Source organism: Helianthus annuus, chromosome 11 (genome assembly GCF_002127325.2).
Source record: "Helianthus annuus cultivar XRQ/B chromosome 11, HanXRQr2.0-SUNRISE, whole genome shotgun sequence".
In the NCBI taxonomy this organism is placed as follows: domain Eukaryota; kingdom Viridiplantae; phylum Streptophyta; class Magnoliopsida; order Asterales; family Asteraceae; genus Helianthus; species Helianthus annuus.
This window is the reverse complement of record NC_035443.2, coordinates 65,664,002-65,736,090: the sequence shown is the minus strand read 5'-3', so window position 1 is coordinate 65,736,090 and position 72,089 is coordinate 65,664,002. Positions and strand designations below refer to the sequence as shown.

General features: G+C 37.8%; 1 protein-coding gene and 1 long non-coding RNA gene across 6 annotated transcripts; one reads left to right on the top strand and one right to left on the bottom strand.

Moving 5' to 3' along the window:
- Positions 1-13,586: 13,586 nt before the first annotated feature.
- Positions 13,587-16,641, top strand: LOC110890560. 2 transcript variants are annotated; one of them, XR_002564590.2, is made up of 5 exons: positions 13,587-13,713; positions 13,781-13,922; positions 15,201-15,367; positions 15,506-15,558; positions 16,347-16,641. It is a non-coding gene; the product is annotated as an uncharacterized LOC110890560 (long non-coding RNA). The 2 variants fall into 2 exon arrangements; XR_004872444.1 differs by having other exon boundaries at positions 15,201-15,558.
- Positions 16,642-30,340: 13,699 nt separating this feature from the next.
- On the bottom strand, positions 30,341-41,760 carry LOC110890561 (B3 domain-containing protein Os01g0234100). Of its 4 annotated transcripts, none has more exons than XR_004872443.1 (3): positions 41,520-41,760; positions 31,378-31,437; positions 30,341-31,071 (listed from the first exon to the last, which is right to left on the bottom strand). XR_004872443.1 is itself a non-coding variant. In XM_035979738.1 (3 exons), the coding sequence occupies exons 2-3, from the start codon at positions 31,433-31,435 to the stop codon at positions 30,512-30,514; spliced, it is 417 nt and encodes a 138-aa protein (XP_035835631.1). In that variant the 5' UTR covers positions 31,436-31,437; positions 41,520-41,760; the 3' UTR covers positions 30,341-30,511. The 4 variants fall into 4 exon arrangements, 2 of the variants coding, with proteins under 2 accessions (XP_035835631.1, XP_021993869.1); XR_002564593.2 differs by lacking the exon at positions 41,520-41,760 and adding an exon at positions 31,615-31,769; XM_035979738.1 differs by having other exon boundaries at positions 30,341-30,870.
- Positions 41,761-72,089: the final 30,329 nt, after the last annotated feature.

Below are 72,089 nucleotides of genomic sequence, written 5' to 3'. Positions count from 1 at the left end.
TGAGCTGGTTGATGCGTGTCAGTGTGTATATATTTTTGGATGTATATTTAAGCCCTTTTTACACTTTTAGCCAAGTTTTAAATTTATAAAACACGATATTCACTAACACTAAACACACATATGGGCAAGTGCACCCATCGTGGACGTAGTATAGTGTTGGTAAGATACCGAGGTCGTCCAAGGACACAAGAGCTTTTAATACCGGTTTATCCTCAACGTCTAATCAAATCAAAAAGGTTAGAAAAATGTTTTAAACTAAGAAAAATAAAAACTAACTAAAGGCTGAAAATAAAAATAAAATAAAAACAGATAGACAAGATAAATCACTTGGATCCGACACGTGTATTAGTATAACCTTTGATTATTTTCGCACTTTTGCACTTGTTTAAGAGATTATCTTAGTTATTGTAGTAGGCCCCTCTTTTGAAGGCGACGTTACCCTCAACCCAGTAGTTTGAGTCAGCAAGGATACAATCCTAAAGGGTCGGATTATTGAAAGATAATGAATTAAGTTATTAATGCAAATTGTGGTAGGCCCCGCTTTTGGCGGTGACGTTACCCTCGGCTAAGTAGTCTGAGTCAGCAGGGATACAGTCCTAAATAGCCGGGTTATAGTATTAATAGTAGTTAACTTATGAGGGGGTCAAAGAGTTTGGATCCCCGCCATCCAATACCTATGGGCATTGAAGGAGATCCTACTAAATTTGACCCAGGTCCCAAGCAGGACCTCTAAACGCTGAACAAGGGCAAGACCCTTACCAAACCGTTCCCTTAACCCCCGACCAGGTAGCCAACATACCTCCATATAGACTGTGGAGATATGAATGGTGAAAATATTTTATTTTATATAGACAGTAAAATAATGCCAAGACACCACGGACAAACGATAAGGAAATATCACCTTCAACATAAGTAACTAGTTATTAAAGTCATTAATACAAAACCAAATAAAAAGTGCAAAAGATTAAAAATAAAAAGTATTATACTAAACACTTGTCTTCACCAAGTGATGTAAGAGACTTAGGCAAACATGGCCTTGATTGTCAAGAACTCTTACGATCAATCTTGGATCCCGAGACGACTCACACACTCTACGATGGACAATGGATGATGGTGGTGGATGATGGTGTTATGGTGGTGGTGGGTGGTGGATGAAGTGTGAGAGAGGTGGTGTGCCAAGGGATGAGAGAGAATGAAGCCAAGCTCCTCTATTTATAGGCTGAACAGAAGGCTGGACACGGCCCCGTGTCCGCTGGACACCGCCCCGTGCCCGCCTGACACTCTCTCTCCTCATTAATTGTAATTGCGAATTACAATTAATGCGCCTGCTGTACTTTCACCACGCCCCCGTGCTCGCTGGACACGGCCCCGTGGTGGGCAATGGAAGCTTCTACTGGTTTGTCTTTTCTGCTGCTTCCTGGGCACGCCCCCGTGTTCGCTGGACACGGGGCGTGTTCAGACTCTGTTTCTTCTCTTTTGCCTTGGGAGATGCCGTTGAGGGTCCGGACAGTCCACTCTTGTTCCTTTTCTTGTATTTATGGTAGAATTAGCTGTCTTTTTGCTTCTTTTGTGATTTTGAGCTCATTTCATCCTGAAAATACAAAAGGAAGACAAAAACACTCTTTTTCCAACATTAGTACTTAAAAAGGGTTAGTTTTATGCCTTAATTGATGTGATTTATATGTTGCATTTTACACACATCAAATACCCCCACACTTGAACTTTTGCTTGTCCTCAAGCAAAACTCTTTAAATGTGGCTTACACTCCCAAATGGAATAGGTAGAAGAGAAGTTTTTTAGCTTGTCCTAGAGTGTCGGGAATCCAAGGTTTTTATCGGTTTTATTTTTATTTATTTACAATCCTATTCGTTATGATTTATTTTGAACGTTTCATAAGATGAATTACTTATTTGGGCATAGCATGCCTTATTAAAATTCCATTTATATACAAGTTCACATACCTCACGGGAGATCACTCAACACTCGGCCGAAGGTGTATATTTTAGTGAATCACTCGAGAGCGGCACGGAACTTACGTCTTCCATAGGCTTGCCAAGCAATCAATCCTCCTCCTTTTTAACTTTTTACCTTTGTAAATATCAAGAGGACTTTTGGGTGAAGGCTTGGGTTTAAAGGTGGGTGGTTGGTTAGTGGTTAGTAAAAAGGGCGAAAATCGTAACAAGCGTCGGTTTTCGTGAAGTACCTTATTTTTAGTGACTTTTTATTTTGAAGTATTTCTCCAAACAAGCTTTTATAGCTTTTGTTTGTTTTTGACTTCATCAATATATATATATATATATATATATATATATATATATATATATATATATATATATATTTTTGATCGTCACATAAAAAGGTGAGTTTACGAAAAAAAAACGAACTTGTTACTAAAAAAAATAAATAAAAAGGTTTTTGGTGGGTAAAAAGGGTTTTGGGGTAATGAAATGAAAGGTTTAGGCTCAAAGGGGCTATCTAGGGGGATTTTGGGTAGGTAAAAAAAAATGAAAAATAATGGTTTTGAAAGAAAAATGGTTAGTCCTAATGCCTCCATCATTTACTTACTTGGGTTTAAGTTGGTAAGGACCGGGAATGTATCGTCGTGGCAAGTTCTAGATTTGTAAGGACCGAGCGGCTATTCACACAAGAAACGAAAAATGAGCATTTAATCTAAATATGTGTATTTTTATGCTCAATAAAGGCTCAAAACTCACTTTTGTGGGAATGGGTTTTTAATGTGACCAAGCATATATAATCGAATTTTAAACTAGACTTGTTATGCCGTTTCATAATTTTCTTATGTTGGTTCCTTTTTTATCACGACGCTATCGGTTGTAAACTTGTAAAAATATAACCTTTTTAGGACTTGTTATTCCCATCTTAAACTAAGACAAGTAAATAAAAAAAATGAAAAAGTTTTTGAAAAAATTTGGGGTGTTTAGCGGTTCCAATAGAGTTTTGTGTAAGTCTTGTGTTTAGGATTTTGCAAAATTTCAAGGGTTTTAGCATCCCCCCCCACACTTAAATTACACATTGTCCTCAATGTGTCCAAAAATAATGTTTTTGGTTGATTAGAATGTATAAAAGTGGGTTAAAAAGCAAAGATTTATGTTACTGGCATCCTGGACACGGCCCCGTGTTTACCGGGCACGGCCCCGTGGTCGAGTGCCAGTAACAAAAATTACAGAATGGAAACAGAAGCCTGGACACGGGGGCGTGTCCGCTGAACACGGCCCGTGTCCAGTTACCTGAACTGGGTGATTTTTCTGCAGGGGCTCAGCACGGGGTCGTGTTGATTGGGCACGGCCCATGTTGAGCCTTCTGTGATGGAGATTTTTGTCGGGTTGCTCTGTTCTTCGTGCATGGTTCCATTTTTCTCGTTCCCTTTTTCATCCATTACCACCATGAGTGTGGTTTATTCTCAAAACGACCATCAATCATAAAAACCATCATAACATTGCAAATCATAGAGAGACATTCCATAAATATAAAAATTACATAGATATTAAACTTATGGAGTTCTAGCCCTATGTTTTATTTTAATTTAGCAAAATTTCCAAGAAGATACTAGTCTTGGTTAGATAAGGCTTTGTAGAACTCCTCCTTTCCGGTGCGGTTCTCCTCATATGTCGGCAAGCCACTCCTCTACCTCCCTTGGAAGGAGAAAAGAGGGCTCGTTTGCATTGGTTTGAGGAGTTTCAACTTCCGCTGGAACTTCTTGTGGGTTTTCCATAGGAGGTTCTGCGGGAAAGTCTCCCCACCCGGTAGGGTTGTTAACACCGAGTGCCAAGTTCCAGTCTTGTTGTGGAAGGACTGGTTCCATAGGGGGTGCTACCAAAATGTTTAACCTTTGGTGCAAAAGGTTAATCTCTTGGAAGCTGCTTTCAAGTCCCATTGTAAGATCGTTAATACGGTCAATGAGGACCTCCTCTACTGACGTCATTTCGTCGAGAGCTTCCCTTAGCGCTATCACGTAGTGCACAAGTGTAGCTTCAACGGAAGGCCTCCTTTCCCTTCGGCTGTTTGAGGAATGAACGGATGATGTTTCGCTGTTTTCACTCGCCATTCTACGAAAAATAAACCAAAAGCAGTTTATATGACGAAACAGTTTCTGGACACGGCCCCGTGCTCATTGAGCACGGCCCCGTGTTCATCTTTCTGCAGAATTTTGGAGCAAGGAATCTTGGGTTTTTAAGTTATTTTCTGAGTTTATGCAAGCTTTTTGACAGTAAATAACTTTAAACAATGTTACATAACATGTTTTTACCAAGATTCTATGATCAAAACTCATTGTTCCCTACCACAAAGATTGAAAATTCAAACTTTTCATGGTAGTTCTTGAAGAAAGATGAAGAAGAAGGAAATGTCTAGAAGAGGAAAGGACAAGATGGGTTGTTGGAAACTTCTTTTAGACTTACCTAGGATTGTTTGAGAGAAGATTCCTTCAAATCTCTGTCCCCAAGTTGGTCCAAATGTGCAGGATTTTTGGCTGCATTTATAGAAAACGACAGCCTGCTGGACACGGCCCCGTGTCCGCTGGACACGGCCCCGTGTGCAGATGAAATTCTGACACAGTTTGTCCGTATTCTGACGTTCTGATCAGAGGGGAATCTTTTGGTGGACACGGGGGCGTGTTGGCCGGGCACGGCCCCGTGTCGGAAAGCTGTCTTATGAAGTTTTGTCTTTACTAAGGAGCTAATCTATATCGGGTGGCTCTTGACTTGTTGGAACAACCCCAAAGTGCCTAAGATACCTTAATTGTCCTATACTAAGGCGAGAACGCAAGAGGTTGTCGGTGAGGGTAATTCCTATTTTCATTCTAGGTGGACAAGTCCAACCCTTTCCCGGGCTCTCGTTAAAGAAGGTGTATGCCGAATCGCTCAGGTCTATGTATGCATCGAACGAAGTCGATGGGGAGTCCTTCACGGCACAATCGACACAGGGACGACTATCGTCCGCGTCTTTTCTAGGTAAGAAGGTATTTTCGGGAGCAACGAGGTTGTCGGAATGCGGTTCCAACATTTCCTCATGGTCATCATCTTGGGATGGATCTAGAAAATCCTTCCTAAGTTCTTTTTACCAATTAAGAAGTAGTTCTTCTAGTTGAAATAGCTCGTCAAGGAGCATTTCTCCTAGAATATCTGGCTGGGCGCATTCGAGGGAGAAATAGTGCTTATTTTTACTTTCGCCCCTCTTAAGGTTACAAGGAATCGGTGGGTCTATATAGTGGGGCCTATAAGTGAGGAAAAAACATTTTAATTCCTCATGTTCGCCTCCACATATTCGACACCACAAACCATAAGAGTGCCGAAAGTAAAAAGAATTACTATTACTCATGTTTGTGTCAGAAATTACCAACCGCCGGATCTAACGGTTCTGTTTTCAGCAACTGAATCTTGGGCACGGGGGCGTGTTGAGTGGACACGGCCCCGTGTTCAGCCTACTGTCTGACTTAAAACAGGATTGCCAGTTCCAATGATTGAGCACGGGGCGTGTTCAGCGGGCACGGCCCCGTGTTGAGCTCTGCAGAAGCTAAAAATCTAAGAAAAAAAATCCTAAAAAAATTAAAGAAAAATAAAAATATGATTAGGCCGTTGATTCCTAACTTTCTTAAAATCCTTGTGTCCCCGGCAGCGGCGCCAAAAACTTGATGCGTGTCAGTGTGTATATATTTTTGGATGTATATTTAAGCCCTTTTTACACTTTTAGCCAAGTTTTAAATTTATAAAACACGATATTCACTAACACTAAACACACATATGGGCAAGTGCACCCATCGTGGACGTAGTATAGTGTTGGTAAGATACCGAGGTCGTCCAAGGACACAAGAGCTTTTAATACCGGTTTATCCTCAACGTCTAATCAAATCAAAAAGGTTAGAAAAATGTTTTAAACTAAGAAAAATAAAAACTAACTAAATGCTGAAAATAAAAATAAAATAAAAACAGATAGACAAGATGAATCACTTGGATCCGACACGTGTATTAGTATAACCTTTGATTATTTTCGCACTTTTGCACTTGTTTAAGAGATTATCTTAGTTATTGTAGTAGGCCCCTCTTTTGAAGGCGACGTTACCCTCAACCCAGTAGTTTGAGTCAGCAAGGATACAATCCTAAAGGGTCGGATTATTGAAAGATAATGAATTAAGTTATTAATGCAAATTGTGGTAGGCCCCGCTTTTGGCGGTGACGTTACCCTCGGCTAATTAGTCTGAGTCAGCAGGGATACAGTCCTAAATAGCCGGGTTATAGTATTAATAGTAGTTAACTTATGAGGGGGTCAAAGAGTTTGGATCCCCGCCATCCAATACCTATGGGCATTGAAGGAGATCCTACTAAATTTGACCCAGGTCCCAAGCAGGACCTCTAAACGCTGAACAAGGGCAAGACTCTTACCAAACCGTTCCCTTAACCCCCGACTAGGTAGCCAACATACCTCCATATAGACCGTGGAGATATGAATGGTGAAAATCTTTTATTTTATATAGACAGTAAAATAATGCCAAGACACCACGGACAAACGATAAGGAAAGATCACCTTCAACATAAGTAACTAGTTATTAAAGTCATTAATACAAAACCAAATAAAAAGTGCAAAAGATTAAAAATAAAAAGTATTATACTAAACACTTGTCTTCACCAAGTGATGTAAGAGACTTAGGCAAACATGGCCTTGATTGTCAAGAACTCTTACGATCAATCTTGGATCCCGAGACGACTCACACACTCTACGATGGACAATGGATGATGGTGGTGGATGATGGTGTTATGGTGGTGGTGGGTGGTGGATGAAGTGTGAGAGAGGTGGTGTGCCAAGGGATGAGAGAGAATGAACCCAAGCTCCTCTATTTATAGGCTGAACAGAAGGCTGGACACGGCCCCGTGTCCGCTGGACACGGCCCCGTGCCCGCCTGACACTCTCTCTCCTCATTAATTGTAATTGCGAATTACAATTAATGCGCCTGCTGTACTTTCACCACGCCCCCGTGCTCGCTGGACACGGCCCCGTGGTGGGCAATGGAAGCTTCTACTGGTTTGTCTTTTCTGCTGCTTCCTGGGCACGCCCCCGTGTTCGCTGGACACGGGGCGTGTTCAGACTCTGTTTCTTCTCTTTTGCCTTGGGAGATGCCGTTGAGGGTCCGGACAGTCCACTCTTGTTCCTTTTCTTGTATTTATGGTAGAATTAGCTGTCTTTTTGCTTCTTTTGTGATTTTGAGCTCATTTCATCCTGAAAATACAAAAGGAAGACAAAAACACTCTTTTTCCAACATTAGTACTTAAAAAGGGTTAGTTTTATGCCTTAATTGATGTGATTTATATGTTGCATTTTACACACATCACTGGTCCATCGGAATAAACTCGATATCATGATCCGGGTCGAATCCCGGAGGGAAAATGGGATCAGAATCCTCTATGTCGTCATGCTCAAATGCAAAGCTCGGGATAGGTGCAGCAGAGGAAGCCTGGTCAGGATCCGAGTCGTGTGCAAAGTGTTGTACGCTCACCTCGTGAGAAGGTGCGGATGCCACAGACTCAAAGGAGTCTGGGACCGGTGAATGTGCGGGTGAGTCCTCAGCAGGGGCGTCAGCGATCATCAGAAGATCGCCAGCGGGAAGAAGGGATGCATCCGGAATCTCATCCTCAAAAGGCTCGTCCTCAAACAAATCGATATCTCCGTCAGCCTCGGCGTCGAGTAGCAAGTCATATGCGGGATAGACAGCTAAAGGTATAGGAGCTGGTATCACAACTAGGGGTAAGTACTCAGCAGGGGGGTCATCAATAGGCTCATCAGCGCCATCGGGCAGAGCGAAGGGCTGGAAGTCATCGTCATCAGTGCTCGTGTAATCGGAGGTATGCACCTCGTGCTCTGAGGATATAATGTCGTCAGATACTATGGGTAAAGGTCCGGTGGTATCCGAATCACCCATGCCTGGTGAGTCCATGTGTCTGTAACACAACCACAAATATGCACAAATAATCAGTAAATCACGTAATCACATAAGTTACCAAATAATAATCACATAATCCTCCTAGTCCCACTAGCCAATTTTTCCCAGCCTCCCAGACTGCTCTTCCTAGTCCCACTAGCCTCCTAGTCTCTCAGACTGATTCCCTAGTCCCACTAGTCAATTCTCCCAGCCTCCCAGACTGACTCCCTAGTCCCACTAGCAAATTCTCCCAGCCTCCCAGACTGACTCCCTAGTCCCACTAGACAACTACCTCGATCCATTGGACCGAGCCTCGGCCTCCCAGACCGAGCCTCAGCCTCCCAGACTGAGCCTAAAAATAATAAATAAAATGCGCTCAACATTTGTTTATAAAAGGTTTTGGATCTGGACTTAAGTGGTATGCAGTAAAAATGTTTTCGTGAGAGCCCTAGTGATCATAGTCTAGACTCAAGAAGGAATCCTAGTTCGCTATGATCAGAGCTCTGATACCAAGCTGTCACACCCTGGCTTTGCGGAAGCGTGGTTAATTTGGTGTGACTTCTTAATACCATAGCTTAATCATAACAAAGCTATATGAATTAAAAATATGCAAGATCATCCATTAAAATAAAATATCAAAACATTGTCTTAACGGGTTAACACCCTATCAACCACAAACTTGTCCCACAAACATTACAATCCTAAACATAACATAACATAACATGATTCGAGGACTGTGACTTGTCCAGGAAAGAGTCACATTCCCCAAACCCTGGATGACCTCGGTGACTAATGCAGCGGAAAACATGCCATACCGTGCCAGATCTTTAATTCCCTGAAATACATGTAAGTTGAAAAATCAACAATAATGTTGAGCGAGTTCATGCGAAAGTGAGTAAATAAACCTTTGTATTTATCAAAAATCCCGGTATGTAGCAAATAAGGAAAAAAAGAGATCACCAATGGTTTGCAAGGCCATTGATATGTGTGAAATGCAAGTAGGAAGGCTCAAACCTAGCAAATTTATGCGTCGGGAACAAAGTCATCCCAAGGTCCGTTATGCTGGACCTGGGACTGGGCTCGCTACACCCAAATAGATCTACCGCTCCTGCCCCTCGGTCCTACCCTGAGGATTAATGACCTCAAGTTTCCGCCTACCCATTCACATGATCTAAAAGTAACCCTCCTTACGTTAACCATACCATGTATAAAGTAATCATAACCATTGTAACATGTATTTCACCCCCGCAGTTTAGAAACTGAAAACAGTTAAGAGAAAAGGGGGACATGAACTCACAGTCAGTGCGTCGCTATACCAAGTACTCCGAATGTCAGGCAGCTGTGCAACGACCTACATGTGCTAATTCTATTAGACGGATGGCCGTGCCTTATCTTTATAGTTTAAGTTTTGGGAAACAGTTAGACAACCGTTCCTTGTATATACTTGGTAATTAATTTCCTTCCCAAGGATGGGGGATTTAATACATGTGTATTCGTATTATATCATTAAGTCCCACTTAATATATTTTAACTTCTCATTCCAAAATATAAATATTTTTCTCAAAAATATTATATTTTCTCTTCACTTAATACTTTCCAAAATAATACGTTGACAAAATACGCGTTTATGAATATTTCCGTATAATGCGTAAGTTACGTTTTAAACGATCAAGTGGTAATAATAATTACCGGTGTAACTTATATGTTTGTCGTGTAAGCGTTTGTATTATTTTGGGTTCGTCAACGTTTGTAAATATTATTTTTACTCTAAAAATAATATTTATATATTTTCACAAAATAATCATAAACAGTGTGGTGAAAAATATATTTATCGAATAAATATTTATCACGTTTAGTTTTTGTGAAAATCCCACCTCCGATTATTTAATAAATAAAGTCATGGCGAAATATATTTTGAAAACATCTCAAAATAGTTTAACACTTGTAAATAATTCTAAGTGTTATATTTTTAGAAAAATTTCGCCAGAGTTTCCCCTGTAACTGGAGGTGGCCACGCTTTCAAGCGTATCGTTTTCTTTTACAAAATCACTTCAACAATTTCTTGATTCAATCAATCAATTTCCGACACATCAAACTAATCTCAACACACCAAACTTGCGGATTAGTATGTAAATCGCATTATTACATGAACTTGTAGTTTTTCTGAAAACTATAGTGTAGATCTCCTTATATTTGGTGGATTTATGTGTGAAATAGTTTAATCTTGTAAAAACCCCGTTTTTAGAACAAATCATTCTTTACAACTTCCCGACAACTTTTATAAAAATTGTTACTTTGTCGGATCTTTCGTTTCACAAGTGTTTATACACTTGTAGTTTGTAAAAATCATATTTGTTAGTGTGTCATACGACTTTTATAAAACATGATTTTCTCGACACTTGGTCTTACGAAAATACCACTTGCAGATCCGTAGATCCGCTAGTTTTAAACACCATTTTACTAGTAAAATTACTTTTACACAAGTTCATGTCTTTTGATGTGGTAGAGTTTCACCCTTTAACCCTTGTACCGATATAAACAAGCTTATGTCAAGATCTATGATCTTAACAAAGTCGGGTTAAACGATGATCCGAGCCACCACATCGTAGATCGGGCCTAAATAATCAACATATTCAAACACTACAACTTTTACACAAGTTATGATCTTTTATCCAACAAAATTCAAGTTTTAGTGAACTTTAAAGATTCAAAGATGGGTTTCCGCATTTTAACCGTTATAAATCATATTAACCACTTTAGATATGTTCGAGAGTGAGTTTTAAACATTATACCTCTAGCTCGGGGCTAGGGAAGAATCTAGGCGAAAATGAGGTGGATAAAAGCGAAGTAATGAGGTCCTTCCACTTCCGTTTGCTCCACGCCTCCTAATATGTAACCCGTGAAGCTTGTATGATGTAGGAATGGAGAGATCAAGATCGAACAATGATGGATGGGGGTGGGGGGTCTTCGGCCGAGAGTGGGGAGAGCAAGAGAGAGTAGAGTGTGTTGGGTGATTAAGTGTGTGTAATCTCATGTGTTATGTGAAGGTATTTATAGACAAAATCATGTTCTTGATCCATTGGTTCCTATGTCACCTTGATATCCAACATAAATCAATTTAATAATCAAAATTGTACTCTCTTGGTTACATGGGGATAGAACCGGCCCAAGGGGGGGGGTCCTATGGTTCGATTTCAATTGTGTAGTTAGGACTTAGTTACGTTAAGTAGGTTAACTTTAGAGGTTAACTCCGTTAGTTAAGTGTTGCGCTTTAATTGCGGGTGTTAGGGTAATCAGGGAGCCTAACTGGCTCAGAAAAAAGGCTAATAATATTTCTGGCAATATTTTTATGTTCCGGGTATAGTCCGGTTGTTCGGTTGGATAGTAATCCGTTAAAGTGCTTAAGTAATCTTTTAAGCGTCGTAAATAATATTTTTAGCGACACAATTTATTCTGCAAAGTGTCAGGAATATTTCCTCATGTTTTGGCACTTTATTAGTTAGCTAGAAGCTAGTATGTTGATAAAAGTGCTGTGTTTCGTGCTTAGAGTACGTTTTAGGCACATCCAATCATTATATCTTATTCCTAGAGACGCAGTTCTACAACCCTTGTATCCCTACACACACTATGGGTGTAGTAAAATATTTCTGGCTCATACAGGCCCTTAGAGGCAGTGTCTGCCTGATGCTGGCTATATCAACATGTTCAATAGGTTATCCGTTCAAATGCTACTGTGCTTTTGTGCATCATGTTTGTCACTAAAGTTCAGTATGTAAATAATGTAGTGACGGAAATCAAAGTATGATGCAGATATGTACAAGTATCACAGTCAAGTAGCAGTTTATCAGCAATTTCAGTTAAGCACAGTAATTAAGCAGCAATTAATAGTTAATTAAGTCGTACGGATACCTGGTTTAGTGAGGGTTGTCACAAGTGCACCCATCGTGAGCGTAGTATAGCGTTAGTAAGATACCGAGGTCGTCCAAGGACACAAGAGCTTTCAATACCGGTTTATCCTCAACGTCTAATCAAATCAAAATTTTAGAAAATGGTTTTAAACATGAAAATATAAACTAAAAATGCTGAAAAATAAAATAAAATATAAACAGATAGACAAGATGAATCACTTGGATTCGACTCGCCTTTAGTGTAACCTTTGAAGATTTCGACACTTTTGCACTTTTTAAAAGATTATCTTAGTTATAGTAGTGGCCCCCTCTTTTGATGGTGACTTTACACTCAACCTAGTAGTTTGAGTCAGCAAGGTTACAATCATTATGGAGGGCGATTCAACGGAATAGGGGCGCATCTTAGGCTTAGTCCGAGGGGGCGCCCGACCCCCCGAACTTTGCGGTGCGTAGTGTTATGAATAGTACTTTCGTATAGAAAATTTTTAGGTATATACGTTTCTGCCCCCCCCCCCCCCCCGGTTTCGGAAAAATTGGTGGGGAGGGGGGGGGGAGAAGCTTCGCCAATGCAATGGAATATGCATTGGTTTCACAATAAAGTAGAAAGGATCATTTCAAGTTCTCAATGATGGAAATTAATGGCTGGATGGTTACTAATGTTTGTATAGGAACACTTCATGCATTATTTACAAGAACTTAAGAATTCCTTATAATTGATTTTTGAAGATAATTAGTGTCATTTTTAAAAACATTTATTTAATTCTTAATTTAATTCAATTAATGGAAGACATAGGTAGGCATGGATTCCAATGATCAAATGTCTAAATTGCCCTCAAAGTATCTTAAAACTTTGGACAATGTCCAAGTTTCCCCCCTCTAAAATGGCTTGCTTCATTTGTTCATGGTGCTACAAGATTTATACCTAGGCAAAATTACCAAAAGGGAAGAAAACCCAGTTCTCTTAATATAGTATTATAGATGTACAAACTTATAATATTATCCGTATAATGTTAACAATATAATATATTCGAACCGTATATACGTCTATCAAAAAATTTTAATGGTATATAATATTGTCGGTAAAACGTTAACGGTTACATATTTTAAGCCATTTAACGTTGGAACCGGGTGAGAATTTATATCACAAATACACCAAATGACCAAACAAAATTATGAAAGGTTATATACGTTGCGTATAGCTCTATACGCAGCGTATATAAACTTTCTGAAAAACTGATGCCTCAAACCTACCAAAATGACACAAAAAAATCTGATTGTTTATATACGCTGCATATAGCTTTATACGCAGCGTATAGAGGTAACCCTATACGCTGCGTATAGCTCTATACACAGTCTAGGTAAAGGTAGGGTTTGTTAGGCTTTGGTGTCACTACAAGAAATCTGGCTTTTTGCGACAAACCCTTTAGCGACGAAATTATGTCGTCGCGATAGACAACATATAGCAACGAAAATTGGTGGCAACAAGTTTTTCACAAATTTTCATTTTCTGAACCCTATAGCGACTAAATTTCGTCGCAATAGGTTTGGCAGGATGGAGGGAAAATATCCGGCTTTGGGGAAATATGTGTAGCGACTAATATTCGTTTCGATAAAGAACATCATTTTTTTTCATTTTTATTAAGCTGAATGGGGGAGAAAAGTGAGAAAAAAGAAAAAAAAAACTATTTTTGTTAACCTATTGCGACTAAATATAGTTCCTACAGGTCCGGGCATTAATTTTTAATTTATTAAATAATAATACACCAAAAGCTACTGGCCATATCTGATTTTTGCAACTCCAGCAAACCCACTGGTAATTCCCTTCCTCTCATATGGCGATTTACGGCAAGAGACCACCGCCTTCACTCGTCGCTTGTAAGCCTAATCCCTCTTTTTCGTCATTTACATTCGTTTAGGGTGTAATTGTTCTCTCTATTTACAGATTTTTGGGGCTATTAGGGTTCGTCGAGCAAGTCCAGTGAGTTCAGTTGTAAGACGGCGACAACGGTGGCGGCCACGGTTCCTTTGGCCTCCGGTCTCTTCGTATCAAGCACATCTCTCTCTTTAGGCGTCAATTTCATTTTGTATGAGCTAATCTGCATCAGTTATTCGTTGTTCTGTATCAGCCATAGCAGTTTAATCGGCTTAAATAGTGCATCGTTTTACAAATATAAACAAATGAAACCCCTTATAAATTTGCATACTGTTGATTTATCACACAGATGAGCTTGCTCTACGATTCTAGATATGAATGAATTGTTTTGATTTGGAAATTGTGTTTCCCAAAATTGTTTTATTTTTATGTATTTTTCAGTGAGTTCAGTATGTAGATATGTTTTTTTAGGAATTTGTATTTAATTTTTTAGGAACCGTGGAACCCCGAAACCAACCCACCGGAACTCTGGAACTACCCCGCACAGTTTTTTTTTTTTTGTATTTCCCTTGTAACTGTAAGCTGTTTATTAACCTCGTACGTTAAGATTTTGGTTTGGAGGGTTACAAGTTTATTGTTCATAAACTTTAACCGGGTGATGATGAATCCCAACATTTGACATGTGTATGAGAGCCTTCATGTTAGTTGAGTACAACGAGAAGCATGAAACATGCTTTAAGTATATAATTATGAAGATCCCATACATCTAAGAATGGGGTATGCTAGTTTGTGAAATTTCTATTTGCTTGGTTTTTAAGTATATAGTTATGAAGATCCCGTACATCTAAGAATGGGGTATGCTAGTTTGTGAAATTTCTATTTGCTTGGTAGGTGTCGTGCAATGAGGCTACACTTAGTGAGTTATCATTGACATTAGACTATGGGGTATGGGGTGGGGGTTGGGCGTGGGTTGGGTACAAACGCCCAAGTCACCACCCCGGGTGGGCTTGGGTTTCGGCGTGGCCCCTTGGGCGGGTGTTTCAGCCCGGGCGTTGGGCGGGGCTACCCATATGACATGGCGGAACCTCATTGGCCAAGAGCACTAGCCCTTTGAAATTGGCTTTTTTTCCACGCCACCCCAGCCACGTGCCACCATACCCCTTTGAAATTGGCTTTTGGTCTTGGGTGCCCCATGCTCCACGTGTCGCACCATGCACCCAACCCACGCCCCACCATACCCCACGGTCTTACAGCCGATTTGATCGACTAATAGTTGTTCTAGGCCTCAAGTCTTCTTTTTATGTTGGCATATAGCGAGTGAAGAAGTTTATAGCTTTATTATATGTCACAAATTCTCTTGCTTTTATTTAAGATACGTACAACTTTACTGTATGAGAGTCATATAAGATGCATCCATTTCTCTTGGTTTGATATTTGTTGATGTTGTTGTTTGATGATGATGATGGTTGAAGTTTGGTTGTTGAAACAGGGGTATCACCTGGAGAAGGAACCGGTGCGAGTGTGCGACAATGTCGGATGATGATGATGATCAAGTGGACAGTGATGCGAATTTGTTTGATGGGATGGGTTGCAGTGCTGGATTGATCTCTATTGATCTTGCCAAACAGCTGAATATATATAGTTGAATGCTTAGAGGTAACATTTTGAGCTTCTGAGTTTAGCGATTTTTTTAATGCTTTAACAGTTGAATATGGTTATACCTTATATGCCAATGTTGATACCTCCCCTCAAAGAAAAAACTGACCCGACCCGAATTGAGCCACACACTTGCAGCATCTTGCTTTGCAACTATGGCAATCAGGGAGCTGCTCAAAACATCAACTTCTGTAAGTATTATTCGATGCCTACTCAATGGGCTGGTTGGGTAATAGTCATTTTGAGGATGTGTTGAAATAGGCGGGTCGAGTTTGACCAACAGACCCTAGATGTTGTTGAATTGTTTGACCCATCTGTCTTGTTCTTGTAGCTATTTGATTCTCAAGTTTCATAAGTACATGAGTTGAAATTTTCACATATTGCACATTAGGAGTTGCTTTTAACTAACATAAGAATTCGAAAAACCAATACAAAATCGTTGAAGCTTTTTACAAAAAAATCATTTATCAGGGCCAATTGCTAAAGCAAATTAATTAAAAAATCATTTAAATGATATCTGAACACAATATGGCAGATAACAAAAGTTCATTTATCAGGGCCAATTGCTAAAGCAAATGACCATTTTAGCCCTTTGCTACTGAAAAAGAATATATAAATATTTGATATATATATATATATATATATATATATATATACACTTATGAATTTACAACTTTCTTATCTCAAACTCTATTATAACAGGGAAAGTAACACCACCTTTAAGTGTTTTTGCCATCAAGTCTATAAGTCTAAATATCAAACACGTATCCAAGTAACATATTGAAATTATTACAAGGGTAGAAGAACATCATTTTTGAACAAGGACCAGCCTTCTGAAGTCTGAACTGGGTTTTTTAGATGCGATTTCCTTACCTGCTGGTTTACTATCCAAAGTTAGATCTATCTGGTCACATTTCTGATTACTTAGATTAATAGTTGTTGGTTGTCTTTTGGTCTTGTGCTTATATTTGCATGATAGAAGAGTTGCTTGGCAAAGGAATGTGAAGATGGATGTTGCTGATAGCCTGATACTACTTGGAAGCTAGATGAAGCTGGATTTTTGAAGACAGTAGATCTGTTTTTGTGTAGTGTAGAACTGTAGATTTTGCTTTTGTTTTGTTTTATACTTTTATGTATGGTTTAAGGCTTAGAGTTCATGTTTTGCACAAATGGAACATAAATGTTATTGAGTTTTGAACATAGTAATTATTTTGACCGCCTGCACGCCGCGAAGCGATCCCGCGGTTTAAATCCTAGTTAATATTAGAATTGAACAGAGTTTGCTTTATAATCTTTAGTTTATTTTCGATTTTACAGTTTCTTTTTTTATTATTTGGGAAACCTGGAAAAAATTAAAAAATCAAAAAAATATGAATTTTCCTTTCACCTATAGCGACGAAATTGGGTGGCTTTAGGGGACACATTAAAAAAAAAAACCATTAAAGCCGATTGTGAGAAATTTAGTCTCTACAGGTGAAAGCTCTAAAAAATATTAAAAACCTATAGCGACGAAATTTAGTCTCTATAGGTCAACCTATTGCGACGCCGTGTATGGCGACGAAAAAACAGCCTAATACGACCGAGCAATAGGAACGACCCTATTGCGATTAAATGTGGTCACTATAGCCTATCGCGGCGAAATTTAGTCGCGAAAAGGATATTTTGATTGGTGGCGAAAAGTCTTTTTTCTTGTCATGTGTGCCAATATGCACACCCTTCATTTTTAAGCTTTTACCTAACAATTGTCTAAGGCGCCAGACTCAAGTTCTGGTCTTCGGGAGAGGGCGTGGGTTCAAATCTTTAGATTTTTGATTCAGTCATCACTACTTTGATTGTTAAAAATTATTTTAAGCTATAATGTGTTTTGTTGGAAATAGAATCATAGTAACAACAAAGTTTTTCTCATTTGTTAAAGACAATGCATCTGACATTAAATGAGTGAAAATTAGGAAGATTTTTTTTGTCCTTAATTTTGAGCAAAAGTATAAACAAACCTAAAAATTGTATTTGTTAATTTTCTTTTTATATGTTACGTTAAATAACGTTTTAGTATGGATATTAATGCAAGTTTTTGATACTAATATAATCACGTTTTAATATAGATATTAATGCAAGTTTTTGATACTAATATGGTGTAGGTCCGGCTAGGAGGATCTAGTCGCCTAATCCTAGTATACAAACCACCCCGGTTGTGTGGAATCCAACCGAGATAGCAAACCGAGATAGAACACACAAATAAACCACACACAAGATTCACCGATTAACACCTCTGTATTAATACGTATGAAAGGTTAGTTACAAAGCAATGTTTACAAATGTATTATGTAAACTCTCTCAAAGTGTGTGTGTGTTCTCTCAACTTGTGTCCCTTTTATCTTGTGTCAAAGTCTTCTGTCTTGAGACTTGCATATTTATAGCAACAGACACCACGAAACGGAATGGATCTTGACGAATCACAACCTTGCACGACGAAACAGTAAAACAAGCGACGAAACAGGGACCTTTTCGACGAAACTGAGGTGTTTCGTCGACTTCCCTTATGTTTCGTAGACTATGGGCTTTGGCCCAACTGTTGAGGCCCAAGCTTTTGTTTCGCCAACTTGTTAGCCCAATGATGCTTGTGTTTCGCCGATACTTGAAGCCCAAAGCACTTGAATTGTTGATATGTTTAGCCCAAAGATTAAGTTCAAGTCCTTTTCACATCTTGGCTTGCTTAACTTGTTCTTTCACACGATGGAGGAAAACCGTGTTATTAACCAAGTCGGGTCGCGTCGAGTCGCGTCCACAAATCGTGTATCAACAAACTCCCCCTTGGACGCTACTCGCGAGATTTGCCTTTCATGTCTTCTATGTCGGAGGATCCTCAAAGTCTTCACGTCTTGAAAGCAGAAAGTGTATCAACAAACTCCCCGTTTCATGTAGGAAGTGTGTTGACAAACTCCCCCTTAACATATGCTCCCCCTTGAGTTATGCTCGTGAATGACTTGATCATTAGCGCTTGAGATCCTTGTGGTATTGATGATGGTCAACAGCAACTCGATCATCTTCATCATTTGAGTGCCTTCACGTCGTGTCTTCATTCCAAAGCTTGTCATCGACCATGTTCTCCTTGCCTTTAGAATCTGCACATGCAAGAAATCTAAACGCGTAATGAAAACAACTGCTTGGAATATAGTTAGTATGAACAAATGACACACGAATGACCATATTCCAATCAAACACCGTCCGACAGCTTGAAAGTTTTATAAATTTATCAATTTCAGTTTCTAACTTTCAAAAGCTTGCAAATTTCGACCGTTTATGAAGTTTTAGTCACTTTGGTTTTCGTTCAGGTTTCAGGTAACGAAGACTCAAGATCCAACATCGTACGATCGAAAATAAGATAGAAATAAAATCTTTTTGGCTTTTAGAAAGTTTATATTAAAACACACCTAAAATCTTTTTGGAATTTTTGAATAATTGAAATGTAAAGACTGAAAGCAGTAAATAAATATATACGGAGATGCATAAACTGAAAGCATTAAATAAATATTTACAGACATTCTTTTTGTGAGTTTCGAGGGTAAGAGAATCATATCAGTGTACGGTCACGCCAAAACACTCTTGTTGTTCAATTAGTTAATATTTAGATAAGCATCCTATAACAATTATCGGTATTGTTGTCCACATAAGCTCAAACTTATCAGATGTAATCATGGCGAGGGGATACATTAAAGTATGATTTAAACTTACTGACCGGTGTTCATCCACATCACGACACATTCCCGTATCAAGGTATGCACGAGAGTTCATCATACCGGTGAGTATACCGATTATTATCTGTTTGACCGTATATGATGTGAGATTCTCACTTATTTTGATTTGAAAACAAGCCCTATGTGATAGAATCACTTATTGATGAGGAACTTGATTTTCGATGCATGAGGGCACAGGAGCAAGTCCGTGAACAGGTCAGTACTTTCGTACAGCAGAGAGACGAACTTGACTCCCGGATAAATGTGATATATTATCACTTATTTTGTTTGGACATGTGATTGTTTATCACTTATTGAGGTCGAATGCAATATGTACACGTATGTATAATATCATGGAAGATCTAGACTTGCGTCCATGTTATTTTTCGGTAAAAGATACAACCATGTTACCAAGATGATAAGCAGCATAAAGACCGAATATCTCAGAACCTCGGCAATCTCTCAAACGAAATTTTGGCACTAAGACCATATGCTAATGAGTGGTTCCCACATGGTTTAAGTTTATATCACCCTGCACACTTTAAAATGATTGTGAGCCTACCGATACATCTTATATAGAGCTGCTTATGGTTTTTCAGTTTAGATTTAGAGAGGTTTGGACAGACCACTGATGTACTATCATTTTCTCTTTTGCGCGCCAGGAAACTCATTTTTGTTTTTCTATTGTTTTGTGTTTTTGAAATTTTTCGATGTTTTTGGATTTTCAAATTTGGATTTAGTCCCCCTAAAATCAACAAACTAAGATAAATTTAAAAGACACAAAGATATTTACAAAAAAAATGATTTTCCGATGTTGGTTTTACTCTTGCTTGACCTTAATGCCGTTTACCAATAATAAAAAGTCAAATCTTGATTTGTCAAATGCTTTGGTAAAAAGGTCGGCAAGTTGGTCATCGGTGTGGACCTTAACAACATCGATTAGCCTTTTATCAAAGCAATCACGTATGAAGTGATATTTGATTTCGATGTGTTTGGTCTTTGAATGCTGCACAGGATTTCTAGTGATCTGCAAGGCAGCAGAATTATCAACGTAAATAGGAGTAGTTAGGAATTCAAAACCGTAGTCGCGCAATTGCTGTTGGATCCACAGGACTTGGGAGCAACAACTTGAGGCAGCAATGTATTCAGCTTCGCATGTTGATGTAGCGACACACGTCTGCTTCTTGCACTGCCATGTGACTAGGCGATTTCCCAAAAACTGACATCTAGCCGTTGTGGATTTCCCGTCGATTTTGCATCCACCAAAATCAGAATCACTGAAAGCGATCAAATCAAAGTTATTATCCCTAGGGTACCATAGACCGGTGTCAGGGCAACCCTTCAAATAACGAAAAATCCTTTTTACAGCTGCAAGATGTGAGGCCTTCGGGTTGACTTGATATCTGGCAAGCAGGCACGTTGGGTACATTTTATCTGGTCTTGATGCTGTGAGGTACATAAGAGATCCGATCATCGCGCGGTAGTATGAGGGCTAACAGCTTCACCCTTCAAGTCTGGAGTAATTCCGTGATTTTGCTGCAATGGGGTACCGATGGGCGTTGCATCAAACATCTGGAACCGGCTCAAGATGTCACCAACATATTTAGTCTGATGGATGAATATCCCAGACTCGGTTTGTTGCACTTGTAGGCCCAAAAAGAAGGTCATTTCTCCCATAGCACTCATCTCGAATTTATCCTGCATAATGCGCTCGAAATTCCTACACAAAACATCATTAGTAGAACCGAAAATAATATCATCAACATATACCTGTACCAGTAGAAGATCTCCATCTTGTTCTTTGATGAAAAGAGGAACTTGTAGGTCCGGCTAGGAGGATCTAGTCGCCTAATCCTTGTATACAAACCACCCCGGTTGTGCGGAATCCAACCGAGATAGCAAACCGAGATAGAACAAACAAATAAACGACACACAAGATTCACCGATTAACACCTCTGTATTAATACCTATGAAAGGTCAGTTACAAAGCAATGTTTACAAATGTATTCTGTAAACTCTCTCAAAGTGTGTGTGTGTTCTCTCAACTCATGTCCCTTTTATCTTGTGTCAAAGTCTTATGTCTTGAGACTTGCATATTTATAGCAACATGTAGGTCCCATTTTTCCGGTGGATCGATAACGTAAACCTATTCTTGTTTATCACAAACACGGTAACGGGTGCGGAATCCCCGTGACGGTGCAAACCAAACAAAGTGTAAAATAAGAATACACGTAACCAAAAGATTCAATATCTATTGATTAGGGATGAGTACAACCACAAACATATACAAACAATGTTTTAACAGACTCTCACTAAGTCTCTCTGTGCTCATCAGTTTCACACAGAAACTGAGAGGGGTATTTATACTAGACAGACACAGTCCTTGACGAATCAGAAAAGGACTCGGCGAAACAACTTTTGGGCCAAACATTGGGCCTGAAGAAGCCCTACAGGTGACGAAACAGGGACAACCCAATACAAATTTGATGAAACACAATGTGTTTCGTCAAAGACTTAAATGTGCATGACTTTTTCACTTTATGACATCATCATGACATCACATGATGATGTCATGGTGATGTATCATGCGGGAAATGTCGCGGCTCTCCGTGCTTCGCGTGTCGAACTCTGGGCGCACGACGGAGGAATGTCGTGACGTCGGGCTTGAGCCGGACCTAACCGTGTCGAAACCAAGTTGAACCGAGCCGAGTCAAACCGAGCCGAGTCGCGTCCACACAAAGTGTATCAACAAACTCCCCCTTGGACGCTACTCGTGATGGTTCGTCTTCTGTGATTGTTCATCTTCTGTGTTTGTTCGTCTTCTGTGTCTTTCATGTCGGAGGATCTTCAAAGTCTTCACGCTTCGTAAGAAGAAAGTGTATCAACAAACTCCCCATTTCATGTAGGAAGTGTGTTAACAAACTCCCCCTTAGAATGAACTCTCCATTGAGTCATGCTCGTGAATCTTTTTACTTGTCAAATCTTCAGATCCTTGTGGTGTTGATAAAGGGTCATCGGCAACTCGATCATCTTTATCTTTTGAGTGCCTTCACGTCGTGTCTTCATTCCGAAGCTTGTCATCGAACATGTTCTCCTCGCCTTTAGCATCTGCACATGCAAGAAATCTAAACGCATAATGAGAACAACTGCTTGGAATATAGTTTCCATAAACAAACGACACATGTGAGATCAAATCTCAATCGAACACCTACCGACAACAGTTTGAAAGTTTAGAAAATATTCAGTCTTAATCCTTTAACTTTCAAAACTCGTTAACATCGACCATTTATGAAGGAGGAATTGTTTTCCGGCTTTCAATCAGGATTTTGGGTAGGATAGACTCGAGTTCCAACATCGGTCAATCAAAAATAAACTAGAAGCAAAATCTTTTTGGATTTTATAAAGTTTATATTAAAACACACCTAAAATCTTTTTGGAATTTTTCATTTTCCAAATGTAAAGACGGAAAACAATAAATAAATATATACAAAGATGCAGAAACGAAATACAGTAAATAAATATTTACAGACATTCTTTTTGCGAGTTTCGAGGGTAAGAGAATCATATCAGTGTACGGTCATGCCAAAACGCCCTTGTTGTTCTTTTAGTTAACATTTAGATAAGCATCCTATAACAATTATCGGTATTGTTGTCCACTTAAGCTCAACTTATCAGATGTAATCATGGCGAGGGGATACGTTAAGGTATGATTTATACTTACCGACCGGTGTTCATCCACACACGACACATTTCCGTATCAAGGTATGCACGAGAGTTCATCTTACCGGTGAGTATACTGATTATCATCTGTTTGACCGTATATGATGTGAGATTCTCACTTATTTTGATTTGAAAACAAGCCCTTTGTGATAGAATCACTTATTGATGAGGAACTTGATTTTCATATGCATGAGGGCACAGGAGCAAGTCCGTGAACAGGTCAGTACTTTCGTACAGCAGAGAGACGAACTTGACTCCCGGATAAATGTGATATATTATCACTTATTTGAGGGACATGTGATTGTTGATCACTTATTGAGGTCGAATGCAATATGTACACGTATGTATAGTATCATGGAAGATCTAGACTTGCGTCCCCATTTTTTTTTTTTTTTTGGTAAAAGATACAACGATGATACCTAGATGATAAGCAGCATAAAGACCGAATATCTCAGAACCTCGGCAATCTCTCAAACGAAATTTCGGTACTAAGACCATATGCCAATGAATGGTTCCCACCTAGTCTTCAGTCGATTAAGGTTTATATCACCCTGCACACTAAAAAATGATTGTGAGCCTACCGATACATCTTATATAGAGTTGCTTATCGTTTTTCATTTAAGGTTCAGTTTGAAGAGGTTTCGACAGACCACTGATGTACTATTATTTTCTCTTTTTCTCGCCAGGAAACTCATTTTTGATTTTCTGTTGTTTTTGTGTTTTTGAAATTTTTCGATGTTTTTGGATTTTTCAAATTTGGATTTACTCCCCCTAAAATCAACAAACTATGATAAATTAAGAAAATACAAACAAATATTTACAAAAATGATTTCCCGATGATGGTTAACTCATGTTTTACCTCAATTTCGTTTACCAAAATTAATTTTAATCAGAAATGATTTAATCGAATTTTGGAAAAATCCGTTGGCATGTCGGTAATCGGTGTGGACCATGACAACATTGACGAGTTTCATAGTGAAACAATCACGTGTGAGGTGATATTTAAGATCAACTTGTCTGGCCAAAGAGTGTTGTACGAGATAATAATTCATAAAGCAGCTTAAATATCGACAAGTATAGGAGAGATTAGAAATTCAAAACCGTATCCTGCATCTGCTTCGTGCATTGCCAGGAATGTGAGCGCTCTCCCAAACTGGATTTCAAAGTTGATATTTCAACTACTTCAATTAATCGAGAAATCTTTTTACAGCAACAAGATCAGAAACCTCCAGGTCCGGCTGGTCTTCCATATTGCACCAGCGAAGGTCTTTATCTTTCTCTTTCAGAAGTAGTGTGCGGTTGTTCAATCCATGCCAAGGCATCCGCACACCCGGTTGATTTGTTCAACGAACACATTTTCTTCAATCACACCGCGAAGAAATGTACACTGCACGTTCATCTTGTTGATTGTGAACTTCAGACGTGCTGCAGGTGCATACATTTTAATTTGAATCTATCCCGGGGACCCGATCAAAGCCTATAACAATCACACTTTGGTATGATTTTCATTTTGTCGAAGCTTCCAATTTCTTTCATCAGACATTTCTTCTTTTCTTTTTCTCTCCATCAAAGGCAACAATTTCTTCTGTCGCCTAGCTTGTGCAAGGACGCTCCACTATCAACAATCCTATAACTCTCGATAGTTCCTCCTGGAACTTCCTGCACACTCACTCAGAGATTAGATGGAGAGGGGGACCCAAGCCTTTACAGACTTAGGTCGCCCATGTTCATCGACGTAAGTTATCTCAACTTCTTGATGATCTAAAACTGATGATTCTCCCCCTGAAACTTTATCCGTTTTAGGTCTCCAAGCTTGTTTCCCTTGACCAGATTGTGTATTATGTACAATTTCTGGTTTTAATGGTTGTGACAAACTAGGTTTCCTTTTAACAGTTTTCGGTTTTAAAGCCTTTTCGATCACCTTTACATTTTTACGTCGTTGTTTTGTTTCTTGTTCTTTAATAGTGCGTTTATCATGTTTTGGAGAAACAGGACGACGTTGTGAGTGACCTTGTTCAGAGGGGGTTCTTTCAACAAAATTTGGTTTGGGCGAGTTTGTGCAGTCTTTAATGATGTGCCCAAACTTCCCACATTTGAAACAAGTTCTCCTTTCAACAAACTTAGGAGAATTTGATCGACGACCTAACGTAGAAGTTGCAGACCCAGAGGTACTAGCTTCACACCCGTTTGTGTGTTGGGTGTAATTGTTATCACTGTTACGTTTCAAAATGTTGACTTTTTGTACAAAATCGGTATTTGATTTATTTTCAAAAGTCTCCACTTTATCAGTACCTTTGGAGGCCACAAACTTAACGTCTTTTGCTTTCTTCTTGTAACGAGCTCCTTTAGATTCAACCTTAGCCTTTGGCTTTGGAGCTCGTTGCTGTTGTTTACCCTTAAAAGCAATTGGTTGTTGCTTTGTCGGTGATTTCTGTTTTCCAAATTGTTTTCTGATTTCAGCTTTTGGAATTGGGTCACATTGAGTTACAATGACTCCTGGAATTGTCTTTCCCAAAAACTTGTTTGTAGTATCTTCAAACACTTTGTCAATCAAAGATTGATTGACGTTTTTGATTGGAAAATCTTTGTCTGAATAAATTTTACTATCACCGACTAAAGTATACAACAAGTTATTGCTCTTAATAGCAGACACACATTCATTGTCATCCTTGACATTCTTGACAGGATGTATCACTTGCTTGGCAACTGGTTGCACGACAGGAGTAGGAGGATCACACAGAATATGATTCTCAATTGGAATTTCTACTCCTTTTGTCTCATCAAGTGATTCATCCTGGTCACTTACATTTGATTCATCATCTGAAGAATCATAGTCCTCAATGGTTGGAGGACTTTGATTTGAAGCACATGATGACTTTTCTTTGTTATTAGATGAGCCCTCCAATGAATTGTTCGGTTTGAACCCTAGGCCAGTAGTAACTTCCTCATAATCAAGAGGCACACTGGGTTCATACCGAGGCATATCCTCTTCATCGGGCATTTTGGTATAGTTGTGTCTCAAAGGGGGTGGACACGCCTTATACCCTACGCCTTTTCTTTTCCCTTTCAGTTTTTGAACGTCTATGATGTGATCGAGCACAAATCGGGAGTTAGAATAACTCTCCAACTTTTGCTTGATAGCATCATGCTCGCATTTGGCAATGGCTAACTCCCTTTTGGTTTCCTCAACAATGTTAATGTAGTCGTTAATACTAACTTGTTTATGATAAACAACTTTGTTCAATTCGAAAACACTTTTCTTTAGGGTTTCAATTACAGATTTAAAATCCTTTTCGTTTCTAGTTAATGCCATGTTTGCCTCTTTGCATTTAGACAATTCAATAACCAAACTTTGATTATGACTATGAACCGTTTCAGATTCACGTTTCAAATCAGCACATTTAACTTTCATATCAGCACAATCACTACAGATGCTAGGAGTTTCAGATTTTACCTGATTTGTAGAAGCTGTGACATTAGCCATAAAGGCAGTCTGAGAAGAGAAAGATCCATCTTCAATGAGAATCTTCTCCATTTCTTTCGATGTAGCATCAGCTTTCTTGATCAAGTCAGATTTTTGACTTTTTGTCACCTTGGCATCATCCGACAAACTATCAGTTTCAGAATCCATTCCCTCCTTGATGTCTGATTCTGAACTGTAATCACTCACACCTGAACCATCTTCATCAGTACTGCCACTATATCCTGAACTGTCATCATTTCCCGAAGATTCACCATCATTGACATTCTTGACAATTTCAGCGTAAAACGCAGTTCTTGTTTGATCACCGTTTCCCAACTGTATGGCCGGACCACAATCGACACTTGGATTGAATTGAGGTTGTGTTGTGGAAACTTGAGGTTGAGGTTGGGCTTGAGGAATGGAATTCATTAAATATGCGGCCATCGAAGAAGTCTGATGTGGAGGGGGTCGAGGTATGGAATTCGCTAAATATTCGGCCATCGAAGTCTGATTTTGAGCTGGTCGTGGGTCCGTACTCCAATCCCACAGACTTGTGCAACTCATGATTGTGTATAGAAGTGATTTTTTTTTAAATAACAAAGTGACAAAAATTAGATGTTTCGTCGACAATATGGTACACACAATTTAGAAGTATCGTTGACTAAGAGAAACACACAATTTAGATATTTCAAAAAGTAGTATTTTATCCTTTATCAATGTTGTTTATCTTCTGACACAAAGCCTTCCAATGGCCAATTTTGTCAAACTAACACCTTATCCTTACACATTGTCCAATTTTTCAACTAACACAAAGCTCTTAAAAAGATGTCAGCCAAGCACATGCAATTGTCTACTTCTAGGTGATAATGTCTCAACTTAATTGGACCTTTCAGTTGAATCAAACAACTGATCACATGGCCTAATGATGCAGCGTGTGAAACGAAAAAAATGAAGATTACACGTTGATTCTACGAATACCCGTGTAGCTCTTCCCAACCCCCAAATTGTAACCCCAAAGGCCACGGAATTTGAAGTGAAAAAAAACAGTTTTCTCAAAATTCAATTCTGATCTTCTCATTAGCTTTAGCAACATATAAATAAAGACTGAAATTCGAAACGGGCCTAAAAAAGATAAAGGGCCAAACACACGGCCTAAAACAAAAAGCCCAAAATAGTTCAAAAAACATAAAAATGCAAATAAGTAATAGAAATAAGCGTTTTTTGGCCCGGACGATGACCCAAACCGCCGTAGGCACGTCCCAAACGGACCCTCGTAGCCCAAGTTAGGGCCATTTTAGTGAAGGCCCTTTTCTTACGCGGTCTTGGGCCTCCAAGTACAAAATAGCCCGTTCCTCCACACTTGGGCCCACATCACCTAAGAATTCTATTTGACCTCCTCTAAGCACATGCAATTCACATGGCCTAAGAATTCTATTGGACCTCCTCTAAGCACATGCAAGAATTTTTTATTTATTTATTTATTTATTTATTTATTTTTTATTTGACGAAACAAAATTTTTAAATTTTGGTTGACGAAAAGGATTTCAGGGCTCAAGACACTTTTCGGCCCAACTTGGCTCCTTTGGGCTCCTTTGGGCTTTTAAGTTTACGAAAACAGAAGGCCACTTAATGTGAATCGGTGAAAAAAAAATATCCTTTTTGGCCCTTTTTTTTTTAATCTTGACGAAACTGATAATGTGTTAATGGGCTTTGATTGTTTGACGAAACAAAAAGGGAATACGGCTTTGACTTGGCTCCTTTGACGAAACAAAGTGATATTATATCATACGGCTTTGACTTGGCTCCTTTGACGAAACAAATCTTAATTTCCTTGCTTTATGCTTGACGAAACAAACAAGAGAAATATCCTTTTGAACCTTTTGACGAAACTGATTAAAGTGATGATGGGCTTTGACGAAATACAATGGAGGCCCAATCAATGTGTTTTGTCAATTTAATGAAAAAGGTTTCCTGTTTCGCCAAAATATTGATAGAGTTTTGTTTCGCCAAGGATTCTGTTTCTCTGTTTCGTTGTAAATCTGTTTCCCCAAAAAGTAACTGAGTTGGTGAAGACTTTTTCAAACCATCTTTTACTGACACAACAGTTCTGCTTTCGGCTAAGGACACGATGCTTTCACCAAACAAGTAAGGTTGTGATTATTTTAATCCTTTATCACAATTTCCCAATTAAAAATGTAAATCAATCTTTGGGGTGGAAAGACAAGTCTTACAAGCCTCAGTTTCCCAGGCATCAGCAGATAAAGTTCACGCTTGATCCGGAAACCAACACCGGTAGATACAAGCTAGTGGATGAGCCTGCAAGAGTGGTTGAAAAGATTCCTTTAATGCCGATGCAGCAGGACTTTCTTGAAGACATGCGTTTATGGTGTTATGATTCAGATACGCATGAAGCAGTGATCGTGTTCAACGATGACAAGAATTTTAGAATACTGGACCCGATGTGGCTGGTGAATATGTCGTCATGACATCACATGATGATGTCATGGTGATGTATCGTGCGGGAAATGTCGCGGCTCTCCGTGCTTCGCGTGTCGAACTCTGGGGCGCACGACGGAGGAATGTGGTGACGTCGGGCTTGAGCCGGACCTAACCGTGTCGAAACCAAGTTGAACCGAGCCGAGTCGAACCGAGCCGAGTCGCGTCCACACAAAGTGTATCAACACAACAGACACCACGAAACGGAATGGATCTTGACGAATCACAACCTTGCACGACGAAACAGTAAAACAAGCGACGAAACAGGGACCTTGTCGACGGAACTGATGTGTTTCGTCGACTTCCCTTATGTTTCGTAGACTATGGGCTTTGGCCCAACTGTTGAGGCCCAAGCTTTTGTTTCGTCAACTTGTTAGCCCAATGATGCTTGTGTTTTGCCGATACTTGAAGCCCAAAGCACTTGAATTGCTGATATGTTTAGCCCAAAGATTAAGTTCAAGTCCTTTTCACGTCTTGGCTTGCTTAACTTGTTCTTTCACACGATGGAGGAAAACCGTGTTATTAACCAAGTCGGGTCGCGTCGAGTCGCGTCCACAAATCGTGTATCAACATATGGTGCGACCAAAAATTGAATATTCTGTTTGATTAGAACTCCATCACACTCACATATATAAACAGTAGTTTTTCTTCTTGGTACCAGTGATTCACAACCCCTTGTTCTTTGTAAAAAAAAAATCCGGTTGGTTAACCTGTTATCAAATAATCGTTTCTGTGAATCAGTTAATTATATACTCGATTTGGTTAATCGTCCATGGTGCTAATTAAAAACAAAACCAGTCGGTTTCTGAGCCGAAAAAGAAAAACACTAATGAACCAGAGGTATCAAGTAGTCTGTATCAAGTAGTCTGAAGGCCATGAAACACTAAAGTCTCAATGGAGATTCCAAAGCAAATCATTTGAACTGTATACTATTGTTCTTGTATACAAGCAATTTATCGACCAATATACCTGGATTCTTATGTAAGCAACAACTATTGAATTTATTTATTTTTTATGAAACTTTCTGATTTAACTCACTGATAGAGGTAATAATGGCATTGGTTGTAGCAATTGGTATATGTTACACTACAGACATAATTTAATCGAATCATGTTACAAGCAAAAAAATCAAAAACTGATATTACGTTCAAATGGAAATGGTTTACATCTTTTATTGAGCATAACACCTACATATGTTTAATATGTTCTTTTGACAAGAAGTTCAATCAATTTCAGGACCTTCTGAACTTATACGGAGAGTATACATGGATGATAAGCAAGTTCTCAGAAATCAACCAGAGAGAAGTTCGTAGTTAAGGGTTCACTACTAAACAAACGAGTATCACCAACGAGAATTCGTGGGTGAAAATCCGTTGGCTATATGGGCAGGAGTAAACGAGTCATCTCTCCAGTGGTAATATGCACTTCTCTGGTTTGGTTTTTAACACTTTTCAATGCGTGTTGACAGTGAACTGTTTCTTGAATAGTCACAGCCCGTGAACCAGGCAGTACCGTTTCATGCCACCAGTCTGGGCCGGTTTCTGCTCAAACGTCGGATCGTCAAGGTAGAAAAGTATAAAAGCTACTACTTATCATTGAATAAAGGATTACTAATTTAGTAATTACAGTTCATGGGTCATAAGTGGTACGGTCTAGAGATTACAGTTTATCATAAGCAGAAAACACTACTAACTTTCTTTTGATAGAGTCTGCCTACCCTCTCACAGTTTATCAACCTCCTCCTTTGTGTTCATACTTCTCAACCTTGTGTCTCAAACTACCCGCAATCCCAGCAAACTTTATAGCCTCTCCCTTCAACTCCTTTAGCTTTGCTGCAGCTTTCTTGATTTCATTTTCGGCACGTTTACGTTGGTTTCTTGCCTCAAGATACTGCTTTATATCCACTGCAACTTCTGATTCAAACACAAGGGTTGCAAGTGTATGTACCTTATCACGTAAAAAGCCGACCTTCATGCCCAAAAGTTCAAAAGAATTCAAGGATTTCTCCCATCTATCAAAGTCTTCTTTAGTTGTGGTGATCTTGCATCTTTTGATCTCATCAACAACTCTTACAATTTGACCAATCATACCTGGTAGTAATGTGTCATACAAGTCTTTAGAAACACCATCGTGTAGGTATTCTTTGTTACAAATGCATACACGTGCTACATAAAATAATAATAATCCAGGGTTTTTGAGCAGTATTTGCCATTAAGAAAACAAATTGAAATCTGAACCACCACCAGGTATAGCACAACTTCAACTGTGAAGCACGGCCCACTATCGAGTTGCTGTGAGAATTTAACAAACACAAACACAGTGAATGACAATAATAGTAAGTAGTATGCCATAGTTATAAAAACCTAAATCATTACCCAATGGTCTACCTAAAAAACCCGTTGGTAAAAAACCGGTGGCTTTCCAGTAAATCATGCCTAAATAATTCATTATTTTCTTTAAATCTAGAACATCTTCCAGATAAAGATATCTGGATATCAAAGTAATTTTGATATCCAGATATACCATGAAAAGGGAGCTTTAACATATGAATCTTATAAACATTTAACAAAAATATGGATTTCCAGATTTTACCATACCTGAAAGAAAGATAGATGCGCTCCTATGAACTGTCAACATGCTATGATCCATTCCCATACCTGATATAGATCAATGTATGCTGTCAGCGGCTATCAAAACACAAAATTCTCAAAACATGAATCAAACTTGGCAAATACAGAGCAGAGAAACAATACACATTGAATTGTTAAACATCACCAAAGTCCTAAAATCTTCAGATCAGATAGAATTAATGAGCAAAGAAGAAAACTTCTTACAAGGACACTCGATCTGGTCAGTTATTGGACATCCGATCAGGTCAGAAAACTGCATACTGAATTGGAGCGGTAAGATCTCAGATGATGGAAGAGCGGCCGTGAAATGATTTTCCAAATGATGTAAACTATATATAGGTGAGAACGTAGGGGAAAAACCCTAATCTTAAATTTTGGTTCAAACCACGGAATTTTAATATCTTTTTTTTGATAGAGAACTCAAACGAATATAGGATATTTTTTTTAATGTTTCAGTAATAAAATAAAACAATAACTGAAATTTGACTATTTCAATTTGGGTTTACACAGTCAGCATGTCAAACAAAAAAAAAAAAAAAAAAACCATGAATATCTAAAACAAAGTAACACTAATAGTTCCATTGGAATATAGTAGAACAAAACCTTTTGAACCAAAAATTAGAGCATATCTATATTGCAATTGCAGGTGTTTTCTTGCTTGTATTCATTGAATATGTGTAGCATTGTAAAATCTAGAAAGATAGTAAATGCATTTTGGTATATATAACACATCGTATTCATGTTACTAAGGGGCTGATCGTTTTCCAAAGATTGTGTACTTCTTGATCCGTAAATCCTTTCCAGTGGTGTTTGCAAATAAAATTTGTTCATGGGTGGTCCGCTGGACACCCAAGAGACACTGATATTTTCTCTAATCCACTGCCATGGCAAGCTGAATAGGCCAAACCGATACCATGCCAAGCAGACTCATTCATAGTTCAACGTACTTGGTCATAATAACATGGCAACCCTTTCAATGGGATCTACAACTTTGGAATCTTTGTCACCCTAGCAAATGATTAATGTCTATTTTTAAAATAACCAAGTATGAGTCCCAATCCAATGATTTTGCAACACCTACTAAGATAGGAGGATTCACCATATGAAGCCTCCAACATTATCAATTCCTCAACAGCATACACAATCAATCACCATGTTTTATTCTCCCTTAAATAATATTTTAATGATTATCTTATTTATATATCAGAGATTTTCCAGAAATAACCACCACCACCAAGGTTATGAATTTATATGGGATTTGGATTCTTTCGCTACTAGGTACCCAAGGATTATTACATGGCAAAACCACAAGAGGGCCATTGACCCTCGTGCGGGCTAAATTTCCATTTTCATTGTAGTACTTAACATACATTTTTTTGTAGCTAATTGGACCTTCTAATTGGTCTCCCATATAGTATTTTTAATAATAAAGTAGAAGAGTGGTGATGATTGAAAATAAAATCCAACAACAACGTAGGTAGATCGCGGTAGTGGGGTTTTCCAAAAATATGGGGAAGAAGAAATAAAAACCATGATAACTGACTAATACGGATAGAACAAACTAGAAACACTTGTCAGTACTTAACTACTGACACTCCTAAACTACAAATTCGGACAAACCATGATGAACTTATAAGTTCGGACATCCCCAAGAACTTATATGTTCGGACAAGCCAAATAATAAGTGCTGACACACTTTAAACCACAAATTCAGACACCATGCACACATACTTGTCCGAATTTGTAGTTATATAATAACTTTCAACAATAACAAACAAGTCCCTGAAGTAACATCAAGTTGTTGGATCCAGCATTTATCATCCAGAAGTGCATTTACAGACTACCCCTTGATATATGCGGGATCAGCAAATCTTCAACAGATCTTTAAGTAGCAGCATTCAGCATTTATCATCCCGGGGTGCATTTACAGACTCCCCCTTGATACATGTGGGATCTGCAAATCTTCATCAAATCTTCGAGAAGCTGCATTCCGTTCCAGCCTTGTTCTTCACACAGCATCAAACAACTCGAGTACACCGGAAAATGAGTTTTTTTGTCTTCTTTTAGATAATATAAAATAGCTTGTCAATCTTAAAACTTCATTTACTAGAACGAACAGATCTAAACCATAAAAGTCTAGAAACTTTCTAAATAACTCATACATAGAAAGATATCAAACAACTTGGAACAGAATAAACACCATATCCCACACCAAGATCCACACTTAGTACGACTTAGCGAGACCGATTGTTTTTATTAAAAGACTTATTTTAAATTACCTCACTAGATTGTTTTTTTAATCCGTTTTTCAAAATTCTAAAACCCTTTTTGAGTATTGTTGATGCGTATTATGTGGACGCGACTCGGTCCGGTTCAGATCGGATCGGATCGGTTCGGTTCGACTCGGTTAGGTTTGGCTCAAGACCAAGGTCACGACATTCCTCTGTCATGCGCCTCAGAGATCGACACACACACGAAGCACGAAGAGCCGTGAACCGTCATAGGATGCCGCATCACCATGACATCACCATGATGGTGTCATGATGATGTCATGTGATGCCATTTCAATGCATAGATACGTGAATGCATGGTTCTTTTTTGAAGATCTTAATTGTTTCTCTGTCACTACTCCTTTGACGAAGACTTATGGCATATGACGATGACTTAAGGTTCTCCATGGACGAACACTCCAAGGTAAGGTGTGTCACGAAGACTACATATCAACGAACACCCTTGCATGGCGAAGACTCAAGTTTTCATGCAACTCTTTGGGACGAACATTCCAAACGACGAACCCTCAATGTTCGTCCACACATGCGACGAACACTTCACCTGGACGAAGACTGCTTGTGGACCAACACTGACCAAGCGACGAAGACTCAATGTGCTTAAGTAGCGACGAAGACTCAATGATGTTGGATGAAGACTCCATCGTTCGTCGAATATGATGTCGAAGACTAAGGGTTCGTCCAGTTTATGTGCGGCGAAGAATCAAGCCACGAAGACTCCACTCTTCGTGGCCTGTTGAATGTTCGTGAGTCCGTTTCAATTCCTCGTCAGACTTGTGGATAAGGTTGGTTATAAAAGGCAGCTTGCAGGACGCAGAATGGAGAACACACAGACAGAGCACACCAGTGAGAACAGAGAGAGTTTGAGAGCATTTACTAGCTTTATCTTCTTGTATCAAACTTTCTGAAAGTAATACATTGAGCTTTAAAACATTGAATCTTTTGTGTATTCGTGTTCTTTGCTCGGTTTAACTTACCGGTTGGATTCCAAACAACCGGGTTTGTTCGATAACAAGGATAAGGTTACTAGATCCTCTGCTAGTGGACCTACAAGTGGTATCAGAGCCTTGGCTCTCGTCCTTTTTAAAACCGAGCCGTGTGTCAAGTTTTCGAACCCTTTTCTTGAAGATTTCCTAAAAAATTTGTTTTTTTAAGGGAAAATTGCTTAAATCTCTGAAAAACTTGTTGTTTTGCTTAAAATGTTTACTAAAACCTTGTTCAAGTACGTGGAGAAATGCTAGAACGTTTTTCTTGAAATTTTTGTGCAAAATTATCTTTGGCTAACTTCTCCGGTGTGGTGTTTGGCCGGAAAAGTCACTGGAATTTCCGTGGAGAAGTTAAGCTTTCAAAGTTTTTTTGAAAAGTTAAAATTTTGAATTCTGGTGTTAACCATATTTAGATATACACCAACTCTCTTTTTCTGTTAGAAAACTAGATTCTGTTTTAAATACACATTTCCACCAACCTTTCACATATTTCCACATCTGCAAAACATAATGATTGTCTGTTTTGAACTTTTGATTATTCGTGGGCCAGCATTTCAACATTTCAACGAAAGACCTCTATTATTTGTGATTTGGGCCTGCAACTCTATCTTTCAGAAAACACATTTTCCATTTGGGCCTACATTTTTTATCTGGTCTATTCCTCTTGGGCCTATCTCATCCAAAAAAAAAAAAAAAAAACCTTTGATTTGAAATATATTCACCAAAAACATTGCCCATTGAAATCAACGAAGAATTAAGAATTGACATTAACTTTTCGTGGATAGAAGTTTAAAAAAAACAATAGTTAGTGGACGTTACTTTCAATGACCTTAACTTTTGGTGGACTTTAATTTTTGTTGACGTAATTCATGGTCTTAGTGAATTGGACCTATCTCTATCCTTGGGCCACAAATCAACGAAGTATTATTGTTCAGTACCATCCACACATAAAATTTAACTAATTCATGGTCTTCATTACTTGGGCCTATTTGAAGAACTGTTGAGTAATTCATTCATTACAATCTTTGTTTTGAAGATCTTTGTGTTGAAATTTGAAAACCACAAAACATAATTTTCATGGTTTTTAAAATTAAACCTATTTTTCGTTGGTCGGTCTTTCGTGGAGTTGTTTATTTTTCATGGATTCTAGTTCTTCACAGAAGGTTCATCGTTGTGTTTTAAGTTGGTATTTTCTTCACATCATGGCTTCAGATTGGTGGGGTTGGAAACCTGACCCTAATGCGGATATGTATACGGGTAAAGGTTTAGTTCCTTCATGGGCTCAGACTCCCACGCCTTCGTCATCAGCACAATCTAGTTCGATTTCCGCAAATCAGTGGGCTTTTGTTACAAATCAAAACCAAAGTATTCAAAATCTTCTTTTGAGCGAAAATGAAACCGGTAGTAACAACCGTCCACCTAAATTGATGCATATGAACGAGTATCCCGGTTGGGAAGAAAGATTCCATACGTGTGTTCTTGGGCAAAACACCGAGTTATGGTTATCTTTTACCAAGGAATTCGATCAAGCACTTGAAGAGGCCGGTTCAGATGCCGCAACATTTGGAGATCTTTATTTGGATGATAAAAAGGCATATGATTTAGAAAAGAAAGCATATTCAATTCTAACTCAAGCCTTAAACAAAGATATTTATCATCAGTTCGTGACATTCAAAATGACAAAAAGCCTATGGGATGCATTAAAGGCTAGAGGTCCAGGAAATGCGTCGTCACGCAAGCTGAGACATGATCTACTCATAAAGGAATTCAACGGATTCATGTGTATGGAAAGGGAGTCGCTAGGAGATCTCACAAGTCGATATTATCATCTGCTGAGTGAAATGGGTAATTTTGGGGTAGTGGTAACTCTGGAAGAGGTTATCACAAAGTTTGCCGATGCATTGCCAATTCAGTGGAATGGTTTCTTGGAAATTCTAAAGTACAATGGCATGCTACCTACAACCAACATCCATGATTTCATTCAATTCTTGGAAAACAAGAATCAAGAGGAAGTCAGGAAGGCAAAAAGAGTGCCGGTACCACAAAATCCCGAGATGTACTATGGAAATTGTAGAGCTACCTGCACGGTTGCAAGACCTGCTCAACATGCTCAGCTACAAACGACGTTTGTCTAGAGCACCGATATGTATGGAACACCAAAACCATCTGCCCCAGAGCAAAGCTATCAGTCTACTCTACTGGAGTACCATCATTTCTTGATCCAAACTACAAAGGTTAACAACAAGCCTGTTAAGGAAACACCTCATCAACAATCCGTCACAACCTTGTAGTGCGAGCTTCCACTATAACCAGAACTGTCCTCATCAGAAGATTCTCCACCACACGCGTGCTTTAGATCTTTAACAACTTCAGCAAAACACGCTGTTCCAGCCTGATCACCGTTACCCAGTTGAATACCCAGTTGAATCGACCAGTCACAACCTTCATCAACTTGCACCACAAGAGCTCGGTTGTTGTTTGATGGACCTGCTTGATGAGTATTGTTTGCAGGCAACAAGGCACGCTCATTATTCCAGGTCTGATTCTGATTCTGTAGATTGCCTTGATTTCTGAACGGATTCTAGTTTCCAGGCTGAGCTAGCTTCGTACATTCACGTTTGAAATGACCCCGTTCACCACAGTTAAAACACTTGACAACTTGTTTATCGAACCCATGCTTGATATCTTTCTTGCTTTCCAAGCTAGTTCTACCAGTTCTTTCCATGAAGTCTTTTGCTCGCCTCACAGCACTAGCAAATGCCCACTTGATATCCATCAAATCCATTTCATCCTTATGGATTTTTGCTGATAATCTTCCTGAGTCAAATTGATGTTCCCAATCTGCCCTGCTACTAACCCACAGTACACGCTCACCAAAGTGTTTAGAAGCTCCATATGTTCCTTTGCCACTTCAACACTTACTTTCGAGAAACTTGAAGTATCTAGCCGAACTGTGTTTGGATTAGTTGACTGACCAGCGTTGACTGTTGATGAAGTGTTTCCTTAACAGGCTTGTTGTTAACCTTTGTAGTTTGGATCAAGAAATGATGGTACTCCAGTAGACTGATAGCTTTGCTCTAGGGCAGCTGGTTATGGTGTTCCATACATATCGATGCTCGAGACAAATGTCGTTTGTAGCTGAGCATGTTGAGGTCTTGCAACTGTGCTGGTACCTCTACAATTTCCATAGTACATCACGGGATTTTGTGGTACCGGCACTCTTTTTGCCTTTCTGACTTCCTCTTGATTCTTGTTTTCCAAGAGTTGAATGAAATCATGGATGTTGGTTGTAGCTAACGTGCCATTGTACTTTAGAATTTCCAAGAAACCATTCCACTAAATTGGCAATGCATCGGCAAACTTTGTGACAACCTCTTCCGGAGTTACCACTACCCCAAAATTACCCATTTCACTCAGCAGCAGATGATAATATCGACTTGTAAGATCTACTAGCGACTCCCTTTCCATACACATGAATCCGTCAAATTCCTTTATGAGTAGATCATATCTCAGCTTGCGTGACGACACATTTCCTTGACCTCTAGCCTTTAATGCATCCCATAGGCTTTTTGTCGTTTTGAATCTCACGAACTGATGATAAATATCTTTGTTTAAGGCTTGAGTTAGAATTGAATATGCTTTCTTTTCTAAATCATATGCCTTTTTATCATCGACAGAAACATCTCCAAACGTTGCGGCGGCATCTGAACCGGCTTCTTCAAGTGCTTGATCGAATTCCTTGGTAAAAGATAACCACAACTCCGTGTTTTGCCCAAGAACATACGTATGGAATCTTTCTTCCCAACCGGGATACTTGTTCATATGCATCAATTTAGGTGGACACGCACTACTTTTTCGCACTACTTTTTCTGTCACACCCGTTCATTAGCGGAAGCGCGCGGTGTGAACTTGATTAGTTCTCATTGCATACGATATAAGTAAACAACTACATGAATAAAAACATACGATGTTTATTCATTGACATAGTAAAATATTACACATCATAAGTTTGTTTAAAATGCCAAACGGCATAAGTTATAAGTTTTACAAAAGATGAGTTCAACACAAGTTTAAAACATAAGGCTTTGCATCCAATATCTCATTGAAGATGAGATATATGGACCAAACCCTCCAAAAGGGATGACATCGATGACTTGTACTCCAAAAGCTTCATAGTAAACACCAGCACCCAAGTTTCATTAGTTTCCTGAAATACATGCGAGTTTGAAAATATCAACAAAAGTTGAGCGAGTTCATGTGTTTTATGTGTAATGCGCATCAAATGAATCTCAAAAACATTTGAAAGTTTAGTTTATAAGTAGGTATGTAAAGCGTCTATGAACATGTTGATCATTAATGTTTTGCAAGGACATTAAGATATGTGACGACATAGGAGGTACTCAACCCGCGTAGGCAATTTAAGTGTCGAACTCTCGACGATGGACACAACAGCACTCTAGTGGTCACTCCTGGACCGTGAGTGGGGCTCGCCCGTACCCATTAGATCTAACCTTTGTTCCTTGGTCCTCAAAAGGATTAATGGCACCTCAGTTACAGCCTATGCTCACATGATCTAAGAGTTCATTCCATAACTTAATCATACCTATGTTTGACATGTATTTCCCCCCGAAAGTTGTAAACCAAAACGTTAAAAGAAAAGGGGGACATGAACTCACTGCTTTGCGTTCCTGAGAGAGAGAGATATTCAACCAAAGTTTTTCGTAACGCGAGTCAACCTACAAGGGTTCTAACTCATTAGACACGTCGGCCTTTCCTAGACCTTGTACTCGTTGTTCATCTTGAACGTTTATTATTTTCATTTCGTTTTCGGAACGCTTGCGTAATTTAATGATAATATGTTGGCATCTGTTTCTGGTATACTTTGATTCGAGACTTTATATTTGTTACACAAATATAAGTGTAAAAAGTGTTAAAAATATTTATTTTTAACGTCAAAATACGTTGTCGTATGTATACAACCTTAGTGAGAGAGTACACTTCAACAAGTGTATGTGTGTATATCGTCATGTACTAGATTCTTTTATACCTATACATATACCGTATGTATACTTGTATTTGTGGGCTTTATACGTGCACGTGTACCGTATTTATACTTGTAGGTATACCGTATTATACGTGTGTTTTTCATTAGGCCTAGCCCACATTTTAGTGTCATTGGGTTTAACCCATGTATTCTGTCTTTGGGCCTAGCCCATGTCTTTTAAGTTGTTGGGCTTAGTCCATAATATTGGTGTATTTTGCCTCGCCCATATTATTTATTACAAACGGGCTTTTATAAGGTTTATGAAAATGGGCCATTGCCCATATATTTAAGGATTTGGGTCTAGCCCAAAATTTATGTTATCTTAAGCACAATATTAATTTAAAAGCCCAAAGTGTTTTATTCTTAGCCCAATATTAGTTTTTTTTTTGGATTTGTGATAAATTTTTACTAAGTATGATATAACATACTAGTAAACTTTTCATAATTACACTTGGTGTTATTCTCGTTATTGAACTTTCCGGTTTTTCGTTGTCGTGTGTGTATAAATTTCAAGTGTCTAGAATATGTTGTTTGTTATAATTTGTCACCGTGAGTTGTTATTATATCCTTTGTGTCGAAATTGTCCGTCTCGTTGTAGAAGCATAAAGAATCGTCCGATGTTCGCGTCTTGAGTTATGGTATTACAATTGTGCATTTTAAGTAGGCGTGAAGGTTCGAGTCTAACATCACACTTGTGAATGTTTGTAATGTTTTTGTCGTGGAGAAAGTGTATATTTTTTTATAAGCGTTGCATATTTCATTTTTGGTACATATTCCTACGGCTAATACGTACACATAATATACACATTTTGTACTTCAAATAAAGCATTTAGAATATAAACATATAATTTTCTCCAAAAATTATATTTGTTATTCTTGAAATTTTTGCCCATCTTTATTTAATTAAAATACCTTTTAGTGTTAACATAAACTCTTGGATAGTTAAAACTTAACCCTTGTCATTAGGGTTAGTCTAATCACGATTAAGGTCGTTAATCGCAACTAAATTTACTAATCACGATTAACCATGCTAATCACCCCATTAATCTCTTTTTAATCGCGATTAAATTTTTATAAAATTTCGCCATAGTTTTCCTACACTATGGCGTTTTTCCCATGTATTTAATACATGTTTAAAAATCATTTTCAATTTACCATTAACATTATTATCATACTAATCTCCACAATCCATACTTTCAAGTAACCAAATATCCCCATTTATTCCCTAAATTCATGAGCTTTTACATGTTCATTTTTTTTTTAAAAAGATTTCAAGACTTTTATGTCTTGCATGTTAAGACTTTCTAAATGTAGTTTTTATAACCATATATTAAATCACTTGTTACTTTTAAAAATCACATTTATTAGTTCTTAAAACATCAAGTTTAGGCCATTATAGTCCTTAATCCTTCAAGTTTAACACATATATGTATAAAGCTCATGAACATAATGATGAGGATTTTTCATGATTTAAACACTTAGTTGTTTAAATCGTATTTTTAAGCCTAATATAACAAGATCATCACTTATTTAAGTTACTACACTAAATAAACAATATGCTCAACTTAAATTATAAGTTTAAACAACTTATTTTAACCAAGATAAGCAAGATCATACAACTCATTCAACTCTAAAACACATAATAATCACATAATACTTCATATTTAGTAAGTTGTTAAGTTTTGATTTAGGGTTTTAAGTGGAATTTTTCTTTGATTTCAATATGATCAACAAGTACTTTAGTAATCTACATATGATAACAAGCTTAAAAATGATAAGTAAGAGGCTTACCACTTTGCAAGTGTCCTAAGATGATTATTTAGAAAAGATTAAGCTCCAAACAAAGCTCTAATGATGCTCCATGCTTTAACTATGCTTAGATGGTCTTGAAATGGTTAAATTAAGGTTAAAATAAGGTAATTTAGTGTGAATAAAGGTGGCTAATTGTGGATGATGTTGGAACCGTGAATGAAAGGGGAAGAAGGAGACTCTTGGGTTTTTTTTTTAAATGTGAATGATGTGTGATGTGATAATGGTATGGTGAATTTTTATTCTTACAAGTTTCCTATCAACCTTTCATATCTCCATACATATTCATCTAATTTTCAACAATAGACATGGTGATGGGGACCCCAATATTGACGTAAACTTGTATGGGGGAAAGGGTTCCTGAAGGTTTTTGGTAATAAATTTTTTTTATTATAAAATACATATTTATATTTACGCATTTAGCTTAATTAGGGGAATTAGGGGTAAATGATAGTTTAAGGTTATAAACAAGGTCAAATAAGTTTACTAGTTTACTGGGTATAAGTTTTGGATGGTAAAAATACCACTAGTTCGCTCCTCGGTTCGATCTCGGGTGAAATATAAAAGACGTTATATAATACCGGGAGCGATGGTTCTATTTTACCATCGATGCTATGGCGTTTATTTAAGGCGTTTATGACACCAAAATATCGCTAACTAGTTCGCTAGTCTTTTAGTTTAGGAGATTGGATGGTAGAAATATAATTTATTCGCCTATCGGCTCGAGTTTGGACAGTGTGTGAAAGTCGCGGCGTGACACCAGGAGTAAATGTTTCGGGTATCCCATCGATATCCCCAAGCTTATTTATGATGTAAAGTATTATTTACAAGTCCTACGAACCTTAAAATAATAAATTCTGGCGTCGCGGAAAATTTATTTTGGTTATATTTTGGCGCAGAATGGATAAAGTGCAATTAAGTGCATTTACCGGAAAGTAAATGTGTTTTTGTGTTTGGGGTCCCTAATTAGGGGTTTTTATTCATATTTCAACTATGAAGTGCGTTCATGCCCTTCGTCGCTTGTTCCGTCAGTTTTCAGAACTTGCTGGCATGAATAGTGTGCTCAGGTGAATAGTGCTTTTAGCATTTTGCCAACATATTAGGACATAGTTTGCGGTTTTCTCGCGACCTGGGGATTGTGTTAATATTGTTTAGCATTTTTAACCATGTCCTATGATTAGTAGAACTTATACGATCTAATCATGCAATAATTAAATCGTAAAGAGAGAAATTAACGTTAAATCAAGTGTTTAAGTTGTACGGAATTACCATTATTTTTGCCAGTTGTCACATTTTCAACTCTTCATGCATATTCTTGTTTTCATTTTAAACTTGATGTATGTTTTTAAGCTCATTTATAGGTTCTGAATGCTAATGTGTCCTTGAAATATCTAGAAGATATGCTTTTAGTTGAGAAGCAGCTTCTTCTTCCAAATCCACTTCTTGAATCTGGACTTCTTGCTATCTCATTTAGGAATGGATTCTCTTCAAGGGATTCAAAGGTCTTTTATTTTTTTATTCTCGTTGATGTGTTATTCAAGAAGTGGATTTTGAAGAAACTATTGGGTGTTGGTAGTACTAAACCTGAAAAACAACTACTTGCTATTATCTTGATTCCTTACGGCCTAGAAGTGTGGATGAGCAGTTGAGGCAAATTATTGATACGTAAGTAATACAAATTATCATAATGGATGATAAAAAAGTTGGAGTATACTTTGATATAATTTTGATTTTTTATGGCAATGGATGTGTATGTTTAACGAAGTGGTGCCAACATAAGGGTTAAACTTATCTGGATTAACCTTATAGTAAGCATTTAATCCCTTATTTAAATTGTGGTTATAATGATATTGTAAATATTGAGACCCTTTAGTTTAAACTTAAATCGCAATCATTTCAGATTTCTTGATATTTTTAGTTGTGTAGTGTCCACGTTAGTGAGGAGGTACTGAATGCGGCTATTATGCGAAGAAGTTCATGAAGGAGATAGCTTATGAAGGAGTTGAAAAACTTGACAACGATAATGTAAGTTTAGGTATATTTTAGTCTGTATATTAGAGAAATATGTACTTATATATCCAAACAAATGCTTAAATTCATATATTATGATTAAATTCTATTTTTTAAGATTTATTTTATTTAACTGTTGTCTCATGCTTGGAAATGAGAAGAGGAATACTCGGCTGCAGATATGGATGGCATTCGCGAAGATTGGTCGACTTATGCGGTTACCTCTATTTTTAAGTGACAAATCGTATTTTAGGTGTTGACGATGTATTGACAAACAATTCTTTTTTTGGTTAACGTTAAAATATTTGTAGCATACTTTATGTAATGGATTGTTTTGGTATATATATATATATATGGGTGTGTGTATTTGTTTTATGAAAAAGATTTATTGTTTTTGTTATTATACTTGTATCCAGGGCAAATTAGTAATTCTATAAAAAATTTAAACAATTAAAAGCATGACACGCGTAAATGAATGTCATACATATGCGTCATAAATGCTTGTCATGAACGTCTGTCATTAAAAAGTGTCATAAATGAGTGTCATTAAAATGCGTCACAAAATGAGTGTCATGAATGCATGTCATTAAATGTGTGTCATAAAAACACGACACATAAATGTATGTCATGTGAATTTTGTGACTCCTCAATCAACGACACGCTTTTGCGTGTCATAATTAACGTTTTATGACACACAATGTGCGTCAATAAATGTGTATTTTCTAGTAGTGACGGTTGTTACTACCAGTTTCATTTTCGCTCAAAAGAAGATTTTGAATACTTTGGTTTTGATTTGTAACAAAAGCCCACTGATTTGCGGAAATCAAATTAGATTGTGCTGATGATGAAGGCGTGGGAGTTTGAGCCCATGAAGGAACTAAACCTTTACCCGTATACATATCCGCATTAGGGTCAGGTTACCAACCCCACCAATCTGAAGTCATGATGTGAAGAAAATACCAACTTATAACACAACTTTGAACCTTCTGTGAAGAACTAGAATCCACGAAAAATAAACAACTCCACGAAAGACCAACCAACGAAAAATAGGTTTAATTTTAAAAACCATGAAAATTATGTTTTGTGGTTTTCAAATTTCAACACAAAGATCTTCAAAACAAAAATTGTAATGAATGAATTACTCAACAGTTCTTCAAATAGGACGATGAGTTACTTAAATTTTATGTGTGGATGGTACTGAACAATAATACTTCGTTGATTTGTGGCCCAAGGATAGAGATATGTCCAATTCACTAAGACCATGAATTATGTCAACAAAAATTAAAGTCCACGAAAAGTTAAGGTCATTGAAAGTGATGTCCACTAACTATTGTTTTTTTTAAACTTCTATCCATGAAAAGTTCATGTCAATTCTTAATTCTTGGTTGATTTCAATGGCCAATGTTTTTCGTGAATATATTTCAAATCAAAGGTTTTTTTCGATGAGATAGGCCCAAGAAGAATAGACCAGATGAAAAATGTAGGCCCAAATGGAAAATGTGTTTTCTGAAAGATAGAGTTGCAGGCCCAAATCACAAATAATAGAGGTCTTTCGTTGAAATGCTGGCCCACGAATAATCAAAAGTTCAAAACAGACAATCAATATGTTTTGCAGATGTGGAAATATGTGAAAGGTTGGTGGAAACGTGCTATTAAAAACAGAATCTGGTTTTCTAACAGAAAAAGAGAGTTGGTGTATATCTAAATATGGTTAACACCAGAATTCAAAATTTTAACTTTTGAGAAAAACTTTGAAAGTTTATCTTCTCCACAGAAATTCCGGTGACTTTTCCGGCCAAACACCACACCGGAGAAGTTAGCCAAACAAGATTTTGCACAAAAATTTCAAGAAAACCTTACACTAGCATTTCTCCATGAACTCGAACAAGGTTTTAGTAAACATTTTAAGCAAAACAACAAGTTTTTTCACAGATTTAAGCAATTTTCCCTTAAAAAACAATTTTTTTGAAAAATCTTCAAGAAAAGGGTTCGAAAACTTGACACACGGCTTGGTTTTAACAAGGACGAGAGCCAAGGCTCTGATACCACTTGTAGGTCCACTAGCGGAGGATCTAGTTACCTTATCCTTGTTATCGAACAAACCCGGTTGTGCGGAGTCCAACTGGTAAGTTAAACCGAGCAAAGAACACAAATACACACAAGATTCAACGTTTTAAAGCTCAATGTATTACTTTCAGAAAGTTTGATACAAGAAGATAAAGCAAGAAAATGCTCTCAAACTCTCTCTGTTCTCATTGGTGTGCTCTGTCTGTGTGTTCTCCATTCTGTGTCCTACAACCTGCCTTTTATAACCAACCTTATCCACAAGTCCGGCGAAGAATGGAAACGGACTCCCGAACATTCAACATGCCACGAAGAGTGGAGTCTTCGTGGCTTGATTCTTCGCCGCACATAAACTGGACGAACCCTTAGTCTTCGACATCATATTCGACGAACGATGGAGTCTTTATCCAACATCATTTAGTCTTCGTCGCTACTTAAGCACGTTGAGTCTTCGTCGCTTGGTCAGTGTTCGTCCACAAGCAGTCTTCGTCCAGGTGAAGTGTTCGTCGCATGTGTGGACCAACATTGAGGGTTCGTCGTTTGGAATGCTCGTTGCAAAGAGTTGGATGAAAACTTGAGTCTTCGCCATGCAAGGGTTGTTTGTCCCGATTCTCGGAGGATCGATTAACGAAATCAAATCACTTGTTTATCACAAACACGGTCACGAGTGCGGAATCCCCGTGACGATGCCAAACCAAACACAGATAATGATAACACAATGTAACCAATGAAACACAATCAATTGATTAACTTGGATGAGAACAAGTATCAAACAAATACACACAATGTTTGAAAAAGCTTTCACAGTGGGTATGCTCTCATAGTTTCAGTGTGAAACTATGAGGTGTTTATATAGGCAGCATGACACAAGATATGACGAAACTTGAAATGATGCATGATGAAACTTCAATGATTGACGAAACTCTAGGGAGTTTCGTCACTTATCATGGTGAAACTTGGAGTTTCATCACGGTGAAACTTAGAGTTTCATCACAAGGGAGTTTCCCCATGTATGTCTTTGATGAAACTTGAGAGTTTCATCATATATGAGCTTGACGAAATTTGGAGTTTCGTTGAGGGCTGCAACTGCTGATGTGCTACAAACTGTTAACAGTTTGCAACAACTCAATAAACACAAACACATACATAAACTGAATATGCAACATGGATTGTTCGTTAAACATTACAAAACAGACGAGACAAACTGTCAGACCCAGGTAGGATAGGAGGATATCCGACTTGGTCTCCATTCCGTGACAATGTCGAACCGAACGTGTCGCGTCCACACAAAATGTATCAACAAACTCCCTCTTGGACGCTGCTGTGATGGTTCGTCTTCCATATCTTTCATGTCGGAGGATCTTCAAAGTCTTCACGCGTCGTAAGCAGAAAGTGTATCAACAAACTCCCCATTTTATTTAGGAAGTGTGTTAATAAACTCCCCCTTAAAATAAACTCTCCATTGATTTATGCTCGTGAATCTTTCGATAGTTAGTTCTTCATATCCGTGTGGTGTTAATGAAGGGTCATCGACATCGATCATCTTTATCCTTTGAGTGCCTTCACGCCGTGTCTTCATTCCAGATCTCGTCTTCTATCATGTTCTCTTCGCCTTTAGCTGGATTGAATGTAACATCTGCACATGCAAGAAAGCCAAATGCGTAATGAGAACAAACGCTTGGAATATAGACAAATTAAACAAACAACACATATGAGATCAAATCTCAATCGAACACCGACCGACAACAGTTTGAAAGTTTAGAAAATGTTCAGTTTTAATCCTTTAACTTTCAAAATCTGTCAACTTCGAACATTTATGAAGATGCAATTGTTTTCCAGCTTACAATCAGGATTTTAGGTAGGATAGACTTGAGTTCCAACATCAGTCAATCAAAAATAAACTAGAAGCAAAATCTTTTTTGCTTTTATAAAATTTAGATTAAAACACACCTAAAATCTTTTTGGTATTTTTCATTTTTCAAATGTAAAGACGGAAGGCAATAAATAAATATATAAAAAGATGCCAAAAAAAGAAAGCATTAAATAAATATTTACAGACATTCTTTTTGCGAGTTTCAAGGGTAAGAGAATCATATCAGTGTACGGTCATGACAAAACGCTCTTGTTGTTCAATTAGTTAACATTTAAATAAGCATCCTATAATGATTATCGGTATTGTTGTCCACATAAGCTCAACTTATCAGATGTAATCGTGGCGAGGGGATACGATTAGTGTATGATTTATACTTACTGACTGGTGTTCTTCCACACACGACACATTCCCGTATCAAGGTATGCACGAAAGTTCATCTTACCGGTGAGTATACCGTTTATCATCTGTTTGACCATATAAAAGAATGTGAGATACTCACTTATTTTTATTGAAAACAAGCCCTATGTGATAGAATCACTAATTAATGAGGAACTTGATTTTCATATGCATGAGGGCACAGGAGCAAGTCCGTGAACAGGCAGTACAACGTATAGAAAAGAGACGAACTTGACTCCCGGATATGTTGGTGCAGTTGGCTGTCGACTACATCTTCGTTCGAGTCTTAGTTTAGAATTGATTGTTTTGAGCACGAAAATCAAGAAATCATGAATTAGTGATGATTTCGCTCCAAATGACTTTCTGTCATTACAATCGAAATCACATGATAATCTTGATTTCGCTCCAAATGTCTATCAGTTGATTTCGCTCCTACATGTAATGTTGATTTCGCTTCTATTGACTCTGTGTCATTATGAGCGAAATCACAAGCCTATATAAAGGCAATCATGAGCGAAATCAAGTAGTAGAGTTGTGATTTCCGACGGCGAAGCTCCGTCGAAGTGTCTCCGCATCTGTAACAGCTTTATAATCAATACAAGAGACAATTAATAGTGAAATCAAACTAAACAAAGACTGAATCAATGAATTCTGCCTCTGATTCAGTCTGAGCACTCTTCTGATCGACTCGTTAGGTCGTCTCGCGATCCTACAAGTGGTATCAGAGCTCAGGAGGAAGAGTTCTTACCGTTTAGCTCGTTTTCGCTGAAAAATTCTGATTTCTACACCTTCTTCTCACAGATTTTCAAGTTTTCACGGTTAAAATTGGACAAATTTTTGACAGACAGTGTATAAGTGAACATTATCAAATCCTTGAAAGTTTGGGACCAAAATTCACACTAAAAATGGACAAAATGGACGTGCGATCTGATTTTGCTCGAACAGATCATATCTGATTTCGCTCGTACTTACATTTGGTTTCGCTCAAGGATATCATTTTTGGTGATTTCACTCCAAACTATTGTATTGATTTCGCTTTAAAGTGTTCAGAAACTAATTTCGCTCGAAATCACATCCTGATTTCGCTCGAAAGCATTTTCTGATTTCACTCGAGTGGTTATCATCTGATTTCGCTCGAAATCTTTGTGTTGATTCTGCTTGAAACATTTTCAAGCGAAATCAGCTGTGTTGTTCTCAGGGGATTTCGCTCCAGAAGGTATTTTGCTTAAAATTGAACAATTGTGTAAGAATTGTCGGGACAGTTTAAAAGATGGAAACGGTCTTTGATGAAAAAGAAAACAATGATCTTGAAAGGTTAAATGATTGGTATCGAGGATATTTCAATAGTTATTATCAAGGTTTGCCCGAAAATGTGTGGAATATCCGGTTCGAATGTTTTCTGTGTAAGAAAGATGAACAATTGGATGATTTGGAGAAGCGATTTGATCCTTTGATTGACTATTTGAAAGAAAATCAGATAGTAATATCAGAAGCTGAAATGGTATCAAAGTTTGCTAATGGATTACCAGCTGAATGGGATGATTTTTTGAAAAATCTAAGAGAAAATTCTAGTTTTTCAAAATTATCTTTGAGTAAATTCAGTAGTAAACTTAAAAATCACAGTTATGAAATTTATAAAAAGAAGAGAGATTTGATGGATAAAATAAAAATGAATTTTGAAGATTTGAATTTGGACGTGATAGATGAAATAAACAAAGAATCAATGTTTGTTGGACAGCAAAAAGAAATTTGAAATACGATATGAAGAGGGGTTGTTATATTGATGATAATGCGAATCCTCTTAATTTCGTTAAATTTTTTTTGTGCAGGAACATACAAAACAGAGACAAAGGAAATTGCAAAGAATGAAGAATCTGTGAGGCTTGGTTCTTCAAGTTCTGAATCAGTATGCACCAAATGTGACAACTTTAAGACTGACAATGACAAACTCTTGAAGGATACGGAAAGATTTTCATCGAAAGTCAAGAAGTTGAAAGATGAAAAGCAAACTGATGTAAAACAGATTCTGGATTTACAGGGAAATTGTGAAAAGTTGAAATCTGAGAATGTTAAACTGTTAAATGACTTAAACAGTTTAATATCAGAAAACAAGGTTTTGAAAGAGAAAGAAAAAGACTTTGAAAGCAAAAAGAAATCTTCAGAAAATGAAGATTTCTGGATAAAGCTAGAAAACAAGAATCTGAAAGCAAATGAAACAAAATTTCAAGAACAGTTAAAAGTTTTGGAAAATGAAAAATCTGTTCTTGAAAACATAAAAATTGAAAATGAAAAAATTATCAAGTCTCATCTTGATAGAATATCTCAGCTTGAAAATGAAGCTGAGAGTTCAAGGAACAAAATAGATGGACTTGAAAAAAAAATTGAAAGGTTTTGTGACTTCTTCAGGTTTCCCCTGTCCAAAACCAATCAATTCTGTTCCAATAAGTGACGATGTCACAAACTTTAACAATGTCAAAGTTGAAGATTGCAATGAGAAATCCGATGATGAAAATGAAAAATTTGAAAAACAAAAATTGTTTTTGAAATTAAAAGAAAAATTTCAGAAAACTGTTCTACAATCAACTGAAAAAGGAGAATGCTCTAAGCAAAAACCTTTGAAGAAGAAAGTGGAACAGAAACAAAAAATTAAAAATTTGAAAAGTGTTCAAAAATAAAATAAAAGCTCATCAGATCGATCATCCAATCAACATAAAAAATCACAAAAATTAAAAAAAGAAAACTCAAAATTTGTTGGCAATAAGTGGTGTAGGTTGGACCACAGTGCTCAAAAGCCAAATCCAGTAAACATGAGGAGGGAATATCGCCAAGCCAAACAGTGTTTTGATCTGAACGTTTGGACTAAAAATGGTGATTGGTACGATAACAGAATGTGTTACCGATGTGGTTATCAAGGACACATTGCTGTTAACTGCCAGAGTTGGAATTTTGAGTCGAAAAGATGCTATAACTGCCAAATCAGAGGTCACATTGCCAGAGAGTGCCCAAGGAGATCAAATGACAGATTGAGGGCTAATTCTCAAAAATTGGCAAAGGTTCCAGTCAATGTCAAACCCCAATGAACAGAAGGTTCTAAAACTTAAAGTTCAAGAACAGACAATTCAAGAAAAGAAAGTTAAACTTTCACAGGGGCAGAAAGACAGACTGCGAAAGAAGAGGAAGAAGGCGAGAGAATATTTGGAGAAGATTTTGTCCTCGGGTTCACCAGTTGAATCAAATAAGAGTTCTTGTTAGTGCACCTACGTCTGCTGACTACGTCTTCCATCAAGTCTTGAAGATTGAACAGATCGGACATGAAACGGAATCATAGAATAGCTTGATTGTATATGGATCGCTTATATGTACAAGGTCTAGGATTGCTTATGTGTCAGTTTATGTTAGGATCGCTTATTAGGTCACTGCTGGATCGCTTATACGGCAAATGTAGGGTCGCTCATACGGACATGTCGTATGAGCGGACCAGAAACTCTATAAATAGGTCTTAGGGGCGATCCACAACACATAGTTGATGGTGTATTGTTCCGGTACTCTGCCGAAGTGCTGTTTGATCGTGTAATCTTGCAAGAAATCAATACAACAGCAATAGTAAAGTGAATACAGTGTCAATTGCACCGAATTATTAGTTTCTGCCTCTTAATTCGGATACGAACTTCTCTGAACGACTCAAACAGGTCGACGAACGATCCTACAAGTGGTATCAGAGCTCAGGAGGAGGAGTTCTTGCCATTTTAGCTGCTATTTTTCTGATTTTCTACACTTTCTTCACTTTTTCAAAATTTTTCACGGTAAAACAAGCTCAAAATCACACAGTGCACTCGTAATCATGAATTAACAAATCCTTAAAGTTTTCAGATCTAAAATCGAAGTAGAAACCAAGATTTTAGGTGATTTGTTCATTCAGGTTTGCTCAAAATATGACGTAAGCTTCTGGATCGCTGATTGATAAACTGTGTGAACCGCTCGAATAGACCTATCTGGACCGCTCATAGAAACATTTTCAAGGTTGAACCGCTCGAAAATTCAGTTTGAATCGCTCCAGTGACAGTTTCTGGACCGCTCGAAGGCACAAAGTCTGAACCGCTCGAACGTACAACATCTGAACCGATCGAACGAACATCACTTGGTCCGCTCGAACAGACACTGTGCGAATCGTTCAAACTAACATTGTTGGACCGCCCGAACGGACAGTATTTGGATCGCTCATCAGGTCAAGTTTTTGAATCGCTTATTTGATCGGATCACTCGAGTGGACATTGTGTTTGGACCGCTTATTTGACAAGCTTATTGGACCGCTTATTGATCAGTCACTTGAATTGACATTGTACTTGGGCCGCTCATTAAGACAGTATATTTCAGTTTGCTTTTGAAAACATTGTGATTTTGTGAACAATTTGAAAGATGGATACGGAATTTTATAACGCTTTTGCTACCCCGGTCTCGATTACTCAGAATGCTTTGATTGAAAATGAAACCGGAACGTCTCAGAAACCACCGAAACTCATGGATATTGATGATTACAACGTGTGGTCGGAAAGATTCGGAAATTGGGTAGAAGCCTATCATCTTGATGCGTGGGAACACACCGAGGAACAATATGTTAAACCCACAAAGGATGATGTTGTGAATGGTACTCCATTAACACTTAGAGAAATGAGTGCAACAGACAAAAAGAAATATCGGGATGAGAAACTCATGGTGAGTCTGCTTCAGCAAGCTATAAAAGAGGATATCTTGATTCTGCTTCAACACGATGGAACTGCATATTCAATTTGGACAGAGTTGGAAGCAAAGTTTATTGGGAGTGATGATATGCTTAAGAATAAAAAATCTCTCATGAAGAAAGAATTCGATTTGTTTCGTGGTTTAAAATCTGAAAACACCAAGCAGATTATTGATAGATATTGTAACTTGGTGAGAAATATGACAAAGTTAGGTATTAAGAAAGATACTGATGAGTTAATTGAAAAACTTGCAGATGCGCTTCCACACGAAACATGGGGAACATTTCTGATGATGCTAAGGTCTAACAGAAAAGATTACAGAGCTATGACTTTGGGAGATTTTATCAAGCATTTGGAAGCTCAAGAGATGGAGCAGAGAAAGATCGCTAGGATGAAGAACTACGATGGAGAACAGGATATCAGTCTGTACTACAAGCATGGTGCTACTGATTCAACAAAGTATTCTCCTAAGATCGAAACTGCTTACAGTGTTAAAGATTCTTCTGAAAAGACGGCATCTCAAGGATCAAGCAATAGCACAAGATTCTCATCTTTCGATCCTAACATCTCTGTAACAAAGAATGGTAGAAAACTTCAGTGTAACATTGTGTTAAGCCTTGAAAATGATCAAGACTACACTGAAGATATTGCAAAAAATCAAATGTCTTTGTTAGGGATGATTTTAGAATCTTATAGTTGTTTTGTTGCAGGAAAGATCGGAAATCCAATGCTCACGAAAGAGGATTACGATCAAATTGATGCTGAAGAAATGGAATTGATGGATATAAAATGGTGTATGGCGAGTGTGATGAGACGCACTGAGAAGTTTAAACAAATTACCGTCCGTGATGATTTTCGTGATGCAAACGTTTCAGCTTTAGGTTTTGATAAATCTAAAGTTACATGTTTTCGTTGCAGGGAGAAGGGGCATTTCAAGAGGGAATGCAAAAACCGTGAAGCTACTGGTGCCCAGAATCCTTTCGGAAACAATGATTATCACAAGAAGGCCATCTATCATCAAATCACTCAACCAGCACAGCAGCATCAGGCACAAACGGCTCATGGAAGAGATGTGGCTGATAAAAGAGCATGTGTTGTTAGTCAGGGAAAATATGATAATTTTACCTGGGAAAAGTATCTTCCAAAAGATAGCAAAGTGTGTCTAGCTGAACAAGATGATGAAAAGATGGTTGAAGGTTTTACCTGGGATGATTTTTGTCCAGATCAAAATCTTATGGCCAAAGAGATGTCTAAAAACACTTCTCATGCTTTCTTTGCTAATGCTTATGATTTGAAATGTGCAGAAAGATGCAGAAAAGTCATGGAAGCTGCTGAAGAGAGACGAAGAAAGCTCATAGAGGAGGCTGAAGAGGAAGAGAGATTGAAGGAAGAAGCAAAAGCTGAGAAATTGAGAAGAGCTCAATTTTTAAATTCAAGCAGGACAGTCAAAGAAGTTCCTGAATTTGAGATTAAAATGGATGCTGAACCGGTCATGGTCCAAGAAAAATGCATGAACTGTGATTCGCTGATTAAGCAGAACAATGAGTTGTTGCACAATATTCACAAGTTCAAGGAATCGTATGATACAATGAACAGAGAAATCAACAAATATACAGATTCTGATGGTGAACAAGCTGAAGCTATGAATACTTTGAAGATAGCTTACCTAAGACAGCTTGATACGACGAACTATAACATAAAGAAATGTGCAGATCTCGAGCTTGAGTTGGCAACACAAAAGATAGAAACTGAGAAAGTTAAGAAATTATTAGACAGTTACTCATGTTCTACTTTTGTTGTTGACAGGATTTATCCAGTGGTGAAAGATTTGAAGACATTTGAAGAAGTGAAGATATTTGAAGAAGAAAAATCTGTGACAAAAGATGAAGAAATATTGAAGATTTCTGGTAAGAAACTGAGTGTATCTTATAACAGATGTCCGCCCCCGGTCAAAAATGGATATTCACCTCGAAATCCAAATTCAGAAAGAGTCAATCAAGCAATCAATTTGAAATGGGAGTCTGGGTCGTCGGAAAACTTACCAGAAAGTATTGATGTCACATATACGTCATCAGACACTGATCATGAGTCAAAGTTGATAAAAAGTATGGTCGATCAGGTGTTAGACACAGATGACAATGGGGAATCAAAACCGAAGTCTAAACCCGAGTCAAAGTCTGGGTCCAATGTGTTAAAGCCAACAGTCAAAAAGGACAAACGGGTTTATGATAAAGAGTTTTTACTTTCGAAATCTAATTTGAATGATGAATCAGTCAAAGTGGCATATACTTTAAAAAGTTCTGACAAATTATATTCAGATGAAAGTTTTCCAATACGAAGTGTCGGACTTGAAATGATTCAAAAGGTTTTCAAATTAACAGAAATTAATATTTCTGAAATAAAAGATTTCAATCTTAATGGAAAACCTAAACAATACACTTCAAGAGATCAACAGAGAATTAACAAGAAAATGGGTTACAATTGTGGTTATAGTTTCCAAAAGAAACCAAACCATGATCGTAATTTCAAAAAGAAAGGTCTTGGTTTTGTTCCACAGAAAAACTATAAAAATGAAAAAGTTTATAAACCAAAAACAATGTTTGTTGCAGGAAAAACAACAGAAGCTGAAAAAGAAAAATCATTCAGAAATCAGACAAATCAAGAATTCCTTGCTAAGAAGCAAGAAGACATAAAGAAGAAGGAAGATCCGAAGAAGATTGAAAAGAGATCTTGTTTTCAGTGTAAAGCTGTGGGTCATGTTGCCAAAGATTGTCCAAAGACATTTCGACCAAAACAAGAAGTCTCAAGAAAAATGAAAGAAAAAATTGTTGAGAAGACTGAACTGTCAACCCGGAAGTTCACAGGCTTTGAGAATTCGACTTATGAAAAAGGAGAATCTTCAAAGAGTGCTTCTAAAAGAATAGACAATGCCACAAATCAGAAATGGGTTGTAAAAGGTTCAGGTAACAAGTCTGGTGATGAATCTGATTCCATAAAATCAGAGGAGCCACGTGTTGAGAAAAAGATTGAAAAGAAAATTCAGAAAGTGGACGATGTGAATTTTCCGCCACTAAATGCTAAAAATTACAAATCTAAAATCGGAAAAGTTGAAATATTAAATCAGTTTTATTCTGACAAGAAGAAAATTGATGTTGAAAAAACTTTCAATGGAAATGTAAAACGCATCTTTGGAAAAATGGTCAGTGGTAAGGCCCAAAGCATTAAGGATTTTTATGCTTCCAAAGGATGGGTTTACAAGTCGGTTGAAAGGAAAGATGAAAACAATGAGGTTACACCCAAGGAAGGTCAGGCATGGGTGGATATATTTATTCAAGAATGAAAACCTGACTTGCCGGAGATCCCAAGAAGGTATTGTGGATCAGGAATCGGCATCTTTCTAAATCTGTGTTTGAGAAGTTGCAGGACTTGCCGGAACTCCCAGGTTTGTAAGCGAGGAGTAGGAATCGGCACCTTGAGAATTCAACCAAAAGATGGTAATTGGTTGAAAAATAGGTTTGAAAAGCTTAATTGATAAATCTACAAGTGGTTGTATGTTGGTGGATGTTATAAATGGTTCAGAACGAGAACCAGTTGATCTGTCAAGTGGTTAAATCAGGGTCATTAAATTGGACTTGATTTAATTATCATTCAAGAAATTGGTAAAAAAAGTGATGATTTTGCCCCATTTTATAAAAAGTAAAAACAACTAAACTTATTTTCCGGAAAAACCATTCTGATTAAAACAAACTTAAGTGTTTTGAAATCATTATGGGAAAATAGTTTGTTGTGAGGGGGAGTTCTGATTGTTTAAGCCAAACGGATGGAGAATTGAAGTGTTTCGATATCAGTTGTTATGTTCTGTACAGTTTGTTTTCAATTTTCTTTAGATGTATTTGAATTTTAGGGGGAGTAAGATTTTTTAGAAAATCCAAAAACATCAGAAAATTTGAAAAAGACAAAAACATGATAAAATTGAAAAATGAGTTTTTGTTGCATAAAAGAGGAAATGATAGTACATCAGTGGACTATTACAGCATGCTATAGAATTGTAAAGTCAAAATGTGATAAACAATCTTACTGCGGATGTGTCAGTAGATTTTCGCTCATTTAGTAAATTGAAACGAGATATAAACCTAAATCAAACTTGCTTAATTCGTGGGTAACTATTCTTGGATATATGGGTAACCCCCGAAATCTTGTTTGAAAGGTCCCGTATTCTGAGATACTAGGTCTTTATGCTCAGTGATATCTGGGGTATTATTCCGGGACTTCTGCTGTATGGAAATACTGACCTAGTCCCCGAATAATACTTTCTGCAAATGCTTGAAAAAGCGCCGCCCTCAGGAATCTGATTAAACAATAAAATTGATAGTCATTGCTGTTGTAACAAAAGATCCTCTAAAGGGGACCCACCAAAAGTCGAGCCGTCATCTCTCTGCTGAACGGAAGTTCTGACCTGAGCTCTCACGGTTTCGCATTTACCCCTTTACAGATATCATCTGTGGTATACTCACCTGTAAGACTGAATATTTGGGATCTGGATACGGGAGTATATTCAAGTGGAGTGATACACAATTAAGTTTAAGTCTTTAAAACATTAATATCGTATCTCGAATCAATTGAAGTCTGTGTGGAAATTTAAGTGGACAAACATACTGACAATCTAGGTAAATTGTTTAGAACTTAACATGTAATCAAGCTTAACGGTGTTTGTGATATGTTTTATAACTGATATGATCCTCTTGCACAAACTCACAAAAATATTGTTTGTAAATATTTCATTTCTGCATTTATTTTCATTCAGAAAATACAAAAAGATTTTCAGTGTGTTTTAGCATAAATTTTGAAAAGTCAAAAAGATTTTCGACAACTGATGTTGAGATGTTGATTTTCAAAATTCAAAATGCTAAACTTGAAGATCTGGTTTGGGGAATGTTTTTGATGTAGTTGGTAAAGTTGTTTTGATAAGAAACAGTAATCATTTCTTGAATACAAAATCATTACTGTTTTGGTTAAATCTAGTTTCTAAATTGTTGAAAAGCTTTTATCTTTGAAGAAACTTATGTTTGGGTAGAGATTGTGCAGATGTAAAAGAGCCAGGTTATGATCTTGAACCTGATGGAAGCCTGTTTACGATCTCAGAAACAGTGAAAGATTGAATTCCAGACTACGATCCCAGCTGTGTGAGAGGGGGAGTCTGAAGACACCGTGTCAACAATTCAAGAAAGAAGAGGTTGATGATGATGAAGATAGAGAACGAGGATTCTTGGAACGACAGATATTTCAGAGGCAGATTGTCGAATGATGAAGATTATAGATAGACATGTGCGAAGCCAGATTGGAAAAATCTATGAAGACTCCGTCAACATCCGAGGGGGAGTTTGTTAGTGCACCTACGTCTGCTGACTACGTCTTCCATCAAGTCTTGAAGATTGAACAGATCGGACATGACACTGAATCATAGAATAGCTTGATTGTATATGGATCGCTTATATGTACAAGGTCTAGGATCGCTTATGTGTCAGTTTATGTTAGGATCGCTTATTAGGTCACTGCTGGATCGCTTATACGGCAAATGTAGGGTCGCTCATACGGACATGTCGTATGAGCGGACCAGAAACTCTATAAATAGGTCTTAGGGGCGATCCACAACACATAGTTGATGGTGTATTGTTCCGGTACTCTGCCGAAGTGCTGTCTGATCGTGTAATCTTGCAAGAAATCAATACAACAGCAATAGTAAAGTGAATACAGTGTCAATTGCACCGAATTATTAGTTTCCTCCTCTTAATTCGGATACGAACTTCTCTGAACGACTCAAACAGGTCGACGAACGATCCTACAGTTCTGATGAATCAACTCCCTCGATTGCAAAGTCAAGCAAGATGAATTCATCGGATACAAATCTGAGGACAAAAGAAGAAAAGAAGAAGAAGAAAATGGTCAGCGATGAATCTGACATGTCGAAGTCAGACAAGTCACCTTTAGGCAATGATTCTGACAGGTCAAAGTCAGACAAGCCATGTGCAGGCAATGATTCTGGTTCGTCAAAGCTAGAGGAGCCTGGTGTTGAGGTAACAAAGGAGAATTCGGGTTTAACAATGGATGATGCAAATTTTCCACCATTGTTGAACAAGAATTCAAAATCACCCAAGGATCGTCAGGCTTGGGTGAATCTGTTCAAATAGAAAAGCCTGACTTGCCGGAGTTCCCAGGTTGGTAAGTGTGGAACATGAATCGGCACATTTCTTAAGAAATTTCACTTTGGTTTTTTCGCCTTACCTGTGGTAAATCAGGGACATTAAGTTGTACTTGATTTTCTATAAGTGGTTTTATGGTAAAATCTGGAAATGATAAATCTTCCATGTGATTGAAAAAAACAAAGTGATGAAGTGACCCCGAACCTACAAATGATTGGTAAACAAACTAATTTTTTTTCGGAAAAACCATTTTGATTAAAACAAACTTAAGTGTTTTGAAATTATAATGGGAAAATAGTTTGTTGATAGGGGGAGTTCTGATTGTTAATGCCAGGCGGATGGAGAATTGAAGTGATTCTCATCATGTTGTCAAGTTTGTACAGTTTGTTTCAAATTTTCCCAGAAAATAAAAATTGAAACATATTTTGATTTTAGGGGGAGTAACAATTTTAAAAAAGAGAAAAATGCCCGGATAGTCCCTGTGGTTTCACCTTTTCTCACCTATAGTCCCTATCTTTCTAAAACTACTTGAATAGTCCCCAAGGTTTCACGTTTTGTTCTCGAATAGTCCCTGTGTCTAACATCAGTTTGTTTTCTCTGTTAAATGATGTGAAATGAAAAAAATACCCTTTCCTTAAAAGGCCAAACCATAGGGACTATCCGGGCATCTTCTTCATTTTTCTTTATAAAAACCCACCACCGCACTTCATCTTCAACCTCCACCCACCATCACTCTCCTCCACCCGAATTCGACCCCAAACTAAGCATATCTCGAATCTGAAATCGCACCAAATCTGGAACTGAGCCACTCGTGTCTCCAAAACAAACCTGAACAAAGCTGAAGCCGTCATCACCATTATCTACTCGCAAATCAACACATCGTGAAACCCGTCGGACCAGCAGCCGTGCCGCCGCCGCCGTGAGCGGCGACACCGCTCCATCTCCGACTTTTCAGCTCTCTCTCTCTCGTCTCTCTGTTTCTGATCTCCGTCGTCGGCGATGAAGGAACCGAGGTGGTGTGGGTGCTGTCATATGGGAAGCAAGAAGGAAGCCGGTGAGGCTCCGGCTCCTCCATGAGTGTTCGCCGGAGAAGTGAATAGGAGGGAAAGAGGGTGTTGTCGGCTGGTAACACCATCGACAGCCGGCGGTTGACTGGCTCCGGTCGTCGTCGACCAGGAGCATCACGAGAGAGAGAGAGCACGGGGCAGAGGGTCTTGTGAGTGAAATGTGTTTTGTGTATGTTTGCAGTATATAGATGGAGAGAGGGAGAGTTGAAGATGAGGTCCTCATGTTTGTGTGTTAGGTTTTTAGTTGAAAGAGATGAAGGCATTGAAGGTTTTGAGAGGATTAGTTTGCAGACAAGAAATGAGAGGGAAAGATAGATGGATCACTGTGGCGGTGATGGATTCGGGTGGAGGAGAGTGATGGTGGGTGGAGGTTGAAGATGAAGTGTGGTGGTGGGGTTTTATAAATAAAAATGAAGAAGATGCCTAGATAGTCCCTATGGTTTGGCTTTTTATGGAAAGGGTATTTTTGTCATTTCACATCATTTTAACAGAGAAAACAAACTGATGTTAGACCCAGGGACTATCCGAGAACAAAACGTGAAACCTTGGGGACTATTCAAGTAGTTTTAGAAAGATAGGGGCTATAGGTGAAAAAAGGTGAAACCACAGGGACTATCCGAGCATTTTTCTCTTTAAAAAAATTAGAAAATTTGAAAATGTCAAAAACATTAGAAATTTAAAAATGAGTTTTGCTGAAACAAGAGGAAATGATAGAAAATCAGTGGACTATCACAGCATGCTAAAGATATGTAAAGTCTAAAAAGTGATAAACGGTCTCACTAAAGATGTGACGATAGGCTCAGCTAGACTAGTAGATTTGCAATAACGATACAAACATAAAGAAAAAGCCTAGTTCTAGTGGAAAACATGATCAAAAGCATAGTACTTAGTTTTTTTCTTCTTGATTGTGTGCCTGCTCAGTAATCGCTGAATGCCAAAAGCATAAAAACTGGTTAAGATTGTGAGCTTTCACAACTTTGCTGAAAATGACACTGTGATTGTGCATTTCATTTTGCAAAGATTTAAACTTGTATTATTTCTTTATTTTGTTTAAGCATTGGACATCCTCTGCGTATATGTGAGTATCGACCTGGATGTTAGTGCCTAAACGTTCTGCTTTATTTTCTTTGGTGTTTTGTTTAAGCTTTGGATCACCGCTGCGTATACAGAAGTATCGACCTAGTGGTTAACGCCTAAACAACTTCAACTTGTTTTTATTTCTTATTTTGTTTAAACATTGGACTTTATCTGCGTATACGGAAGTATCGACCTGATTGTTAATGTTTAAACATTCTGCTTTGTTTTCGCACAAATTACAGTTGATCAAAGTTTAAAGGCATTACTTGAGTCAGTGTATTGCCTGGTGAGGGGATATGCTGAGATCGTGGGGTCCATAAGAATTTAGTGCAAAATTAATATATCTTAACGTATCGGTAAGCATTTTGAAAGTTTTTAGATTGAGTTTAAGGGGACAACTATATCGTCAATCTATGTGAATCGTTTAGAACTTAATATGTTTAAAGCTTAACGGTGCTTGTGATGTGTCTCAAAACTGATATAATCCTCTTTCGCAAACTCCCAAAAATATGTTTGTACATATTTCATTTCTGCATTCGATTTTTGTTATTGCATTTGTGTTTCATTTTTGAAAAATTCAAAAAGATTTTCGACAACTGATGTTGAAAAAATGATATTCAAAATCTCAAAGGCTAAACATGATGAACAAATGGTTTGGTTCATTGGTTTGAAATGTTTAATATGATTCATTAATTTGAATCAGATTTTGGAATGCTTCAAAAGTTTGATAAGTTTTAAAAGTGAAAATTCTAAAATGTTTTAGTTGATTCATTAAGTTGGATCACAACATTGTTTGTTGTAATAGAAGTTTGAGTTGTGTAGGTTTCTGATCCTGTAGCTACAGAAGGCCAGGAGATGCATCAGAACCTGAGAAGAAGCTTAAACTGAAAAAGCTAGGATTTGATTTCAAAGGTGATAACAAATTCCAGACAGCAATCCCAGCTTGATGCAAGGGGAAGTCTGATGAGAGTTAGAGCCAGAGAAAAATCCGGGTACATGGTTCCAGGAAGAGTTCCTGAAAAAGATCGACCAAGATTGAAGAATTGACATGTTGAAGACTCTCACTGAAGATTCCGTCAACATTCAAGGGGGAGTCTGTTGGTGCAGTTGTCTGTCGACTACATCTTCGTTCAAGTCAAAGTTTAGAACTGATTGTTTTGAGCACAAAAATCAAGAAAACATGAATTAGTGATGATTTCTCCAAATGACTTTCTGTCATTACAAGCGAAATCACATGATAATCTTGATTTCGCTCCAAATGTCTATCAGTTGATTTCGCTCCTACATGTAATGTTGATTTCGCTTCTGTTGACTCTGTGTCATTATGAGCGAAATCACAAGCCTATATAAAGGCAATCATGAGCGAAATCAAGTAGTAGAGTTGTGATTTCCGACGGCGAAGCTCCGTCGAAGTGTCTCCGCATCTGTAACAGCTTTATAATCAATACAAGAGACAATTAATAGTGAAATCAAGCTAAACAAAGACTGAATCAACGAATTCCGCCTCTGATTCAGTCTGAGCACTCTTCTGATCGACTCGTTAGGTCGTCTCGCGATCCTACAGGATATATGTGATATTTTATCACTTATTGATTGGGACATGTGATTGTTTATCACTTACTGAGGTCAAATGCAATATGTACACGTATGTATAGAATCATGGAAGATCTAGACTTCGTCTCGGTTATTTTTCGGTAAAAGATACAACCATGATACCCAGATGATAAGACAGCATAAAGACCGAATATCTCAGAACCTCGGCAATCAATGAAACGAAATTTCGGTACCAAGATCATATGCCAATGAATGGTTCCCACACAGTCTTTAGTCGATTAAAGTTTATATCACCCTACACACTTTAACATGATTGTGAGCCTACCGATACATCTTATATAGAGCTGCTTATGGTTTTTCATTTTAAGTTCAGTTTGAAGAGGTTTCGAAGACCACTGATTTACAATCATTTTCTCTTTTGCTCGCCAGGAAACTCATTTTTTTTCTATTGTTTTTGTGTTTTGAAATTTTTTGATGTTTTTGAATTTTCAAGTTTTGGATTTGGATTTACTTCCCCTAAAATCAACAAACTATGATAAATTTTAAAAACACAAAGGTATTTACAAAAACGATTTCCCGATGTCGAATTAACTCATGTTTTACCTTAATGTTGTTTACCAAAATTAATTTTAGTCGGAATTGATTTCGAATTTTGGAAAAATCAGTTGGCATGTTGGTAATCGGTGTGGACCATGACAACATTGACGAGTTTCATAGTGAAACAATCACGTGTGAGGTGATATTCGAGTTCAATGTGTCAGGTCAAAGAATGTTGTACGAGATGATATAATTCATAAAGCAGCTTAAATATCGTCAAGTATAGGAGATATTAGAAATTCAAAACTGTATCCTGCAACTGCTTCGGGCATTGCAAGGAATCTGAGCGCTCTCCCAAACTGGATATCCACCCGGTGTGGATTTCAAATTCGATTTTTGTAGCCACTTCAATTAATCCGAGAAAGCTTTTCACATCAACAAGATCATAAACCTTCGGGTCCGGCTGGTCTTCCACATTGCACCAGCGAAGGTCTTTGTCTTTCTCTTTGAGAAGTAGTGTGCGGTTGTTCAATCCATGCCAAGGCATCCACACACCCGGTTGGTTTGTTCAACAAACACATTTTCTTCAATCACACTGCGAAGAAATATACGCTGCATGTTCATCTTTTTTGATTTTGAACTTCAGACGTGCTGCAGGTGCGTACATTTTGATTGAATCTATCCCGAGGACACGATCAAAGCCTTTAACAATCAAACTTTGAATTGATTTCCATTTTGTCTAAGCTTTCAATTTCTTTCATCAGACAATCTTCTTTTCCTTTTTCTCTCTCCATCAAAGGCAACAACTCCTAGATATGATGATGTTTCGGAGCCGCATGTCGCCAATCTTGTGCATGGATGCCCCACTATCAACAATCCTAAGACTATCAATAGTTCCTCCTAGAACATTCTACACACTCATTCACATATCAGTTGAGGATGGGGACCCAAGCCTTAGTGGTCTTGGGTCGTCCCTGAGCATCACGAAATGTGATCTCAATTTCCTGATGATTTTCAATACAGCACCTCCCCCTGAACTTTCACCCGTTTTAGCTTTCCAAGTTTGTTTTTGTTTACCCGTTTGATTCTTATGAAAAGATTTTGAAATTTCTGGTTTTAAATTATGTGATGAACTTGGTTCCCTTTTAAAAGATTTGACTTCAGATTTTAAAGCCTTTTCAACTGCCTTGACATTTTGACGTCGTTGTTTAGTTTCTTGTTCTTTAATAGTTCGTTTATCATGTTTTGTTGAAACAAGATGACGCTGTTGGTGAACCTTTTGAGGTGGAGCTTTCTCAACAAATTTCTCTTTGGGAGTGTGTGTACAATTTTTAATGATATGTCCAAACTCCCCACATTTAAAACACGTTCTCCTTTCAACAAACTTAGGAGAATCCGATCAACGAACAGATGTCGAACCTGTAGAACCTGAGGTACTTGCTCTTTCATCACAGCCGTTTGTATGTTGAGTGTAATTGTTTTGACTGTTACGTTTTAAAATTTTGACTTGTTGCACAAACTCGGTGTTTGATTTGTTTTCAAAAGTCTCAATTTTATCAGTACCCTTCGATGCTACAAATTTGACATCACTGCTTTTCTTCTGGTAACGAGCTCCTTTTGTTTCAAATTTTGAATGAGAAACTTTAGGCTTTTGAGCTCGCCTTTCTGGTTGTTTACCCTTAGAAGCAATAGGTTGTTGCTTTGTCGGTGATGGTTTGTTTCCAAATTGTTTTCTAATTTCAGATTTTGGAATTCGGTCACATTGAGTTACAAAAACTCCCGGAATTGTGTTTCCCAAAAATTTACTCGTATTGTCCTCAAAAACTTTATCAATCGAAGATGGGTTGACATTTTTAATTGGAAAATCATTGTCCGAATAAATTTTAGCATCACCGACCAATGTATACAACACGTTATTGTTCTTAACGGCAGACACAGATTCTTTCACTTTCTTGACAGGATTAACCACTTGTTTTGCAACAGGTTGCACAACAGGAGTAGGTGGATCACAAAGAATGTAATTCTCAATAGGAATTTCTACTCCCTTCATCTTATCAAGTGATGTATCCTGATCACTCACACCTGATTCATCATCAAACGAATCATAGTCTTCTATGATTGGAGGACTTTGATTTGTCGATGCTGAATTTCCTGTTTCTATAGATGAGTCACTCGATGAACTGTCCGGTTTGAACCCTAATCCTGTAGTAACTTCCTGGTAATCAAGAGGCATATTAGGTTCAAACCGAGGTATATCCTCTTCATCGGGCATTTTGGTATAGTTGTGTCTCAAAGGGGGTGGACACGCCTTATACCCAGCGCCTTTCTTGTTCCCTTTCAGTTGTTGAGCTTCTATGATGTGATGAAGCACATATCGGGAGTTAGAATAACTCTCCAATTTGAGCTTGATTGCATCATGCTCGCATTTTACCACGGCTAGCTCTTTCTTTGTTTCCTCAATGATATTAATGTAGTTGTTAATACCAATTTGTTTGTTAAAAACTGTTTTTGTCAATTTAGAAACACTTTTCTTTAAAGTTTCGATTACTTCTTTGAAATCCTTTTCATTTCGACCTAAAGCCATGTTTGCCTCTTTGCATTTAGACAGGTCAATAACTAAACTTTGATTGTGACTAGGGACCTTTTTGGATTCCACTTTCAAATCTCCACACCTATTACCTACACTAGGAGTAGGAGTGTTGGAATTTACCTGACTTTACGAGGCTGAGACATTTGCCATAAAGGCAGTCCGATAAGAAAAAGATCCGTCTTCAGAAAAGAACTTCTCCATTTCGTTTGATGCTACAACAGCCTTCTTGATCAGAATAGATTTATGACACTTTAACTCCTCGGCTTCCTTCAATAAATCATCAACGTCGGAATTATAACCACCCAAATTTGAGGTTTCTTCATCCGAACTCCCGCTATAACCAGAACTATCATCACTGTCAGAAAATTCTTCTTTGTGAACATGCTTGATGTGATTGATGATCTTTGCATAACATGCGGTTCCTCCTTCTCCTTGATCACCATCTCCAAATTGTACAGAACAGTTACATCCTTCATCAGCTTGAACGACTAGAGCCCGATTGGTGTTTGATGGCCTAGACTGGTCTCGGTTGGTGGTGTTGTTTACAGCTACTATCCCTCTTTCACGGTTACCTTGATTTGCGTTGGAAGTACTTGTCTGACTTCGGAAGGGATTTTGGTTGCCTTGTTTGCTCGGTCAAGTGCACTCCCACTTGAAGTGACCCTTTTCGCTGCAATTAAAACATGTAACCACATCCTTATCGAAACCGTACTTCGTATCCTTTTTTCTTTCCAAGGTAGTTCTTCCGGTTCGTTTCATAAAATCCTTGGCCCTACGAACAACACTAGCAAACACCCACTTGATGTCCATTAACTCCATTTCATCACGGTCTATTTGTTGAAAATCTTCATTGGTCAAATTAATGTTTCCAATTTGACCTGCAACCAATCCATAGTAAGCACTGAAAATTGTGTTGAGAAGTTCCATATGTTCCTTTGCAACTTATACACTGACTTTTGAAAGATTGGAAGTATCACCTCTGACGGTGTTGGGGTTTGGGGAATAAAAGGTGCTACTGTAATTCGCTTGTTGAGGTTGTGATTGGGCTTGCGGTGGGGTTGGAATATAAGCACTTGGATCAAATTGAGGTTTTGAAAAAGCGTGAGCTTGAGCAATAACATGCGCTGGCGGAAGATGTGCACTTGGATCGAAAACTGGAGGAGGAGTTGACAGGGGAAAACCAAAAGAACTTGTGTTGGACATAAACGTCGTCTGTAGTTTTGGTTGCTGAGCTGAACTGGAACTGGAACTCGCTAAAGAGTTAAAACCTGCGAGGTACATTTTGGAGGAACAGGAAGTCGTTTAGCTTTCCAGATTTCTTCATCATTCTTGTGCTCCAACTTCTGAATGAATTCATAGATATTGACAGTATCTAGACTACCCGTATGCTTTAGCAATTCAATGAAAGAACTCCATTTCGGGGGTAGAGCATCAGTAAACCTTCCAACCATTTCCTGTTGAGTTGCAAGAACACCATAAGAATACATTTCACTAATTAAATGATAAAAATGAGTTGTCATATCATTTAGCGTTTCGTTATCCATGAATTGAAATGATTCAAATTCCTTCTTCAACAGATCATGCCGTGTCTTTCTTGTAGCCGCATTCCCTTCTCCTCTTGCTACCAAGGCATCCCATAAGGCTTTCGTGCTGGTACAATAGCCAAATTGACGATAGATATCTTTGTGGAGTGCTTGTGTGAGAATAGCAAACGCCTTCTTCTCCAGATCATATGCCTTTTTGTCACCTTCTTGCATATTATTGAAAGTTGTAGCATTTGATCCTGCTTCTTGAAGAGCTTGATTATACGGCGAAATGAAACACGTCCATAACTCGGTGTTTTGCCCTAGAACGTACGTGTGGAAACGACCTTTCCATGACGATTATTCGTTCATGTGATTAAGCTTTGGCGTGCGGTTGTTACTACCCGTTTCACTCTCGCTTAGCAAAAGATTCTGAATGCTTTGATTTTGGTTTGTCCCAACGCCCATTGACTCTCACTAATAGTTCGTGGTGTCAAAACATTCCTCATCCACACAGCTGCAGATGTCTGATCTTCACCCGGTCTTGGGTCCGTACTCCAATCCTATGGACTAGTACAACTCATATTTGATATATGAATGATAAAACCTGATCAAACACTTAAAAACAAACAATTAAACCACTTTTACAAGTCCTCTGTTAAAATTTCACAAGTTTCACGACGAAACTCTTCCCATGAAACTCAAGGGGTTTCGTCGAAGACTTTTTGACGAAACTCTAGGGGTTTCGTCGAGGTAGCTTTGACGAAACTCAGGGGGTTTCGCCTAAGTTCCTTATGGCGAAACTCTAAGGGTTTCGTCGCTTGGGGCTTTCGTCGAGATAAGGTCTCAGAAGTTGGTGAAAGTTGGTGAGATTTTTCAAAAACAAATCTTATCCTTTTCTGACAAAGTACACGATTTTTCAACTTTACAACATGCTCATCTTACCAACCAAGTATGGTGTTCAATATTTAATCCATTTTCAATTTTCCTTTTAATTTTTAATTGTAAATTCAATGATTATCTTAAGAATACTTTGAAGGTCTGATGAAGATATGAAGAACAAGCCCAGAAAATATGAACTTTCCGGTCACCGAAGAACTTTCCGAAACACAGATTTGCTTAAAACTTTTACTAAAAACCCGGTTTTACCACGTGACAAGCAAGATAACAAGGTTTTTGATAAAAAATTTTTTAGCAAACAACAATATCTAACAGATTTTAAGAAGATTTTTTAGAAAAGTATGAACTTTAAGATCAACAGTTTTAAGAAAAACATGAACAACCAGTTTCACACTTGAATAAATCCAACTGTGTTTGATTTTAAACAAGGATAAGAGCCAATGCTCTGATACCACTTGTAGGTCCCGATTCTTGGAGGATCGATTAACGAAACCAAATCACTTGTTTATCACAAACACGGTCATGAGTGCGGAATCCCCGTGACGATGCCAAACCGAACACAGATAATGATAACACAAAGTAACCAATTAAACACAATCAATTGATTAACTTGGATGAGAACAAGTATCAAACAGATACACACAATGTTTGAAAGTAAGCTTTCACAGTGGGTATGCTCTCATAGTTTCAGTGTGAAACTATTAGGTGTTTATATAGGCAGCATGACACAAGATATGACGAAACTTGAAATGATGCATGACGAAACTTCCATGATTGACGAAACTCAAGGGAGTTTCGTCACTTATCATGGTGAAACTTGGAGTTTCATCACGGTGAAACTTGGAGTTTCATCACGGTGAAACTTGGAGTTTCATCACAAGGGAGTTTCCCCATGTATGTCTTTGATGAAACTTGAAAGTTTTATCATATATGAGCTCAACGAAACTTGGAGTTTCTTCGAGGGCTGCAACTGCTGATGTGCTGCAAACTGTTAACAGTTTGCAACAACTCAATAAACACAAACACATACATAAAATGAATATGCAACATGCATTGTTCGCTAAACATTACAAAACAGACGAGACAAACTGTCAGACCCAAGTAGGATAGGAGGATATCCGACTTGGTCTCCATTTCGTAATAATGTCGAACCGAACGTGTCGCGTCCACACAAAATGTATTAACAAGGGTGTTCGTTGATATGTAGTCTTCATGACACACCTTGGAGTGCTCGTCCATGGAGAACCTTCAGTCTTCATCATATGCCATAAGTCTTCGTCAAAGGAGTAGTGACAGAGAAACAATTAAGATCTTCAAAAAGGAACCATGCATTCACGTATCTATGCATTGAAATGTCATCACATGACATCATCATGACACCAACATGGAGATGTCATGGTGATGTGGCATCCTATGACGGTTTGCGGCTCTTCGTGCTTCGTGTGTCGATCTCTGGGGCGCACGACGGAGGAATATCGCGACGTTGGTCTAGAGCCGAACCTAACCGAGTCGAACCGAACCGATCCGATCCGAACCGAACTGGGCTGAGTCGCGTCCACATAATATGCATCAACAATACTCAAAAAGGGTTTTAGAATTTTGAAAAACTGTAGGTCCCGTTTTTCCGGTGGATCGATAACATAAACCGAACCTTGTTTATCACAAACACGGTAACGGGTGCGGAATCCCCGTGATGGTGTAAACCAAACAAAGTGTATAATAAGAACACGCGTAACCAAAAGATTCAATATCTATTGATTAGGGATGAGAACGTTACAAACATATACAAACAATGTTTAAAGACTGTCTCTCAAAGTCTCACAGCTCTCGTGTCTCCTCCAAGTTTCACACAGAAACTAAGAGACCTATTTATACTAAAACAAAGACACAGACTTGACGAAACTGAAAAGGACTCGGCGAAACAAAACAAAGTCGACGAAACAGAAGTGTTTCGTCGACAACCATTTCAAATTCAATCTTCAGTTTCGTCGTTGCTAGGTTGGAGCCCAAATGCAGTAAAAGCCCAATGGAGTCTCGGCCCACACACCTGTTTCATCGACAACTTTCATTTTCTATGAAACAGAATTCATAAATATTCAATTTGTAAAGTTTAGAACAATGACATCATCATGATGATGTCATGATGATGTGGCAGCGGGAACCGGCTCGCGGCGCTTCGTGCTTCGCGTGTCGAACTCTGGAGCGCACGACAGAGGAATGTCGTGACGTCGGGCTTGAGCCGGACCTAACCGTGTCGAAACCAAGTCGAACCGAGCCGAGTTGAACCGAGCCGAGTTGCGTCCACACAAAGTGTATCAACAAACTCCCCCTTGGACGCTACTCGTGATGGTTCGTCTTCTGTGATGGTTCGTCTTCTGTGTCTTTCATGTCGGAGGACCTTCAAAGTTTTCACGCGTCGTAAGAAGAAAGTGTATCAACAAACTCCCCTTTTCATTTAGGAAGTGTGTTAACAAACTCCCCCTTAGAATGAACTCTCCATTGAGTTATGCTCGCGAATCTTTTGATTTGACAATTCTTCAGATCCTTGTGGTGTTGATGAAGGGTCAGCGGCAACTCTATCATCATTATCTTTTGAGTGCCTTCACGTCGTGTCTTCATTCCGAAGCTTGTCATCGAACATTTTCTCCTCGCCTTTAGCATCTGCACATGCAAGAAATCTAAACGCATAATGAGAACAACCGCTTGGAATATAGTTTCCATAAACAAACGACACATGTGTGACCATTTTACAATCAACTACCGACCGACAACAGTTTGAAAGTTTAGAAAAAGATCAATTTTAATCCTTTAACTTTCAAAACTCGTTAGCTTCGACCATTTATGAAAATGCAATTGTTTTCCGACTTTCGATCAGGATTTTGGGTAGGATAGACTCGAGTTCCAACGTCGGTCAATCAAAAATTAACTAGAAGCAAAATCTTTTTGGATTTTATAAATTTTATATTAAAACACACCTAAAATCTTTTTGGAATTTTTCATTTTTCAAATGTAAAAACGGAAAACAATAAATAAATATATACAAAGATGCAGAAACTAAAAGCAGTAAACAAATATTTACAGACATTCTTTTTGCGAGTTTCGTGTCACACCCCGACCACGTAAAACAACAAAACGTGGCGGAAACGTCGGGGAGTGTTGTAACAGAATCATTGTTTCACAACCATGGAATAAATAATTTTGTTTTATTGAATAAATGAACTCATTGTTTAAATAAAATCAAATAAGTACAACTATTATCTTTCAAGTTTTAAAGTCGCTAAGGCACGAGTCCATCCTATGTGTAGCATATATCATCAATCATCACAGAGCAGTACCTGAAACATGTGTAAAAATAGGTACGTCAGCATAAAAATGCCGGCGAGTACATAGGTTTTATTGATTTAGGATTCATGACTTATGAGTTTAAAGAAAAAGGTTTTAAGAAAAGTAGTCATGATCCTTGAAAAAGGTTTTTCTTTTATAAATCATTTATAAGAAATCAGATGATATAAAATAATAATACATAGGAAATTAAATAAGTAAGTAGAATAAGTTTGTATAAAAATATATTGTTAAAAAAAACAATATTTTGCTAAAAAGGTTTATAGTATATATAAGAATATACTTTGATTTAAGAAAGTCGAATAAATAATATATTAGAATATATTTTAGTTCCAAAACCGTTAACCCAAGTGTACTAAATAACGCCACGGTATGTAATGCGATGAAAACACCTATATATAAGAAGTACCAACGGCGTATCTACCGTGTTTTCATCACATTACACCCGTCCCGTTATCTAAACACTAACCAAAACCAGTCATTAAGTAAATAGTATATTAACCATACTTTAGTTGGTAAAATAATTAAGTTTTCAGTAGTATATCAAAAGTATACTTTGGATTTACAAATAACATAATAAACTATGTTTTGGTTTGAAAATAACACATTAAAACTATGCTTTGGATTATGAGAATAACATTTCAAAATATGCTTTGGGTTGTATAAATAACATATTGAAC

Coding starts and splice junctions, on each gene's coding strand:
- LOC110890561 (XM_022138177.2), bottom strand. CDS start 31,669: ATGCAGTTTTCTGACCTGATCGGATGTCCAATAACTGACCAGATCGAG. Junction 31,438..31,614: donor TGACCAGATCGAGTGTCCTT/GTAAGAAGTTTT, acceptor GATCTATATCAG/GTATGGGAATGGATCATAGC. Junction 30,871..31,377: donor CGCATCTATCTTTCTTTCAG/GTATGGTAAAAT, acceptor CATTACTACCAG/GTATGATTGGTCAAATTGTA.